Genomic DNA, 69,788 nt, shown 5'->3' on the forward strand with positions numbered 1-69,788 from the left:
TACCTGGTGTGTGTGATGTGTGGGAATTGCACTCGGGAATAGTCTCTGGACAAGACCATGGTTTGTGAATTGGGCAAAGCTCTCGATCTGTTATTGACAGGGATACTTGGTGATCAAAAAAATATATTATATTCAAACTCTTTGATTTTATTTTTAGGAAAATTTTTGTGAGGTAATTGATAGTGCTCTTCAGTTTCTCTACATCACCTGCCCAATTCGTTATTTGTATTGTTGGACCCAAAATTCTTTATCAAATTTTATCAATTTATTTAATCTCTTAATAAAATCCTTGATTTTAAGATTTGGAGGTTGAAGGAGATATAATTTTGATATAAAACGTTAGAGATCGATATTAATTGTAGAGATTGGACATAACCGGTTCTTAATAGAAAAATGTTGAAAATGAGGGTATTTCAATCATTTTCTTTTAGCCATGGTAACAAAAAATGCCTTTAAAATAAAATAAAATTAACATCTTGTATCTTTGACGATTAAAAAATACAATCTTTTCATTCTTAACGAAAAAAACGTCGTTTATATATATTTTTAATATGGGATTTGATACATAGTAGAATTTGGTGATTAATAAATGTAAAAATATGAGATTTCATGATAATAATTTGATTTTATGAATTTTCATTAGATATATACATTTTTTTATAACTTTTAATATATGTTTTTTATCTTTAATTTTCACGTTTTTTCTCATGTTTTCAACGTTTTTTCCCCCTCCCCCCCTATTTTCAACATTTTTTCCAAAGTTTTCCCTTGTCATTTTAGACCCATACTTTGACTTTGTGACTATGCTTTTAACCCCTTAGAGAATACCGCAGTTTCTGATGAGTTTAAAAGAGAACTTTTATTAGAACACCAAATTTTATTGATAACGCACCAATTCATGATTATACGTTGCACACCAAATAAATTGCAACCTATTCCAACTATCACTGCACCCGATTGATATGGTCAAATAAAGCATGTGCTACTACCAAAGACCTTAAAACTATAAATATGTAAATTTTAAAAACAAATATGCATGATCTACATGAATCTAAGCCACAATCCTATTCGATTCTCCATAAATTTGATTATCATATTGTTTTTTATATATATAATGAGTGTGTCCAAAGTTATGTCTGACTAGGGGAACCGGATGAGCCAGGGCCGGAGCCGAGGCATATGGGTCCCTCTCCATGCACGTGCAACGCCCGCACATCACACGCATTAGGTAAGTGAGAGAGTGCCATCGCGGGTGGCCTTGAGGAAATATTGCTCATGCTGTGTATCGAACACACAATGCATGCTTATTGGATCCAAAATTGCATTAAGCCACCCCCTTGAGGTTATTATCAAGTGTTTTTGCAGGTATCACCACCCGATCAAGATCATCAACACCATTTACAAGAAAGAAGGATCATAGAATAGGAATTAAACAGGTAAAAGAACCGACAATTATCCATGGCATGAGCTGAAAAATGACACTATTCCTTCACTACATGAGTAGACGACACACAGCAAGCACTTGAACATCTTTTTAAAAGAGGAAGAAAAAGCAAAAAATGAAAAGTTCTGCAAAGGTAAATGGAAAAAAGAAAAAGAAACAAATTATAACCATAGAAAAGAGAACCCATGAAGAAAAATCAGAGAAAAGAGGAGATGGTCTTCCAGAATCTCTCCTCTACTCATTTTTTTTGCCCCAAAGTGGGGGAGCAACCATTATTTAATTTTCAAACTACCTCCACTACACAACCCCCTTTAATCATACACACTTAAGTAGAGAGAGAGAGAGAGAGAGAGAGGCTTTTGTTTTTTAAAACATCTCCACTCTCTACTTCCCGCCTAGACACACACACAACCAACACCAGAGTGGCAATGGGTTCATTTGCTAAGGTCTAGACACGCACCCTCACACACACACCACACACACACACACACCCACACCATGGCAATGGGTTCCTTTGCTAAGGTCTTCACCATCTTCATCTCCACCATTTCTTCCCTCACCATCCTCTCTTCTTCAACTTCAGCCTCTCAATTCCCCAACGACACCGAAACTCTCACTCGGTTCCGCATGCAGACCGACACCCATGGAAACCTCCTCACTAACTGGACCACAACCGACGCTTGTGCCTCTTCGTGGCGTGGTGTCAGCTGCACCAATGGAAGAGTCACCTCCCTCTCACTTCCCTCCTTAGACCTTCGGGGCCCAATCGACTCACTCTCTGAGTTAACCCAGCTTCGCTTCCTCGACCTCCACTCCAACCGTCTCAACGGCTCCATCTCCCCTATCACCAATTGCTCTAATCTTAGACTCCTCTACCTCTCGGACAACGATTTCTCAAGCAATATTCCCAAAGAGATTGAATCTTTAAAGCGACTTCGCAGACTAGACCTATCTGGAAACAATCTTCGAGGTCCGATTCCTAAAGAGATCTCAAAACTTACCCATCTCATTACGATTCGTCTCCAAAACAATGTACTAACAGGGGAAGTTCCTGATCTTTCAATGGCTCTTCCCGATCTAAAGGAGTTTAATGTATCTAACAATGATTTGTATGGGAAGGTGCCTCAAGGGTTACAAAGGAAATTCGGAGAGAGAAGCTTTAGTGGGAATGCGGGGCTATGTGGATCAAATCCATTCCCTGTTTGTTCTGTCAAAGGGGCTCACTCAATGGTTCCTTCAAATCCCACTTCTTTGCCTACAACCACCCCAATTGCCGATAAGGGAAAAGATGGGTCTCGTAAAGGACTCGGTACTGGTGCCATTGCAGCCATTGTAATCGGAAATGCAGTAGTTTTACTCGTAATTCTGTCTTTCTTTGTTGCTTACTACTGTGGGAGAGATTCTAGAGAGAACAAATCAGATTCAAGAGCAGTACAAGGGAAGGGGAAGAAGAGGGGTGGTAGTAGTTATTCTAGTGAGAAGAAGGTTTATGCGAGCGATGGAGGTGGTGTAGAGAGCGATGGGAGGGGGGCAGAAAGTGATCGGAGTAAGCTTGTGTTCTTTGACAACAGGACACAATTTGAGCTGGAAGACCTACTAAGGGCCTCGGCAGAAATGCTGGGGAAAGGGAACCTCGGGACCGTGTACAAGGCGTTGCTCGAGGATGGGAGTACGGTAGCCGTGAAGAGGCTTAAGGATGCCAACCCTTGTGCGAGAAAGGAGTTTGAACAGTACATGGACGTGATTGGAAAGCTTCGGCACCTCAACATCGTTCGCCTCAGAGCTTATTACTATGCCAAGGAGGAGAAGCTTCTCATCTATGACTACCTCCCCAATGGAAGCTTGTACTCACTTCTACATGGTGGGTGATCTCTGTGTGTGTGTGTGTGAATTATTCTCTGTATCTGTTAAATCTATGTCAAATGAACTGATATCTGCATTTGCTAAATAAATTAGGGAACCGAGGACCGGGAAGAATTCCTTTAGATTGGACGACGAGGATCAGCTTAGTGCTTGGAGCGGCTCGTGGTCTTGCTCGGATTCATGAAGAGTATAGTGCGTTGAAGATACCCCACGGGAATGTGAAATCATCGAATGTGCTTCTTGACAAGAATGGTGTTGCTTGCATCTCTGATTTTGGGTTGGCCTTGCTTTTGAATCCAATCCATGCCACTGAAAGATTAGGAGGGTATCTAGCACCTGAGCAGACAGAAACTAAGAAACTTTCTCAAAAGGCGGATGTGTACAGTTTCGGGGTTTTATTGTTGGAAGTGTTGACTGGGAAGGCTCCAACCCTATATCCTTCTCCAAGTCATATGCGAGATGAGGATGGACAAGGGTTGGATCTCCCTAAGTGGGTCCGATCGGTGGTGAGAGATGAGTGGACGGCTGAGGTGTTTGATCCCGAGTTGTTGAGGTATAAGAACATTGAGGAGGAGATGGTGGCAATGCTCCACGTGGGTCTAGCGTGTGCCGCTCAACAGGCAGAGAAGAGGCCCACAATGTCAGAGGTTGCGAAGATGATCGAGGACATTCGGGTGGAGCAGTCACCCCTGGGGGAGGACTTTGATGAATCACGTAATTCGCTCTCACCGTCCCTAGCGACAACCGAGGATGGACTAGCCAACTATTGATCATCTCTCATCCCACTTTACTTCCTAAGTGCTGCTATTGCTGCTGTTTCAATTATATTTGATGGTTCAACTGCATTTTCTCATTGCCAACTGTTGTTAGCTCAGATTATCTTTGTGTTCGTTTCTAATGTTTTATTTATGGTAATGTTTGTCTTGCTAGCCTTTCCCCCCCCCAATTTCTTTTCTAGAAGCCAATATGTGCAAAGCTACGACATTCGAAGGCATAATAAATAAATTTTATCGGTAAGAAGATTCGATTCCATTGTCTTGTTGAAAATGGTGGAAAATAAAACAGAATCTACGAAGATTTTTTCATTTTTTTTCTTCCTTTCAAATTAATGCTTTGAGTATATCTATCAGCCAACAAATACATTCTGCATCCCAGTTCATTTTAATCTACTCTCCCCCAACCCACAATTTATAACAAGGGGGGCCTTGAAACAATTTACAGGGAAAGCAATATACAAAGGGGAAACAATATGAGCCACCGAAAGAATGTCTGGCTGCTGTGATAACAAGATGGATAACATGTCAAGGAATTACCTAACCCTATGATTAATTAACCAAGAACACTGTATAGATCAGAATTTCTTCTCCATCTTCTGATGTATGTCACAGAGCAGCATCAATGGCCAACTAGAATCCATTGAGACCTCAAACGAATTGAGATTGGTTCAATAGCTGAGTTTTGGTTTTGAGAAAGAGACTTTTGACCATCACATGGCAGTAATCATGATGTTTCCACACCATTCTGGAAAATAGGAGAGATGCCCCACATGTATCAGCTAATCCTTCCACCTTGATCAATCAGGGTACCAACTTGGTTTCCACACAATGCTTTTGAAACATTGCCCGGTTCAAGTAGATTAAAGATCACAACTACAAGAACAGGAGAAGAAGAAAAAAAAAAAACATTCCTAGTAAGAATAGAGCTGAATTCCCCAATAATAAAACCAAAAAATGAGAAGAACCATATAAGACCAACCAGGTATTCCATTCTCATCACAGAATGTTATTGCCATCATGTCCATGGAGGTCACACTATTCACACCTCTGGAAACCAACTCCCTAAAAGAAATGTGCTCGAATGCCACATTGTTGTTGTTTCTGGAATGACAGTCATAGACACCATCAACGTTGGTACCTTTGAGAACCGCATCAGCATTAACTGTCAAAATAAATACATAAAAGGCATCAAAATTCCCTTACAAAACAATCAAATAAAGGACACGGCAGCAGAGGAGTCTATCAGCTTTGGGTACTACAAAAAATTAGAGAGACGAGGATTCTAAGAATGGATCATAGTCATACGCTCTGAAGCTCTTAGAGCAGCTGCAGCGTCTGTGGTGAAAAGTGGATTTCCCGTGCCAGCACCAACACCACCGAATATAACAACTCTTCCCTTTTCAAGATGCCGGATGGCACGTCGCTTGCTGTATGGTTCGGCTACCTCTTGCATTGGAAATGCGGATTGTACACGTGTCTGAACACCCATCTTCTCCAAAGCTGACTGAAGCAACATAGAATTCATCATAGTTGCCATCATCCTGATACCATTTGCACAGTCCACCATGGTAAGGTAACAATTGAACAGATAAATTTTAAAATAACTAGTTATGCCATTTTCTTTGGCAGATTTTCTTGTCTAAGCAACTACTAAACCTTTTTGCCCATTTTCATATACATCTTTTTTGTCTTTGGCATTGGTGGCTGCTAACACTTCCAAGACTTTGTTTAAGGGTGTCTTCTTCGAAGACTTTGTTTCCCGTTGTGAGACTTTGTGTGCTAGTTAGGCACTTTTTTCTTGGTTGTCATCTCAAGCACTGTAAGCTTTGCTTGTTTGATTTTAATAAAGTTATACTTACCAAAAAAATGTTGCAAGAACTAGATTATGGAGAAAATCCATATTGCCTGACCTACACTTGGTGAGATTTGATTGGCAAATATTAAGTGGCTGACCAGGGTCAGATGAGTAAACCAAACAGGTCAAATACCTGACATTTAATATTTTTTTCTTCTTTTATGTCCTTGCAATTTTAAAAGATATGAAAATAAGGAATTATAAACACTGGAAAAAACCGATAAAAATATTAAAGCATGTCCAAATAGTAGTATTATTTATTTATCTATTCCATATACGGAGAACAATTTCATCGCTAATATCTCATCATTTATCCCAAACTAATCCAAAAGTATAAATTCAGGTCTTGAACTTAACAACACTATTAGCATGTTAATATTAAACCCAAAACTAACTACCTATAAATTATCCACAAATTCTAGACTCCTTACAGAGGAAGAACCAATACTCATAGCACAATGACAGTGAGACTGATGGAAAAAGATAGAAATCCAGTAGCAATTACAAAATAAACACACTACCCAATTTGGTATGCAGTAGATCTATCGAGACCAGTAGCAGTAACCCATGTGTCTCCACAAAAGAAATTACGACCTCCGATAACAATAGCCACCTAATAAACAGTAAAAAGAAAATAAGCATCTTGAAATCTAAAGATATACAAACAGCAATACCAGGTTGTAGAGGTCAACATTTTTTTTTTTTTGATAAGTATAAATTCATTAAAGAGAAGAAAGATACAACGATTGGTCGAGATGACCAACCAAAACAAAAGATCAACTATCACACAAGGAGTCCCATCTATACACGAACTCCTTGAAAAATACCCCTTTAAAGTCAGGATAGTGTTTAGACCAAGTAGAGGTCAACATTTGGAAATGGTTGATCTAAATAAAAGCTGGAGAGGAGTCCTAGAAATACCTCTACACCATGGCGGCAAGCCATTGAAATCTCCCTCGCAATCAGCGTTGCCACCTATAAATAGAATAAAGCAATTCATCTTAAATACTCCATATGAAAGATTGCCCATGGAAATTCATTCTGTAATGTAATCAACGGTCTTAGAAAAGCCATCCAAATACCAATTAATAAAGTTGAACCAAGAACGCACCTTTGGGTCCATATTATGGGGGCCTGTCCCAACTAATGCAGCACCACTAATTTTAAAAACCACTCTTCGCCACCTTGGATTTGACAAGGATTTTGACTTTGCGTTATTGGCTAAGCCAACAAGATTAGGTGTTGAAATTGTATATCTGAACAAACAAATATTGGGTTCAGTTTCAGTAATGGATTCAAATGCGACTCTGGCAAATGTACAGCGATCATCAGCCCTAGACGCACCAAGTAGTGAAGAGGTCAACGAGTAAAACAAAGAACGGTAAAGTAAAAAAAAAAAAAAGATGGCCTAGAGACAATGAAAATTTGGGTCCTCATGAGCATAACCACAGCATTAATATGCTCCAATAAGATAAAAAAAACAAAGAAACAAACCACTAAATCATTAATTCTGATGAAAGCAGAAACATCGAAGAATAATAATAATAATCATCATCATCATCAAAGCCTTACTACATTGTCCGTGAATTTAATGAAGAATGCATCGTGATCAGGAACAAATATCTTAACAGAGAATCACAATGTGATAAAACCAATAAAACAAAACAACAAAAATTGTAAATTTTTAAGAAAAACTTCACCTCACTTGTGAAACCCAAATGAAAATACCTCTTTGATTGCCTAACCATATTAGGTGAAGTTCCAGCGGATTTATCGTCATCGGAAACAGCCTTCGATGAAGCAGAATTGCTCACAATCAGCTCTATTTTCTTAAACCATTGCCAATGACTAACCGAAGAACCACTACTAGTCATCCGATGCAACTCAACCTTATATCTCTTCTTCAAATTATCAACTTTATTCTTACACTGCTCAACACTCTTACTAGACTTCTGCTTATCGCATCGATCACTCACGATCGACGCCACTTCTTCCCAATCTCTCCCTCGGAAATTCCCCCGATTAAGCTGCGTAAACTTATCCGTATACGCATCAAGAAGGCTACCGATAGCCGTATCACTCCATTCTTCTCGATCTTTCCTATAATCTCCTCTGTAAACAACTCTATAATCTACTCCACTACTTGGCTTCGATTTCTTGTAGTAATATGGTGTTGTTCCGCCATCACTGAGTTCTTCGTGATCCTTTCGCTTCTCGGGTCTAGAATTTTCCTTAGATTTGTTAGGATCGGCGATCTCTTCGGTACCAAATGCGTTCGCATCGTTCTCTGAAGGAAAAGGAGTCACGTTGTGGAAGGAGAGAGGACACTTGGTTTCAGCTTGAGAGCAGAAACCTGCGTCGCTGTAGTCTTCTTCTTCTTCGTCTTCGTCTTCGTTGTCTCCTCCATTCGTGGTGGCGCCACCATGGTTTTTAGGGCTTCCGCCAACACCACCACCAAGGATGGAGTGCGCGTGCGGTGGTGGTGGCCGCGCGTGGGATTGAATAGTGGTGGTAGACGCGCGCGGGAATCGATGAGGATCGAAGGTTTGATGATGGTGGTGAGAGGTCTGGTTCTCGTCTGCGAGAAGAGCGAAATCGTCGTCGTCGCAGGAGGCCATAGAGATGACGGAGTTAGGTTACGGTTAGTGTTTTCCGACTAGATAGTGGGAAATGAAACGGGAGGTAGACGACGTTAGTCTAGGTGGGATGGATCATGGAAGGAATGCTGGTTAAGAGATTAACGGTGCTTGTCGGCCGTCACTTATTGCGGGTGATGTCGTTACAGTTTGTAACGGCTCCGTTAATTAATGAGGTTACCGTTTCGACAGGAGTGGGGCCCAGAAAGTGACTTAGCACCGATTATCTTCTGTAGGTATATTCTATTTTCAAACAGTGGACTCATCTTTGACTAAATATTGGCTCAAGGGTTGCTATGTTTTAAGTATCTATTATTATCATTTACTAGGTGGTGGCATGTTTAACTATTATGAAAATTATGATTTATGTAAGATTGATTTTTTTATAATTTATTTAAATAATTATTTAAAATAATAAGTTGGTGATATAATTTTATTTTTATGTCATAATTTATAATTTAATATATTGCAAATATTAATTAAGTAGGATTTTAAATATGTAGCAGGGCCTTTCATTATTATAATATTAATGATTAAAATTCTGTTTTTGTAGTTTCAAGAAGTAACTAAAATGGGCATGGAAACACCTGAGGGGTATGCTCAATGGCAATTTCACATCCAATAAGCGATGAGAGTTTGTACGTTGTGTGTTCGATACCCAGTATGAGCAGTGACTCCTCAAGGTCACTTGTGAAGGCGTACCCTCACTTATCTGGTGTGTCTGATGTGTGAGTGTTGTATGTGACCCAAGAGAGGGACCCATATGTTTTGGTTCAGGCACTAGCTCATACGTTATGCTTTCTTCGATCGTGTTTGGATTAGATTGATTTAGGTTGGATTTGGGTTAGATCTTCTTCAGATCTCGAAGTAGTTCTATCCATCTTTAGGATTATTTTGTTAATCTTAATGAATATTAAAAAAATTTTGAAAGATCAATAAGGTTAAGGTAGACTTAGACCAGCTACAATCCTAAAGCATTGGGTCGAAAATTGAAAGATTATTTTTTTTTCCAATATTTATAGAATTTTATCATCTACAATCTTAAAGCATTGGGTCATGTTTTTGGATGCCACAAGTTGAGCCCAGGGACCCTTACTGAGGGTGGAATCCTTACTAACTTAGCAAGGTTAGTCGGACTCATAAAGTTATATGAACCATATTATCATCCAATGGTGCAATTCTACGTTTTTTTATGTAGGAATAAAATTTAGATATAATTATTATTAGGGATCATGAGGAAGAGGTCTTGGCATCTTTTACTGGTTGTGAAGATCCGAAATCAGTAATCTTCCAAGAGTTACAAGGTATCGTTCATGATCTAAGGCTACTGAAATTCAATTTTAAGGTTGGGAGTTATGTGGAAGTTTGGTAGCCATCTATTTTCAAAACTTTAGATCAAGTTAAAAAAAAAATATTTATATTTTTTATATATGAGTTTTTTGAAGCAACCAAGAAGGCTATGGTGTTGGATTCTTGAGGTGGTAATCCATTTGATCAAAATGACTCTTAATACGACTCAAATCTTTACTAAGTTACAAAAATGTTTCTTTAACTTTATTGCAAGCTAAAATGTAAACTCATATGGTAAAAATGTTTCCCAAACTTTATCATTAGTTAAACTTTATACAAGACAAGGGACAAAGTAGAATGGGTACTTTTGTTTTGGGTTGACTTTAAAATGTAAATAGGTATCCCACTTGCATGGACGTGAGATGTGACATATGTGTATTTTTTCCCTTATTTGTTAATGGACATCCCATAAAATTTAGAACCGTGATGATATGACACTCCCTTCTAACAAATGCCCCATCATAGAACTGTAGATCAAATGTCTTGAGATACACAAGAAAAATATTTATGATTCTCTATATCCCGAGACAAATGATCTACGATTTTGTGATGGGGGTGTATAGGGCATTTGCTTGAACGGGGCGTCATATTATCTCGACTCTAAGATTTATTATTGGCAAGTCTATGTCATCTGATATATGGTATAAGCTTTGAACGGTAAAAAAAAAAAAAAACCCAATCATTTAGGTGAGTATATGATGAATTGATCTAATAGTTTGTATTATATAGGTTTTCTCCAATTATATACACCAGGGAGGTCAATGTTTGAGCTTGGATTGTATTTGGTCGATTGAAGGACTAATCTTTTAATAAGAAATACTGAACTAATTAGAATTGGATTGATCCTTGTTGTATCAGATTTTTGTCATATATTTACTTTATGATCTTGATCCGATCCAATAAAAATTGGATTGTATGAAATTTGATTTGATATATAAGATATGAGTTAATTTCATGTCTTTAAATAAAGTATCTAACATAACTGGATATTTTCTCATAATTGATATATGATCGATGCATGAATTATGAAATTGGATTGTTAATCCTCTTTTGAACTCAAATCTCCCGTCAAGTCTGAAGCCTTAGATAAACAATATGTAAGAGCAAATACCATGTCTTTGGACCCACCATTGGATGAACCCCACGTGGAAGTATTATATTTATAGGTGGAAACTCAAACTTATTATTGACGATCGTGGTCATCAAATCAATTGACTGGTTAAACAAAAACGATCAAGAACCCAGAAGAGAGTCGTGGATTTGAAAAGAGTGTACGAGCATCTTCAATTGTCTCTAAATTTGACAGAGTCCTCTATGTCACTAGGGCTTAAAATGGGTAAGATTTTATTGAAAATTTGAGGGATCCAAACCTGAATTTAGCGGGTTTGATTCGTTTACGTAAATTCGAATTAAAAAATGGGTCGAATATAAGTTGATGTCCCTGAACCCGAGTCAGATCCAAGTTAGATATAGATCTCTCCCTATATTTGTCGGCTTAAAATGGGTCAGATTTTATCGAAAATTTGAGGGATCCAAACCTGAATTTAACGGGTTTGATTCTTTTACGTATATTCAAATTAAAAAATGGGTCGGATATAAGTTGATGTCCCTGAACCCGAGTCAGATCCAAGTTAGATATAGATCTCTCCCTATATTTGCCTAGATTCAAATTTGTCATCATACACTTCTTCAAATAAATACAAGGTTTTCTTCAAATAAATACAAGGGGAGAGAATTTATAAAGGTCCCTCTATTCATTTTTCACTTTCTCTAGTGTTTATTTTTATTCTTTTCTTTTCAATAAACTTTTTCTTAAATGTCATTTTTGTCCTCTGAATTTTCACCACAACCCCTTAATTTATTTTAAATTCTTTTATGTCCCACTAATAAAGGTGAAGAAGTAGCTTTTTCTTATTTTTTATTATCGAAAAAGATACTCTCTTTTGAAGATGTTTTTAAAAGGGGTTGGCTGGAGTTCAACACTTTTTAGAGGGAAAGTCTCCTTCAAATGATGAAGGGCTGATTGTAGATGAAATACCACTTATGAAACCTGTGGTTCATCAACTTTACCAAAATAAATCTGTGGTTCATCCTACCGTAGGTTTGCTTGCACGTGATGTGAGACTTTTTTTTTAGATTAAAGGAGAACTACATTCCGTCATATTTATGCTTAGAGGCATCTTTACATACATGTCCCTAAAACAACTTGGGAGATCCTTATCTTCCAAGAGAATTTTGCTTATAATGAGAAGGAAATAAATTAAAAAATTTGTTGTTTGGTTGCATTTTTTAAAATAAAATCTGAAATTAATTTGTGAGAAGGAGTTACAAGGAGTCATTCTCATTTAAGGATCTTAGGGCACACGTTAAAATGTATTAAATACACCTTAGGAACAAGCACCTAAGGGTATTTTTGGTCAAAAATTAGAATTTTAATATATAATCAGATTTCAAGGTGTATTTAATGCACTTTAAGATGTGTCCTTAGGACACACGTTAACAAAAATCCCTCATTTAAACATCGTGATAAATTGATAAACATCCCGACATATTTATTAAATCAGAAAAACATCAAGATTCATTTCTATTGCCACACCAGGTTTTACTAAACGCACCCAATTCATAGGAAATCTCTGAAATTAGTATATATCTTGGGGTGCTCTTAGTCAAAGTTGGTGTGAAAATAGAATCTAAATGTACGGATAACGATATTGGACGACACGTTCCTTTATTACGACGTGGTAGATTTATTACACGTGGCAATAAAGACCTTCCCTGCCAATATGAATTTCCTCATGAGCTTATAAGCAAAACCACGCTTCAAAAGGCCAGGTAGACCTATTCCACTCTCGTTTCTTCTTCTTGTTCTTGGTGCTTCATCGTTCCTCGGATCTAAGCTACGTTTCATCGAGATTTGATATTTCTTCTCAGAAGGTGTGATCTGCTTTGATCGAAGATGCATTCAACTCACTTGCTTCTCGAAGAACCAATTAGGATGGCCTCCATCCTCGAGCCATCAAAGTCTGTAAGTAATCGATCCTTCGATCTCTAACCAATAACCATTAATCAGTCATATTAAATCAATCATATCATACGTTATGGATATCTGTAGATTACGAGTTCGTGTTTCAATTAATTTAGATTTTCGTGTTTTATGTTGGTAAATTTCTGGAAATATTGGTGTAATTTTTTCCGGGGATGGAGATGATTTGGATACTTGATAGTTGTTTTTTTTTTTCTCTGGCCTTAATTTGGTTATTTTGATGATGAATTCTGCAGAGTTTCTTTCCCGCCATGACAAAAATCGTCGGGACACTCGGTCCGAAATCGAGATCAGTGGAGGTGATTTCTGGATGCCTCAAAGCTGGGATGTCGGGTATTTTTCTGTCGGATTTTTTATTTATTTATTTATTTTTTGGATTCTCCACTGTGTTCTTTGTTAGAGAATTATAGCTTTTTCTTTAGTTTATTGTAAGTAGTTTTCTCGAAATTATTATTTGAATTAGACTTATTTGCAGATTAGAGGTCATTTTCTTCAAATTCAGATCCTAATATGTTGGTTTAATTCCTAAAAATGAGATTTTGATGCCTTTGTTTTCGTTTTGTGTCAGTTGCACGTTTTGATTTCTCATGGGGAGATGCTGATTATCACCAAGAGACTCTGGAACACCTTAAGATGGCTGTCAAGAGCACTAAGAAGCTCTGCGCAGTGAGTTCCCTTTCCTCATGCTTTTGTGTTTTTTTTTGCCCTATGTTGTTAATTTTACAGTTAACATCTGTTGCAAACTTTGTTTTATTGGTAAATTTGAGGGTTTAGCCCAATTGAGTTTTTCTATTTTTATTTGTTAATGAACCTTTTATTTCTGTTGGATGTATATATTTTTTTTCTTTGCAGGTTATGCTAGATACAGTGGGCCCAGAGTTGCAGGTCATTAATAAAACTGGGCATCCGATTTCACTTGAGGCAGATGCCTTGGTTGTTCTAACTCCGGATCAAGATAAAGAAGCAACTTCAGAGCTGTTGCCAATCAATTTCAGTGGACTACCAAAGGTACATAGTTCTCGTCATTATACTATGTGTATGTAGGACTACACTTTGGTGACTGGCTTTGCAATTATGCATTTGTAAAATTAAAGATCTTTGTGTGGGGGGTTGGGGGGGGGGGGGGTTAGTTTCCGATGTAAAATAATGAGGGTATTAGAGTTAATCCCCAAACCCAAGATTGCTTACTTAAAAATTAAGATAATTTATTTCATGAATGTCTTTGCTTACTAGTCATATTATTTTATTCATCATTTTTCTGCTTGAATTTTGGATTGGAGGTGTCTGAAATGTGTAATTGAATGGACCGAAATGATTAGGCAGATAAAAGGCTTCCATTGATGCTTTTATTTGTTGTATTTCTTTGGGGGAAAAGATGATTTACTCATCAACAATAGGAAATTCCTTCCATTTTTTTTTTTAACTTTCACAATGCTTTTCCTCCTCACTTTGTCGGAGGGAGATACTTCTTATTTATGTTTTTATTTATTGTTCCCCTTTGGAGTGTCTTTTTTTCCCCTTTCTTATTTCTTATTGAACTTATGAATCCCACTAATAAATTATTTCAAATCTTATTTTAGTTTTTTTTTCCTGCTTTTAATCGTTCTTTATTATGCTGTTGTCATGTAACCTGAAGTAGAGTTGGTACTTTGCAGGCAGTGAAAAAAGGAGACACCATTTTTGTTGGTCAATACCTGTTTACAGGCAGTGAAACCACTTCTGTTTGGCTTGAGGTAAGACAGCGGTTCGAGGGTTTGATACAATTCTAAAGTTTCTCAAGTCCAGGACTCCTTGTAGATTTGCCCGACCCCTCCAATGGGTATAGGGTGAGTGGTATGAGCTACTCAGGAGCAAGCCAGGGCACTGAAATACGTTATTGTAGAAACGCTGATAATCTTTTGCATCATGAAGCCTTGCAAATTTGAAGTCATAAGATTTCAATGTAAATTCTGATATTCCTCTGCAGGTTGCCGAGTTTAAAGGAGAAGATATTGTTTGTGTGGTAAAGAATTCTGCTACCCTGGCTGGGACACTGTTCACTTTACATGTCTCTCAAATTCATATTGATCTGCCAACCCTAACCGATGAAGACAAAGAAGTGAGTGGCTGTATATTTGCAAATGTTTTTCCCACCGTGGAGCTAAAACATGTTTTTTCTTACTGGCCAGTCACGATCAAGCTTCAATAACATGATAATGGTTCACTTAATCTATCCAATATTAAAAAACAACTGAGAGAAATTTTTAGGGAATTTTTCTATTGCAAATGATGGGTAGGCATTCTAAAGTAACTTGAGGTGAATTTTAAACCTAAATGTATTTGATTTTTACAAATATTGTTTTCTTCTATGCTATAGTACATAATTTGTTTTTATGCCTCAAATTTCTCAGTGAGTGCTTATGATAGTATTTAAACTTTCAATAACCATTTCAGGTAATAAGTACATGGGGTGTTCGAAACAATATTGATTTCCTCTCATTGTCATTTACCCGCCATGCGGAAGATGTTCGCCATGTAAGTACTTTTCCTGATTGGTATTCTTGTCAAATTTAGTTTCCATGTATTTTGTATGAACAGTCCACAACCAAGTCTGTGATACTGCTGAACAACACCTTTTTTTGTTGAAAAAAATAATAATACAAAGGCTCTCTATTGCTTCTTAATGCAGGCCCGGGAGTATCTTTCTAAATTAGGTGACCTTCATCAAACACAGATTTTTGCGAAGATTGAAAACATTGAGGTGAGTTGCATGGAAAGCTGTATTTTTTAATTGGTATCTACTTAGCTATAACTTTTTGAATCTCAAGAGCTGTGTTTCTGTCTACAGTATTTACTCCCCATAATTTTTTGCAGGGATTAACCCATTTTGATGAGATCCTACAAGAAGCAGATGGCATTATCCTTTCTCGTGGAAATCTTGGCATAGATCTCCCACCTGAGAAGGTTAAGAGTCCTGAACTGACAAACAAATACTAATAAATTCTGCACGACCAATAGATTCATATTTTTCCGTAAGATCTATCTTATTATATTCCTTTCTGCTTCCATGAGGTTTGTGTAGGTTTCCAATTTGATATTACTTTTCCAGTGTCAGTAGTTCAGATTCTTCTGTGAATTATTTTAATTACTTGCTGTTAATGGTTAGAATGCTAGCTTTTTCTTAGAGATCGAGATTTCATGGCATATCGTGTTCCCAATCCTATCCTCACCTGCATTTTTGATCTGGATTAACACTGTTATCCACTCATGCATCTTGAGATTTCACTTTTTTCCTTCCCTGTGTGGCTTTAGTGAACATGGAGTGATCCATCAAGTCACTTATAATATAAATTTTCACATGCACGGATGGACATGTATTTAAATTCCTTCACCCATCTTTGTTTGCACATATTTTTGCGATTGTATGCATATCCATGAGTTCATTCGCTCATCAGTGTTTTCTCTTGTCCACTTTGTGGGGCTATTATTATTTTAATTTTTTATTATAAGCACATGCATGAGTTGCAGAAAGTTAAAATAAACGGGTTTATGCATACATATACCACACAGGCACGTTAAATGGGAGACATCTGCATCTTATACTGAATTTTTAAGAGAAAACTACCATAGTTTCATGCTTGAAGCACTGATACATATATAGATGTAATATGAGCATGGGCTAATAATATGAAAGAGAAACAATTCATTCCATGGTCAGAGACAGATCTTCCTGTTGATGGTGCTTCTCTCTGCTCGTAGTTTTATAGTGGAGAATGCCATGAGAAGTTTTTTTAGTTCTCGTGTTCTCGATTGGTGTTATTTTCTAAACCTGCTCAATTTGGTAAGGGCACTCCTACCAAGCCTGAGTAGTGCTTGTTTCAAAATCAGAGTCAAGTAGCACAGAACTATTTAAGATGGAAAGATTTCTGGGCTTTAGCTCACGGCGGTGTATAGAACCATGTCAACATTCAAATCCGCAATGCCTTCTAAGGTCCAGGCATCCAGACATGGGATGGTTTTTGGGGAAAAGGCATGACGTAGTGATTTCTGAAAGAAGTAGTGTTGCTAAGATAAAAGGGTAACCCATCAACAATTGCTAGGAAGAAAGTTCTTATGTTTTCCTGTGCTGACATACTTCACAATTCCTTAACTATGTTACTAATCTTGTGTATTTGGTGCTAGTCAGTTACTCTGTTTATTGTTAGAACCTACCTAGGCCCTGCTTGTGATCATGTTGTAATTTCTGCAGGTATTCTTATTTCAAAAGGCTGCTGTGTACAAGTGTAACATGGCTGGAAAGCCTGCAGTGATTACTCGTGTCGTGGACAGTATGACTGACAACCTGAGACCAACTCGTGCTGAGGCAACTGATGTGGCTAATGCGGTATTGGATGGTACGTTAGTGTTCCGTTGGGGGAACCCCATTGCTACATATAATCGTTGTTGGGGTTAACAACATCATTACATGCTAATTATTCCATACTCTCATGTTACTATCTCTTTAAACGATGATGGGTGGGTGATAAACACATAATTACATCTGATTTTCCGAAAACAGAAAATGTGATTTATTAATGCACAACCGAGTTTAGGATGTAACCAAGAATGACTGAACTGTGACAGCTTGGACCTGATGTTTTATTTTGTTATATTTTTTATCTTTTATTTATTTATTTTTTTTCTTTCCCCATTATTTCAATGGGTGCAGGTAGTGATGCCATTCTTCTAGGTGCTGAGACTCTGCGGGGACTGTATCCTGTTGAGACCATTTCCATTGTTGGTAGAATTTGTGCCGAGGTAACTCTTGTGATAGGATTTTAGCCGATAAACTATTTCTTTTACCCCCTTATTATTATACATATTTCTTATTTACCTGTTAAAAGAACCAGTAATCAGGACTACCTTTATTTTACCGTTCGGAATTTTGCAGGCAGAGAAGGTTTTCAACCATGATCTGTATTTCAAGAAGGCCGTGAAATACGTTGGAGAGCCAATGACCCACTTGGAGTCTATTGCTTCCTCTGCGGTATTTTCTTTTAAGAGTTCCCCTGTTTTTTCTTTTATCCATTTGATCATATTAATAGGTTTAGAATTACTGCCTTATAATCATGGTCTTTTATCTAGGTACGTGCAGCAATTAAGGTTAAGGCTTCTGTTATTATAGTCTTTACTTCATCTGGAAGGGCTGCAAGGTACTGAATTGCTTCAATTTTTAATACAAGTGGAAGGTTGTTTTGCAATTTAGGAAATTTTGATTATCAAGAACAGTTTCCACCTTATTCACAATGCCCCTAAAATTTTTTTGTTAATCAGATTGATTGCCAAGTACAGGCCAACAATGCCTGTGCTATCAGTTGTCATCCCTAGGCTTAAAACGAATCAACTCCGGTGGAGTTTTACGGGTGCTTTTGAGGTATGTGACTGATTCTAATCAATTGTATTAACACTTGATAGTTTTCTAAATTTAAAATTGATTATAAGAATGAACGACAAAAGTAATCTTGGAACTAATGCTCCAAAACTTGATTGACAAAGATGTGTATAAGATCTGTTTCATATTCTGTATACTCAATTTAGCTAACGAAAGTGATGTATACCTTGGGTGATGAATGGGCAGGCAAGGCAATCACTCATTGTTAGAGGTCTTTTTCCTATGCTTGCGGATCCTCGTCATCCGGTAAGTTTATTTATTTCTTTATTATTTTTAAATAAAATAATAATTTCCTTCTATTTTCATTATGTCGTGTGGCTTTTTTATAGGTAAAATTCTATTCAAATAACCCTCAATTAGATTTCATGGTATAAGAAAGAATAATAATGAATGCACGAGGTAAATCATATGTGGTCTGTACGCAGCTGATTTGGCAAGGCGCAAAGAACCGCAGATCTTTTTTCCTTGTGTATTTCGAAGATAAAATATCTATGGTTCTGTTACCTCATATGATTTACTGTGTGCATTCGTCACAACTAAAAGAAAATAATCTCATCCTTACCTAATAGAAATTTCATGGTATGGGGCTAAACCTGGCGATCATTCTGCAGGCTGAATCTACAAACGCAACAAATGAGTCAGTTCTGAAGGTAGCTCTTGATCATGGAAAGACTTCCGGTGTAATAAAATCACACGATCGTGTTGTTGTCTGCCAGAAAGTAGGTGATGCATCCGTGGTTAAAATTATTGAGCTTGAAGACTAAAACCTTAAATCCATTGCCACTCACCCTTTCGAGTTTTTACCAGTTCTCCTTGAATAATCTCCCTTTTTTATTGTGTGTTGAGACAGTTGTGAAACATCTCCAGGTTTCATAGATCAACTTCTTGTTGGAAATGTATTTAAATGAGGTACACTAAATGCAGTTCCCACTCCTGCTGTGTTTGATTTGAATACGTATTATTATTTTTGCTAGTTTACATTAGTGAAATGTAATGAGGGAGAGACTCGTATTATTGTTGGGAGACATTGTTGACACAATTCCACATTCCAAATGGATCACATCCTTGTGCTCTATAGAGTCAATCCAGTCGAGGGGAGGGGGGGCTGATCATTGAAAATTCAAATTCAAGCCTCGAGAGAGGATCCTTCCTAGCAGCAGCTCTCTTTTCACCTGAGATTTTTGTTTCAATTCTACTTTCTTATTTTGTTGAATCTCTCTTTCAATTTAATTTTATTAATAAACGAACTTTCAATTTAATTTCTTGTTTATCAATTATATCATAAAGCATCTAGGATGTTATACCTTCTAATGAAGGTGTAGACAGTTTAATTCATTTGATGTAAAGTAGTCAACAGTTAATATTAGAAGTATGTTGGTACCATAAATTAACTACATTGTGAGAGTGGTGTAAAATGACTTAAATGCCCTCATCTTCGACCCCTTGCCAAGAATGTTTTATTTTCCTTCCCGAAACCCATCACCCTAGACCCTCCATCTCTCTACTTCAACCTTCAAATCTAAAGAAATAGATAATTCCTCTCCCCTCCTGGGGTGGGGGAGATCAAGGGTTTTTGGGAGTTGAAGATGAGGGCATCTTGATTTCCTTCCCTCACCCACGACCTTCCTATGTAAAAATCTCTCCTTTGACCAAGGGTTTTTGGGAATTGAAGATGAGGGCATCTTGGCCCAAGCCAAGAGGCATGTCATCAATTTGAAAACTCGTATGTCAAATTGTCACCAAAATAAAAACAAGGAGCTCAAAATTACGCTGAACTTAGGCAATGTTTGGTATTTGGTAACATTTCTGAAGTTTGAAAACTTGTTTGGTATTTGGTAACATTTCTGAAGTTTGAAAACTAGAAATTAGACTTCAGAAGTCTCATCCACCGGAAATAAAACTTGTTAAGTCTGAATTTTAAAGGTGGACCCCTCCATTCAAAGTTCGTGAGTGTTACCAAACACATTAAAATGTTTCAAGCAATTAATTTCTTGGACTTTGAAGAGGAAGAACATATTTTCAGTTGAATCAGATAAGCTCATCCACTCAAAATCATTCAAGGACCACAAAACCAAGACTGCACAAAGATATATTCTAAGCTGAATTGAGACAGATTCATACAAATATAAACAAAACTTGAGAAAGAAATAGAAATCAAACCATCATACAACTTCCAAGTCTGTTCCATTTACATATTAATTCATCCAGTGATCGAAGATCGATCGGTCTTTTTGTTTAACAAATGTTGTTGATGAATATCGAGCAATTCAAGCTCTTTATGTCGAAGTAGAAGAAGCATCCTCTCGTTTTCGAGCCTCATTCGCTCATTATTAAGCTTCATTCTCTCCATCTCCCTCTCTTTCTTCCAACTAAATTTAACCCATTTCAATCTCTGCTTCTCGAGGTCGAATGCCTCGGATTGGTAGCTGATTCTTTGCTCTTCCAATTGCACCAACTTGTTCATCATCCATTGTCTCTGTTCCCATGGACTTTTCGTTCCATCTTGAAGCACACCCACCAATTCACAACTCAATTGCTTAATTGATGGTGACAATGAAGAGACCGTACCCTCTCTTTGTCTCTTCTTCGATGAGGATTTGTTGTCACCATCTTCATCCTCATGCCTGCTTCTGCCACCCCCACTTTCAATATCTTCGTCTTCCTCATCATCGTCTGAATTGTCTTCACCATCTACATCTACTAATTCTCGATGACCTTCATTCAAAACCTTCAATCTCATTGTTTCTACTTTGTTTCTTGAATTAGCTCCACCAGCATCAGGTGAATGGAGGCAATGGGGTGCACCGCTCACTCCGCCGCTATTATGATAAGCACACATCTCCCTAAAGAAGAGATGCTTTGAATTAAGTAATTTCTTGATCTCTTCCTTCAACTTGGGAGGAATATGATCCATTGTATCAAGTAAATTTTGATTCTCAACAACTCTACAAGCTATCCCTTTCCCCAATATATCATTAACCCTCTTATACCTCTTGTTTAGATCATTGAACTTATCTTCACATTGTTGTGGAGACACATAGAAACCCTTTTCCATCATAGCTTTCGACACCGATTTCCATTTCCCTTTCCCTTTCTTCTGCAATAACCCACCACCTGATTTCTTCTTTCCAGTACTGGCTGAGACTACTATGTCATTACCTTCAGAACTCACATCATCTCCAATGTAGAAAACTACCATTATAAGAAGCCTCACCATTGCATCAGTCCATTTCATTCTGTGCCACGGGGAGATACGCTTCTTCTCGTCTCCGCCAACGTCTTCATCGATCGTGAATCCTGGCTCGTCTTCGTCGCTTAATGGTAGTTGTTGCTGCTTGGGTTTGGTGGGGTAAGGGTCGGTGTTCTGTTTTAAAGGTTGTTGAGAGTGGGTGTCATAAGCATGAGCAGCAAAAGCTACTGACTGGGGTTGTTGTTGTTGTTGTTGCTGCTGCTGCTGTTGGTGGTGAAGAGCCATATCTAGTCCCAACATTCTAGAAGTCATACCAGAAAGCATTCCTCCTGATAAATTGTTGGACTCCATTGGGATGATAAAAGTGATTTTTTAAAGATTAAAACAAACCCAGTAACAAAATCTACCCAAAAACCCTGATAATGGATATTGAGATGTACCAGATTCAGGATTTTCTTCACTGTTGCACAGAAATGAGAGACAGAGAGAAGAGATAAGAGAGAGGGGGTAATAAAACTGATGATTTTAAAAGTTTAAAACGAAAAAAAAACCCAGAATCAAAATTACTAGAAAAACCAAGGCAATTAAGACTCATCAGGTGAGAATTATAGAAGTATACAAGCTTATGTATTTTTCTTCATTTCTGCCCAGAAATGACTAATGATAGACAAAGAGGGAGAAGAGATGACATAAAACTGATGATCTAAAGATTTAAAAACAAACCCAGAAACAAATTCTACCAAAAAACAAAAACCTTTGGCAACAAAAGATAACTGATATTAGATTCATTCAAGTTCACCAACTTTTGAGTTTTCTTTCTTCCGTAACTAAGAGAGAAAGAAAAAGAAAATAAATCTATTTATGAGGAGTTAAGCAGCCGGTTTTGGGCATTTGAGTTTGGCGGACGGAAAACTGCCCATGGTTTTGCGGCCAAACCTGGTGGCATTGAAATCCACAGAATTTTTTCTCAAAACTGCCCGTATCTTTTGTTTAGGCCATTTGTCACACGTGACGCTCAGGGGCCCACCGCACACGCCTAAAAGGCGCAAATATGGGCCATCTATCCATAATGCTTACGCTTTGTCCCCACCCTTCCATGGGAATGGTATTAGTCACCATTTCTTGATTTAAGGACTCCTGTGGATTCTATATCTATTGGGAACTTTTTAATCTCAAATGCATCAAACATACAGTTAGTTGAGATTTCTTTAGAGCTTTTTTTTTTTTTTCAGAGATTAATATATTTTTCTTAATATTCTTAAAGAGTATTCTTCCATTTCAACTGATGGTTTGAGGAATAGCCTCAAACTCTTCTATGTATGTGGACAATTCTGCAACGATCAAGTCAAAATTAACTTATTCTTTTTAGAATTAAAAAAAAAAAAAAATTATGTACTTTTGTTCTTGATCATTTTATATCATCTTTTGTTTCTTTTCGTAACACTTCAACTAAGGAATAAATGGATCCTTCAATTCGGGAATTAATGAAGTGGTTGCGAATTTATCATCATGATTAAGGTATAATCACGAAATTGATTTAGCAATCGGTGATTCATAGTTGCGATTCATCCTGTTCATAATTGTCTCTTAGAGTTTTCATAATTTTTTTGATTATGACGATTTGCCATTTGGTTCAGGTCATGGTGTAACTTGTGACACTGCAACTGTAACTTTGTAGTCTCCACTCTACTCTTGTCTATTGCTTCTACCTACTACTTGTATTTAAAGCTCTAATACTTAATCGTTATACTTCCTCACTTTTTCTGCATGACTACCACGTAGATGATCCTGATATGGTAGGAATTGAGACCCCACCCCACCCTACCCCACCCGACCTAACCCCATGGAGTACTTGTCAAAAAAATGATCTAATATTCAAATTAAGTAGTGTTGACGGTAAAAATTGCATGCCACTTTGAATCTCAGGTGGTGGAAAATCCGTCTGGGTAAGTATATGTTTTGGATAAGGTCGAATCTTGAAAAATTAGAGATACACGGGGCACATCATAGATTCTGATTTTATTTTGGGCAGGATTCTGTTAAAAAGAATTCATGGATGAAGAGACTCCTAAACTTTGTTAAAATATTTTCTCACTAACTTATATGTCAAAGAATTTGGTGCATGCACACTCGGGAACTTTCAAGCAACAAATTTTTAGGAGGACATTAACAAATCTTTGATCCCTCGAGGTGGATCTTAGGGTGGTTGTCCCTGTGGACAATCCTCCAACGTATAGGTCAATATCAACGTAAATCTTTATAGAATAATTGTTTTTAGAGAATTATGTACCTTTGTTCTTTCATACTTGACCTTTTATATCCCTCTCATTTTCTTTTCATGTCCCTTCAACTAAAAAATTAAATGAATTCTTCAGTTCAAGAATTAATGGAACAGCTACGGATTTGTCACCCCTGATTGAATTGCAATCATGGAGCTAATTTGCAATTGTGGATTTATGTTTGTGATTTTTACCATTAACTTCCACTTAATTTCTCTCATTATTGTTTTGATAGTGAGTTATCATTCCCATAAATGCATGCATGATCTTCCATTTCATTTGGGCCACATCATCTCGTGTAATTTGTGAGACTGCAATTGTAACGTTGTCGTCTACGTTAATTATTTTCATCTTCTACATCTGCCTACTATTTCCGCCTATCTCTCTCTCTTTCTCCCCCCTTCTTTCTTGCGGCTACTAAGGCTTAAATTATTGTGCGTCTCACTTTTCCTACATGATCCTGATATGGTGAGATCGTGTGCCCCCTAAAGGGCACTTGTCAAAAATGATTTGATGTTCAAGTTAAGTAGTACTTAACGAGTTTGACTTTGAAGCGGCTAGGTCACTTGAAAATTTTGGGGGGACCCTCCTCGTTACAAGACACGTGGCTTTATGTATTTATACCACGGCCTTATCTTTTCTTTAATATTTGAGATACAACATTGGAAATACCACGTGTAATTCAGAGGAAAGGGTTCAACGGCCGCTTCAAAGTTTTTTCCATATTGAACAAAATCTAATCCTAGACTTTCATTAAAAGTATAATTAGGGTTTTGCTAAATTCTAAGACACACTTTAAGGTGCATTAAATACACCTTGGAAATAAGCATTTGAGGGAACTTTTATTGTAAAAATTCTTTTTAAGGCATTTTTTTGTAGGAAAAAATGTTTCCAATGTGTATTTAATGCACATTAATGCATGTCCTTAGGGCATATGTTTATAAAACCCTTAATTAATTAATGAGACTGGATCTTATGAAACCCTCTTCCCACACCTCAACACAAGCCACTTAAATCACAATCTAAGAAAGTTTTTAATTCCTTGGATTGCGGCTTACTTGGTATGTGTTGAGGTGTTGGAGGAGGATTTCAATCCCCCACCTTGGGTGCATATGATCTGGACTCTTAATTAATAAAAATGTTATTGTTGCTTTGGGATTTACATTGATATCTTTATATTTTCGCTAATTGATTTGTCACTCAGGATTTTTCGCATAACTATCAATCATCTGTTTCATAACTTTCCCAACTTCTATTACAAGATCGTGCTATCATTCGTCTTGGAGACGTTGAAATCTTATTAAAATTTTCTTATTTTGACATGACACACATACGATGAAAGAGAGAAAATTCAATTTTTATTATCATAATAATCATAGATCAAACATATTTCTACATCCAAATTTTGTCACCTTGATGGTGATTGAAACTCATCAATCAAACCAACTCCATACCTAGCATTCTCTTTTCTTTCCCCTTTGACTACCCGAAGAATTGTGGGGATAATAATTTTCAAGTCGGTCAAATCAAGTCTCTGACTAAAGCACAACAACAATAATTAGTGCCCCCACCCCAATCTAGAATGATACATTGAACATAATATTGTATTATACCTACGTAATGCACATGACAATAAAGTAAAAAAAAAAAATGTATTTACATAAATACAACATTGAGCCGTCGTGCCACATTGATATCCTACAATACTTTCTACAACATTGTGTGTGCAAAGAACCATTGATTTTCCTCAAGTATGCAATACTTGTTTCACAAGGAAAAACATATATGGTTCTGTGCACACTACCAATAACGGTAATAAGACAATGTTGTAAGAAATCAGTCTAGTATTTTTTTTACAACATTACATCTTAATTATCCATGTAGAGGGTTGGTAAACAAGTTATTGTTTATGGATCTCTATAATAGTGTAAATGAATAAGCTAGAAACAATTGAAACTACGTAAAATGAATAAAAATTTACAAAATCTATCTTATTTCACATTTTCATTTATTTAAAATAACCAGTTATCCCTGTAGGTGGGGACCGGCACGTATCTGAGCTTTGCCCAATCCATAAATCATGGTCTTATCCAAGAATTAGTCTGGGGTATGTGCAATGCCTGCACATTAAACATAATAGGTAATTGAGGGTGCGCCCTCACAAATGGCCTATGAGGAATTAATGCTCATATTAGGTATCGATCTCATGACCAATGGGCATTAACCGTATATCGGTCCAAAATTGCCATTGAGCCAATGCCTCTGGCTTTTTCACATTTTCACTTTACATGTATTAATATTCAAGACATGAAGATAATGTTGCCTGATCAAAAAAAGATCTAGAGAAACACAATAATAACACGATTTAGGTCCAAATGATTAGTCTTGATTTCGATAGAATAATTTTAACTACCGATGCACTGTTGGATTTTCTTATTACGCTTTTAATTTTGCGTGTCTAGCAGGCTACTAGGATGTCCAAAGCTGCATACATCACAGCATTTTACCTTGACAGTGCGAGAGTTGTTCTAGATATATAAGAAATCGTTAATTAATGATAAAATACTTTAGTAATTCTATAGATTTATTGAACTTCTCTGAATATATAAAAAAGAGAAAAAATTATGGGGATATTATGAATCTTTATTATTATTAGGAAAAATTACTTAAAAGGGCCCTTGTGAAAGGGTTTCTTTCTAAATAGTCCCTAAGTTTTGCGTGGTAACTTGATAAGACATTTAGTAAACTTTTTCTTTCTTATAATGGTCCCTCGTTACTGGCAAACTCACTACTTTTTTATTTATTGTCGAGTTCGCCACTTTTTATTTATTGTCGAATTTAATGTTTTTTAATTACTCTCGAGTTCATCATTGGTAAAATCCGCCCATTTTCAAATTTTGAGTTTTTCCTACTAAAATGATTGGAAAGATTGACTAAAAACTTGAGATAATGACTTGTTTAGATGATTTCAACCCAAAAGAATCATTCTTGATCAATTTTCATACAAAAACTAAGGGAAAAAAAATTGAAAATTTCTTAATTTTTTACATACATCTTTAAAATATTTGAAAATGACTTCTTTCTTAAATCCTCTCCGATAGAATGGAGTCTCCAAAACTTGATTGAGAAGTCAAAAATATTTCAAAATCGTTATAAAAATATTTTTCCTTCTAAAAATAACATATTATGTACAAAGAATCATCTTAATTATAATTTTTTCCACAAAAAATATGATATAATGATTTTTTTCAAAAATTAAAAATTTTCTGCACAAGTAATAGACTTTAAAATGAGATGGCTCATTTTAAGGTCCAATATTTAGTTTATATGAAAAATTAAAGAACTTAATATAATATATGTTAATTTTAAATAAAGGAAAATCATAGGTCGTGTATAATATAAAAAATAAATCGATTTAAGGTACCTGTGAGTACCCATTAGATAAAACCTAATGGTTTTGGTTCCTATTTTCGATTCCATCTTAGATCCTCGGATAATAAAAAAAATGGAAGTCGTGATTTTTGATTCTAGTTTGGTTACGGGTAAATGGTCATCCATTGACACCCCTACTCTATAATCACTTTAGTTAGTTTTTAAAATTACTATGTCGTCTTGAAAAACATTTCAATCAATATTTTAAATTACAAATAAGTCCTTTTGATACATGTACATTTGCACAAGCCACCTTCTAATTTCATTAATTCGTAATCTCATTGTTCAGATTAAAACAAAGTACGTGACTAAATCAACAGGGAGTAGAGGATGGAAATATTGATTATTATTTGCTTTGGTCTGCAGCATGGTTTCAAGAACCGGATTCTGGTATATATCTCCAGGAGTCCGCTTAGCTATCCCTTCCAAACTGGCTCAAACCAACTCCATATCATTATTAATTATAGCATACATTGTGTCTACATATAAAATAACTCTTTTTTCCGATAATAAACTAGATTAATAGATGTTACAATTTAGAAGAATTAAAAAAAAAAAAAAATCTCATTTAACAAACATTTAAGATTTTTAACATCGTTTATGCATAGTTTTACAAAAACCTCGAGTTTTTCATAAATATGCCACTTGAACTGATTTCCATCGAATCAAAGAAGGGTCCGAAGAGATGGATTGACCCATTTAGTCATCACTTTAAGATTTGGATTTCCAAAACCAATTCTGGAACTCAAATGGCATGAATTCAGCAATTCAGGATACTCTGGAAAGAGGCAGTGTAACAAACTTTGCAGAATTTATGTCTTATAAATAATAGCATGAGCTTAAGTTAAGAGATGAAGTAAGCCCCTCAAGAAACAGGAAAAAAGGAAGAAAACTTACTCTTCCATTGCGGTAGCAATAGATTTTTACTCCTAATAGGTTATACAGCTTTCTTAAGATATATATATAAAGTTCACCACTTGTCTGCGCCTCTATTAACCAACTATACTCCGAATAAATAAACAAACTTGTAACATATATATTTTCCCTCAAAAAAAATAAGAACTGATTCCCTGAATATCAGCCACACTACGTTTCTTTAGCTGGATGCGACTGGTTTTGCAATTGCCTTCTTGATTGCCTCGGCATATGTCCTGTGCTGGTAGGTAAGGGTCGACTCTAACAAATCCCAGAGTGACGTTTTTGGGTTCCAACCTGCAAACCAATTAAGGTGAATCTTCTGTTACAATGTGGTTAAAAATGCTAAATGGATCAATCAGGAAATGGAGAACAAATACCAAGCTGTCTGTTGATTATTGTCATGTCCGGGATTCGCTTGTCACTATCATCGTATCCTTCCCCATAAAACTCCTTAGAGCTCACATCGATGGTGGGTACCTCCAGAGAAGGTTCTCCGCTTACTTTGGAGTACACCTGCAAAACCCATAATACTATTCTTCTTAGATCACAGAAACAATGTCAAACCAGATTAAGATTATAATAATTAAATAAAAATTAGTTTTCGTTTCAATGTGTTATATATATTATATACCTCTGTCATCATTTCTGCAAGTTGCTTGACTGTCACTTCATTGTTTGGGTTACCCACATTGAAAATTTGACCATTGGCCCTCGCTGGATTTTCCTGAGAAATTCCCATTTGTTAGTTATCTTTTTTACAAGATGTACACCAAAAAAAAAAAAAAAAAGACAAGGAAAATAAAGAGTTGTTCACGTACAATCATTAACATAACAGCTTCAATTGCATCCTTAATATAAACAAAGGTTCTCTGCGATTGGCCACCATCAACAAGCTTGAGTGGCTCACCACGTAGTAGATTCTGAGGAGAGAGGGGAGATAGAAAATCAATGTGTTAGTTAAGGGAGCAATTCAATAGCATATAAATCAGATTTGAGGCAACGAAAAAACATAGAATTTACGTTACTGAAACAAGCTAGAACCCTTGGAACGCCTTCACTTGGACCATCAATGCCAGGGATGAAATCCATCCTTGGACCAATCCAATTGAAAGGCCGCACAATGGTGAACTCAAGCCCATTTTCCGCACCCTCGGCTGTAATCAGGTCAATAGCCAGACAAAATATGTCAAAGACGATAATTAAGTGTATTTTTGTGACTTAACCTTTGATCCATAATATTAAATATCCCACTCACCATAAATCAGCCTCTCGATCAGTTGCTTTGCACATGCATAAGACCACCTTTGCTTCTCGATAGGACCAAAAATGCAAGGAGAGGCATCTTCTTTGAGTACATAAAAGGCAGGATCCTATTTCATCAGAAAATACATCAATGAGAAGAAATTCAATAACAGATGGATAATTGATCAAATGACCTAGAAATAACGTGCAGTTAAGCCAACATCTATCACTATGTTTGTGATCATGTTTCCCAAAGAAAATAACAACAGAACTCCCATCATAACTCAATGGGTACTTGATCCAAAGAAGTCCTTATAATCCACAAAACAGCATCCAGTATGTAAGCCTAGCAACCACATTGAATAGATATCCAGAAACATTAGCTATGCTTGCACCTGTGATTCAAAAAAACAGCGAGCAGACTAGCTAGGAGTACCAAACTTTCCCAACCAACAGCAGAAAATCGCTGGCAAACTAGTTCATCTGTATGCCCTTTGCTATCAAAGTTTAAAGTGTAAGTTTTGAGGCGAACATGATGAGGGCAAGACCATGATGATATGCACATGTATACACAACTCAGTCTAACTGAGAGTCAAGTGTCAAGGACCAACTTAAATTAGATCCCCAAAAAAGGAAAAAAGATAGAAAACCCTGTAAAAATAAAGATGTGGCATGGCAACTTTCATCATCATCATCAAAGCCGTAACCCAAAGATTTGGGGTCAGCTAAATGATTCTTGTTCCTCCATTCAATTATGTCTAGAGCCACGTCTTCTATTAATGAAAGTTGTTTATATCCTATGTTACATGGTTTGGATTCGGGCTCGTGATTCATCACTCTAGAATGAACCTGGTTCATAGGGGTTGGAAGAGAATTCGTTTATTGGTTCGCTAGTTCAGTTTTCTTTGATTCCCTAGTTTGGTATGCTAATACATATGTAAAATTCAAGTATGTAAGGAAGTTACAAGTACAATCATAACATTAACAAATTCCAACTTATACAAAAAAAAAATACACATAATTATAATAATCTAAACTCTAATATAAAATATAGAATTTTTAACATATACATATGATATAACCATTAGTATTCATATTCCAAAAAGCTTAAAAAAGTATATGTTCATTTAGTGACAGTGAGAAGATGATGAGAAAAATCAAGTACAATCTTTATTGATGATATCTCTTCAATATTATATAAAAGAAGAGTGATTAAATTATGTAATTTGATATTCTCAAGCAAATCCACCGTATCTTTAAATTTCAGTTCACGAGAATGTTATTTTTATTTGCTGAACACAATCAAAATATTCCATGAACCGCAGTAATTTGGGTTTTCCACAAGCCCCACACAATGACACAATTAGAGTTATGCTTTGGCCTATATCGTCATGTTTCTACAGCATAATCTGATAATTGATCGCATAAATGCCAAAAAAAGTGCCTTTGATACACCAAATGGACCAACTACCCAATAATTCGATAAACCATATGTCCAAACACATTGTACTGTTTCTATAATAAAATCTGATAAATAATTGCATAAACACCAGAATTTCATCTTCACAAAACACCAAATAGACTAATTGCCCAATAATTACTAAGCTATAAATGACGCAAATACTTGTCAGCTTCCAAAATCCTTACTTAAATTAATGTTCGCAAAAATAAACTCAACAAGATTAATTAAAAAAACACATTGATGTCAAGATGCATTTCAACTGTAAGATTGAAATAGATGTAATCAAAATACCTGACGTAGGGGATGATCCTTATCAAGGAAACTTCCAATCGTTTTCCCATAAATCTCACAAGTAGAGAAGTGAATGAGACGCTTGTTGTTCTCCGAACAGTACTTAACCTAAAGAATTCAACATCACACCCCTTCATCAATTTCCACACACACACACATCCACATTCATCAATTTCCACGCACATACACACGAATCCGCTAAAGCAGATGATGTAAAAGCTTACCACAGGGAGCGCATCGATGAAATTGCTGTAAATCGTGTCAAGAGGACGCGTATTGTAATCCGCTGGAGTACAAATAGCAGCCAGATTGATCGTCTACAACACAACAAACCACATTAACAAGATCTAAGAGATCAACATCAAAGTTCAAACACAAAAATTTTAACAAAAAAGAAAAAAGATTTGGAGGTGAAAGAAACAGAAATCGTACCAGATCTGCCATCTTGATGAGTCCTTCGAGCCTTGAATCATGCTTGATGTTGATTCGGTGAAACTGGATTCGATCTGCCCAGTTTTGCGTGGCGGGTTCCAACAAATGCTTGATCTTGTCGTTGTAGACATCAACAGCTAAGACCTTGTGAGGAGTCTCCACCATAAGCTTCTCACAGAGGTGAGATCCAATGAACCCTCCCGCGCCAATCATGCAGATTGTTATAGGGTTTATGGGATTTCCATCCAGATCTACTCTCGTCTTCGAAGCCATTGTTTCTGAGTGTAGCTTTGTCTAACATGCACCGTGGGTGACTCGTTAAGAAGAATGCAGTGGTCGGGAAATGGGTGATGGGTATTTAATGAAAAAGTTTACGTGGAGTCAGGGTTCACATTATGGGACCCACACAAAGAGACTGTGATTCGATGCAAGCTGTACGTCCTCTTCGACACGTGGGTTTATTGTTCTTTTTTTAAATTATTGAATTATTGAGAACTTCTATTGCCACACATATATTTTAATTATAGAAATCCAATCAATGAAATTAAAAACCAGACACCATATACCTTACTTCCTAGAATTATTAAAACCTTTAAAAATATAGAATCTCTTAAGATAAATAACCCATTTGCTAAGGTTCGAATCTCTCTAACCCAACTTCACATTGTTAACTCTCTTATAAGAAAAATCAATAACTAACTCAGGTCTCTGGCATCACCACTTAAAGATTTTATCAACTAAATTACTTGACTCCTGTTAAATAAACTAAGTCTCGTTTGATTGTTTTTATTCTTCTCCTTCGACTTGTTTTTTCTTATTTATATTTTTAAAAATTAAATGTGGATTTCATTTGAATTCTTTTTCTTAATCTCTAGATAATAATTATTTAATGCGGATGAACCAAAAGATAGGGTAGATGGAAAAAATAAAAATCAAGATGCCAAATTGAAGAATCCATGGCTAAGAACAAATTCTCTATTGAATAAAAGAAAAAAAGAATTACATCAGTAGAAGAAATGTGGAACCCATAAGTTATCTTCCGAGGGAGGAAGAAGAAATTGGGGGTACAATCACGAAAGATCAATAATTGTTATTTACTCCCTTGATGGATTATTTGGTTTGATATTTTTAAAGGATGGTGTGTTGTCGGTAAAAGTTGGCATGATATTAAAAAAAAACTGTTTTTGTATTTGAAAAAAAAAATTTATTTGCTCTGATCTGTAACCACAAATGTAACCTTACTTGGCATTGTGGAACCTTTGGGGGATTTTGTTTTTGTTTTTTTTGATAACGAAGGGTATCCGGGCCAGCTTGCGCGCACCAGACTAGTCCCTACGCCCCGCACTCAGGCTATACCCCACTACGTGGAGCGGTGCGTGATCACTAAGGTTTTTTATAGGTAGTGGGATTTGAACTTGAGATTATATAAAGAGCAGATTCCTTAGTCCCAAGTTACTACCATTCAGCCACCCCCTTGGTGGTTATTTTGTTATTTAGAAGGTGAAAATTACACATCCTATAATATAATAATGTCTGCACCACAAAAATGGAAAGATAATTAAAAACGTTGTTGTTCGTTCGTCAATGCCTGAGGTTTGATTTAGTAAATCGCGAGCTACCACTATCAAAAGTCTGCATCGGTGGGCCTTAGCTTGAAGTGGTTGATTAACTGGCTATTTTAGGAAAAATCACTTAAGAGACCCTGAGGGTGATATCTGAAAAACCCAGTTAATAAAATATTTTTTTCTTAATAGCCCTTTGACCTAACCTCAAGTATTCAAGATTGATGGTTCAAATCGTCGATCTCGACAATTTGAAACATTGATCTCGATGATTTGTGTTGCAATGTTGAGATTGATGATTGTAACATGGTCAATCTCTACAATTTGATGAAAGCTATAAATGATTGATTGAAACAAAGGTTGATGTCAATGGATTGAATTGTCGATCTTGACAACTAGAATCATCAATCTCACCAATAAAAAGGGGATTGAAATCCCTCCGTGTGCATTAAGTAACTTTCCCTATATTTTATAATAGTGGTGCTTTTATAAGGACCACAAAATAATTGAATGAGTAGAGGCAAGTGATATACATCAAATCTATTTGATGCACCATTTTTTAAATCTTCCCAAATTAGAAGATAGATGAGTAATAATGAATTGAGGCCCAAACCTATCATGTGATCTGCTTGACCCATAATATGATGAGGTCGCACGTGAGGGGCCAAGTTTGTTTTTTTTTTACCAATGACAACGTGATACAAATTTGACCTTTGATAAATGGACTGCCCAATCTGGGAAGGCCGGATTTTGGCCCGGCATGATCCGGATCGGCTTTGGGCAGTGTTTCTAGGCCTGTTTTAATTAGATCGGATAAGGTCTGATTCATATTTAGGGCTGGGCTTGTCAACTAGGCCCATCGGGCCATAGACCCGGATACTTGCAAGGCCGGGTTGGATTAGGTCAAGGGTGCTCTTTAGTCAAATTTAGGGTATTTTAGAAACACCCCACTGTAAAATTGGTGATATTAGGTCTATCCCCCTGAAAAATGCAAGATAAGGCTTATCCCAATTGATTGTAAGTCAACATTGCTCTTTCTCGACGATTTAACCGTGAAAACTTTGATTTTTTTTTTTCAAAATGTTCTTTAAATAGTTAAATTACTAGATCAAAATTTCACGGTCAAATAACCAAGAAAAAGACATGTTGACTTACGGTCAAGGGGGATAAACCCAATCTTGCATTTTGTAATGGGGTAAACCTAATATCACTAATTTTACAGGGGGTATTTCTAAAAAAGCCCTAAAATTTAACAAAGCAAAAAGTCTCACTTTGCAGAAAACCAAACCCCAACAAAGACCCAAACCCAAATTTTTTTTGTTTCTGCAAAGTTTTGAATCATACCATGCAAGGCCGAAGAACATCTCTCTAAATTGGATTGAATTTAGATGCTAACTTATCATAGTTAAAAAACATAACATTTTAATTCAAGGTTTCTGAAAATAAATGAGAAGCTGCAGTGATCTAATTCAGTGTACTTACAACTAGTATAACATGGAATGTCAGGTTGCATTATGATATTGATCAATGCTTTGTTTCATGTTGTCCAACTGCTCGATGACATATTCCAACTTATTGCAACATATCTCGTTAGAAATTCTTGAACTGTAATCACACTTCTCAAACGGACGATACTCACAAGCACTTTTGATTTCTTCCCGCAAAGTCCCTTGGATGTCCTGATTCCACAACGAAAAAAAAAAAAATTAATGTCATAAATTAAGCTTTCAGAATGATAGAAGCGGAGGCCCGATTGTAGAAACACTGAAACATAAGGGTTTGGTAGCTGACTAGCTTCCCCATTCAAACTAACGGATTGGCCACAACTCTGGATAGCAACCATAAGATCATGGGTTTGTTCCAACTTACAAAGACAACAAAGTGACTGCTAAAGCACATCCACAGCAAGAAAGAGGAAGAGACACATGATGTCTCATGCACCAATTACTTTCCAAGTTTTCTCAAATCCAACTGAAGATCATCTAACTCTAAACCATTCAATTTCTAGTGTTGATCATATCAAGCACTTGAATAATGATAAATCATAAAAGTATACAAGCGAGATTAAATTCTCAATTCCTTTTTGAATGATAAGGCAAGTCATTAAGAATAAGGTGCCAAAGATCTAACGCATACAAATACACAAATTTGAGATAGAGAAGGTAATTAGAAGACGCCAGCCCACAAGACAAAAAACACAAAGTAAATAGTAAATACCGATGAAACAGTCCCATCTAACGACGAAGGTTGGCAAAATGCCAACCCTAAACTCCATTGAGATTGATGACCAAGAATAAAACAATGCTTTTATCTTCAACATGATAGCTTCAAGATTCTCCTTGTCGAAGACTCTGCTGCTCTTATGAAGGGCAAAGCTCCCATAACTTCCTACCTCTCTTAGAGAATGGCTTGGAAGGGATATGAGTTTATCATAACTTCTTAGTTGGGAACGTTGAAATTCTCAAGTATTCTCCCTATCAAATGGACTCACTCAAGACTATTTTAGACTATTTCCTCTCCCTCATATCTGGCTTTCTTGCTGAAATATGGTATCCATTAATTCTATCAAGTAGGCGTTCCTAGACATTGACCCCAGCCCACAAGAAAATGAGTAGAGATTCGTAAACCAACTATTAGAGATGGTGAAGATGGTGGTTTGATAGACAAGTTAGGTTAGTAACAAGAAGAATGACATAGGAAAGCAACGATTGTAGCAAGGATGATGCTTTCAATGATGCACAAGAGAATGATGAGGAACAGAGAATGGTGAGGCGTCGGGTGGGGATCATGGTTCAAAATACCAGTATGTACCGATACAAAAAATTGAATTTTTTGGGAATGATTAAAAATGTATGGGATTGTATAAGAATATTTTGGTCGAGACAATATCACTTTTTCTAACCCTGAGGGGGTGGCTTAATGGAAATTTCGAATCCGATAAGCGGGGAGAGTCCATAGGTTGTGTGTTCGACACCTAGTATGAGCAATATTTCCTCAGGGCCACCCGTGAGGGCATTTCCTCACTTACCCGGTGTGTGTAATGTGCGGGCATTGCACATGCCAGGGGGAGGGTTCCGGCTCTAGCTCATCTAGTCCCCCTAGTCAAACGTAATTCCGGACACCCCCGTTATCAATATATATCAATTTTTCTCTTCATCGAAATATTTCCTAGAGACAGTTTTTAACTTTGGTGGGGATGACAATGAAAAATGATATATGGCAGCTAGAAGTTTTATACTATGGTTGTTGGAGTAATAGTGATCATTAGTTATGGAAATTGAAAAAGACAACTCTACACTAATATTGAAGAACTGAAATCCAATAATTTGAGTATAAATACAGAACAATCGCAACGTTCGAAACTCGAAAGAAATTACTAAGTCGTCTAATAAACATCTATGGAAAAAAAATTGAATCACTAATGCATTTTCAGAATATACGTCCTCAGTCAACTCAAATCAAAATTAGACACTCCTACAATTCAACAATTTTTATACACTTATCATATAAACCTCTAATTAAACGATAATCACTATGAGTCAAAGAGATTTATCCCAAACTTTCTCAAACTCGTGCCATTAAACCTTCGAAGTTGGAAACAAATACATTAATTGGAAAGAGAAATAAGTAGAGAGATCGAAAAATCCCCTACCTTGATCTTTTCTAAGTCCATGCACTCCCAGAAAATTATTGAAAAAATTCAAACTAAAGTTTTGTGCAATATTATAACATCAAACAAAATATAACCAGAAACACATATCGATCGAGAGAGACGAACCTTGATTGACTGCATGAACTCGAGGCAATTGTTGTTAATAATGTCCATTCTCGGACTAGTTGGGTTCGAAAGCTCGTCCATCACTCCTCCTGCTAACTCCAAAACCCTAACGATCCTCTGCGCGATCGAAAATTAAAATTAAAAAAAGGGAAAAAAAAATTCCCCATTTTTTACTGTTCCTGATAGTGCTGCAAACCCTAAATTGGGAAAAAAATAAACAAAAGAAGAAGCGATTTTGGGAATTTCTGTATTATCTAACCTTCTCCACGTGATGAAGCTTTTGAAACGATGTGTTTTGGCTCTGAGACTCCATGGAATTGATCGAGAGTTCGTGCGAGGTCCCAAACGAGGAGCTTTACAAGTTCAAACTTTATGGTACTAATTAATCTCTTCGGATCTATAAATTTTTGTTCTCCCGGGTGTTCTTGCAATGTTCTTTGTGGGCCATGGGCCCTTTCTATTAGGCCCAGTATTGTATATATACTTAGTCCCTTGTACACTGTTGATTCACTCATAATCCTTCTACAATGCGGCTAAATCACCAATCTGATGGTAATTGGTAGGGGTGCACATTCGATAGGGCCAAACCAAGAATTGAATCAAATCAAACCAGAGCAATAAGGATTGGTTTGATTTAGTTTTATAGACTATCGATTCGGCTCTGTGTAGAAAATTTGAAGAACGAATTGATTCGATTTGGTTCTCGGTTCAGGGGTGTCCCATAACCGAACCAATATCCATTATATTAAACATAATATATTTATATTACATTTAACATATAACATCTCTTCAATCTCCATTCTCTTCTTTCCCAATAGTAGAAATGGGTTTATTTGATTGGATTATAATCTTCATTTTCATTTTGGATTGGAATTTATAAGACATGTCGATGGTCATATTTATTTTGTAGAGTGAGACATTTGTTTCTTTTGATGGATGATTCTTGTTTGATTTTGATTTTGGAAGTGTGGATGTTTCATGTTTGTCAGAAGTATCGAGTAGTGTGTAACATGACAAAATGATGGCAGGAATATAATTTTTGGTAACCCGAGAACCAAATTAAGGTCGGATGGGATTGGTTCGGTTCTAGGGTAGAACTAGCCAAGTTTGGTTAGGTTCCAATGCTTCTCCCAACCCGGACAGTGTGCATCACTAATTGGGGGTACTCTCTCTCTCTCTCTCTTATTTTTTTTATTTAAATTTTTGGTGCATTTGCCATACCACTTATACAATAACAACAAAGATTTGGGATCGGGTAAATGAATCGTATGGTTAGAAGATCAATTTTTCACTGTCTAAAGCCATGTCCTTTTATTGAGAGTGTTCATATTAGAAGATCGGCATATGCTTCCCATGATATTTTAGATTTAGAATTTCTTTTGTTTTTGCTTCGCTTCTAGCTTTGATCGTTCCCGAATCCAATTTAATTCATATACTAGACTATAAAAAAAGGGGGGGAAAATTGTACCTACTCTGAGTTCTAACTCTATTTGTATTCTCATTTGTGGGATATTAAACAGTCTTACTGACACAATGAATTATTTGTATTTAGAGACTAACCTTACTAAATTGAAATCTATCCTGCATTGTTTATTGTTTATTTAAAATGATATTTTCTATATATATAATAATGTAAGAATGGGCTAATACTTAATGACAAGGATACTCATAGACTCATAGTGAGAACAACTCAATGTAAGGTTTATCCACCTTGTTAGCCACGTAGGCTCACAAAGAACAAATACGAAATAAAATGGAATTATAAAACCATACATATAAGGATGTTTGCTCATAATCATAAGGAGATCAGACCATGACCAAGGAAATATTCAAGGTTCAAGGTTCTAGTTGAATTGCTTTTGTTTCTTGAGCAGAGAACCAAACCTAGAAAAAGAAATCATCCAAAATATAGAAAACAATGTATCGATTCCGAAGGTGAAAAGATACATCTTTTGCATCCTGAAGAGTGTCTTCAAAACAATGTGATTTTCTATATGTTTCCAGAATGTCAATCCCATAAAAAACCACCAACCTTTTTTTCAAAAAATAAAAAGTTAAAATAAACAAAAATGAAAAAAAAAAAAAAAAAAAGGATGAAAAAAATTTAGAACAAAAATGTACAAATGACTGACTAAAGCCATTGAGGCCCCAAAACAAAAACACAATGGAAAAGAAAAAGATTGTTACAGTTTAAAAAAAAAAAAAAAAGTAATGGCAGCACTAAGAGTTTAAAGAATACAGGATGAAAGAGAGATGGTAATTGATTTGCTGCTTTTAAAATACTTTTATGAATCCCAACCATCCTTTCGACCACTGAATTCCCATTTACGGCTAGGCAGACTCCCATACATGTCCGAGAACTTGAGAAGGCAATCACTTCTTATCCGGTAATGCACTTGTGTATTCCGGCTGATTGCTACTCCTGAGAACTTGGATGTGTCGATCGCCCATGCAGGCTTCACGTACTCCACAGTCCTTGATGAGCTTGCATTGGCATACAAGAAGTTCAGAAGCACATCCTCACAATTGAAGTACTTGTCCACAACTTCCCTCCCACTCTTGGCTTCCTCACTCCAATACCTTTCAAATGCCAACCTACTATCAATGAAGGCAGCCCCTGTCAATATCAAGTTATATCCCCCTCGAGTTCGGGCATACTTCTCATCCCTATACTTCAATGGGCTCCCATCTATAAGTCGTGGGTAAAACCCAACAATTCTATCCGGGTGTTCCCTCCACGTTCTGAACCCTCGTTCAACATCATCACACGGCATCATGATGTCATCATCAAGCTCAAGAACAGCCCGGGTCTTTATCAAAGGGTCCACCTTGAACCGATTGTTCAGTGAGTTCTGCTTCTCCACTCTGATCCTAACTGGCACCACAGAATCGAAGTCACTTTGTTCGGGAGGCTGCCCTTTGTTCCACACGACAACGATCTCCCTTACTGATGAACACCTTGAGTAATGCTTCACATACATTTTCAAATTCCAAAGCCTAGCATCGTAGGTCATTGTTAGTAATGTGAACTGAGAATAGTGACTCCTCAATGGGTAAGCTTCTTCTGCACCGTTTCCTCCATAAAGATATCTAATACTTGTGCACATTAGTGCTACCCCCATCACAAATATTAAAGTGAGAACCAATCTTCCAGCACAAGTGTTGGGCTTCATCCGGCCTTTGACAAACGAACTTGTCCTATTCAAGCGTGTACAAAACCGCCTCAACTTGGAAGACAACATATGTGGGCGTTCCCATGTGGAGAAGGCATAACCTTTCTTTCCTGAGCTGTGGGTACACAAAGTGGGGGGTAAAATACACTTAACGACTCCCAGCAATAGTCCCACTAGTATAACTAGAATAGCCACGACAGAAAGAGCAGCACAGCCAAGAATGTATCTATGAATAGTGTCACCAGAAGGAACTCGGTCTCCATCCATCACCCCAACCCATTGACCAGAGCTTAGCTTTTGAACATCCAAGTGATGGTAGCGAGCACCATTCCAAGCATTTCGACCCTTCAGAGACTCTTTTATACCAAGTGGCACTTCAACTTCCTTGAACTCATCCTTGGTAAGAACCTCTACCTTAAAAGCACGCACTCGCCGCCCATAGGTTTCACCGCAGTCTTGACCCATACGGTAGAGATTTCCATTGTAAACAAATGGTCTGCCTCCATTACGAGCTCCCAAGCTCTTATCAGTGTTATAGATAGGGTTTTTCTTATGTGGTTTCCAAGGGCCCAGTGGGGAGTTACTATACCAGATTTCAAGTTGCCCATTTTTCTTGGCGCCAAAACCACTATGATCCGAACCGAAAAGCCAATAATTACCATTATAGTTCAAGATAAAGGAATCCACGAGAGGCTCCTTTAAGATAACCTTTTCCAGTGCCCATTGTAAGGGAAATGTAATTGCCCTATAGAGACGGAGTTCCCCTTTCTGACTGCTCTCGGGCATCATGTATATCTGTTGGAACCAAGGACAAAATAAGAACAATAAAGTAGTCAAGATTTGAAAGCTTTCTGACAAATTTCAGACTCTCAAGAAAAAAAAAGTCCCTATTCTCTGAAATAGCCAATCAATGAATATAAATAAATAAGAGTGAGATGATCTTTACTTGACCATCGTAATCGAAAACATATGGATACGAAAGATGCCATTCCTCATCTAAAGCGATGCCCAACTGCTGCCATGTTGCACCTTCATCAATACTTCTTGCAACACCAATGTCCCCTTGCAAAGTGAGAGAGTTCTTGGTTTCGTAAAACAAATAAATTACATCTCCCTGGATCATAATGTCCGAATTAATAGTTGTAGAAAGCATGAGAAAGTCCATTCAGAAGATTACAAAATCAAATTCATAACGGATAGGGATAAAGTTAATAGCATATCAAAAGGCTTTTGATTTAGAAGAATGGTTATGTGCTGAAAAAGACAACAAATCAAATAGACAAGAAAAGATTGTCGGCCAACAGAAAGGAAGAAAAAACGAGAATAAATTGAACAACTAGTTCTCCATTAACTCATGTGAACTTGATCCTTAAAACATAAAAGGAGTTCTATTCAAAATTAGATTATAGGATTTTTTTTCATTATATTTTTGGTGATGTAAGTAAAATTCTACAAATTGATTCTAAATAATAACAGTAGCTCCATAGCATTCTTAGTTCTCTTTTCCATGCTATCAAATTGGATTATTTTCTTACATTTAGAAATATTCTTCTATTTTAAAATTTGTGCTCTTTCCTCTAAAGTCATTTTCCCCCACTTTTTTTATTTTGAGTGTTTTAAAGCTATGGTTGGACTTGGATTAGACCCTGACCCACCCAAGTCGCACCCCTTACGGAATTGAAAATGGAGGATTGACCTGTGCCTCAAATTGTTCTACCAAGATGTTGCATACATATGCCCTAAAGAAGCATGGGAAGGGACTTTTTGACTCTTCATTATATTTTTTGCTTGTTAAGAAACCGACTACAAGAGAGTTGCTTCAGTGTTAGTCATTGAAGATACACAGGAAAGGCACACCATTCTCACCACCTTAGAAGAGGAAGAGATGTAGAAAAGACCTAAGTATCATTTTATCTCAACAGCCTACCTTCAAATGAAGTAAAGCTAAGAAAACAAGTTTAATCGTTGATTATAAAGGAGAGAAGAAGATTTTCAGCTACCATAGCTTTGTTGTCACAGACCTCTTGGCTTTCAATAACCAATAATGATGAATTGGTGGGATATATCCACCTTTATTTTTTTTAGTTTCCAATCTCCAGAAGCTTATGGAAATCTTTAGACATTCATGGGAGATACAAGTAACTAGATAAAATAATTGTTAATCAATCTCTCATGCAAGATCAAAACCATATCAAAGGCCCTAATGTTACTAGTTATTGAATAATACTTGGAGTTGACACTGATACGACTTTTCAACCAAAATAATAAGCTCAATGGATGATACTTAAACAAGAAACCCTTTGGACAATTTTGACTGCACAAGCTCGTTTGGAGTGTTGCCATCTATGTTTTGATTAAAGAAAGTACAGGGAACAAAAGAAATCATTCAAACAATATGCACAATGGTACCAATTTCTCAAGAGAAAGGATTTCCCATACCAACTTATTAATTGTCAAGACACCTATAGGAGTGAAATGGATTTGGCAATTCCAACACACGTATAGGCCTGAAACAATTTGTATATTACTCGATAGAGTCATTGGGAATTACTCTCAACGCTTTCTGCCAAATCAATTAAGTCACATCCAATTGTCACAGAAATTTAGAAATAACAAACTTAAAGGCCTACTCCAAAAGGCTTAGCAAAGAAAAGGAGGTTTTGATTTTCATGATTTGGATCACTTGGGGTCTAAAAGAGGTGATTCCTACAATGATTGGAACTGAACAAGGTGCTTTCGTTAGGGGTCGAGAAATGTTAGATGTACAAATAGGTGTATATATTCAACAGTACGGTCTAGAGTACCTGGCATTGTCAATACGGTTGATTTGAAGAAAACATATGATCATGTCAATTGGGAATTTTGGGGGCATATGATAGGAGAATGAGATTCAGTGAGAGATGGATCTCTTGGATCATGAAGTGGATTCAATCAACATCCTTATCAATTTTGATCAATGGAAGTCTGAAAGGGTATTTTAGGGGTTTGAGAGGGTCAAGACAAGGAGATCCTCAATCTCCTTTTTTCATTTAATATCATAGCAGAGGCTTTTGGCTTGATGATGAGGAGAGCAGTGGCCATAGGCAAGTTGTCTAGATTTGAGGCTCGCAAGGAGAGTCCTTTGGTCTCACGCTTGCAATTTTCGGATAATACCATTCTCTTTCTCGATGTTTCAATGGAACATACTTGATTCTTTTTTATGGAACATACTCAATTCTTAAGCGGGCCTATTATTTGTTTTGAAACAGTTTCCTGGTTGAGCATTAATGATCCATTTACAACAATCAAGCATAAGCAGGCTGGCCGGGGTGCCAAACATGGTCATTTCAACTTCCTATCTTGGACTTCCTCTGGGAGCAACCTACAAAAGTTCAAGGATTTGGGATTCAATGATAAAAGACTGGGGAAAGATTAAGCTCTTGGGAAATGAGATATTCATCTAGAAGGGGATACTAACACTTACCAAAAGCACCTTAGCCAATATCCCAATCTATTTCTTATCTTTATTCTCAAAGCCCAAGACTGTACAACTAACATCTAGACAAACTAATCTGCAATTCCCTAGGATATGGAAAGGATTAAGAGAAAAAAAAAATACCTTGTGAATTGGAAACTAGTTTTCTCTTCAAGGATAGTAAGAGATTTGATATTAGAAACTTTAAACAAATGAATTTGGCTCTTCTTGGAAAGTGGATACGGAGATTTGGAGAAGGAGAGAACTATGAATATAACAGGGTCACGGGGCTTAACTGCGGTGTGACACACTCGAGAGTGGAGAAAAATATATACTCAACACTTCCCCTCACCCATATGGGTGGAAAGAATCAAACCCATGACCTATACGAACCTAGCGCTTTGACACCATGTTAACCAACTAACCATTCCTAAAGACCAATCTGTTGGAGAGGGTGAGAACTATATGAATATAAGAGGGTCACTAGGCTTAACTAGGGTATGACACGCCCGAGAGTGGGGGAAAATATACACCCAACAATCCCCCTCACCCATATGGGTGGAAAGAATTGAATCTAGCACTTTGATACCATGTTAACCAACCAATTACTCCAAAAGACTGATATGTTGGAAAAGAGGAGAATTATGAACATACGAGGGTTACAAGATGTAACTGGGGTATGACGCACCTAAGAGTGGAAGAAAATATAAACTTAACAATCCCGGGTGGAAAGAACACTTGTGACCTATATGAACCCAATGTTGTGATACCATGTTAACCTACCAGCTATTCCCTAATGGAGAGAAGGAGAACTATGAATATAAGAGGGTCACGAGGCTTAACTGGGGTATGACAAACCCGAGAGTGCAGGAAAATATACACTCAACAACCCCCCTACCTAACCTTCAAAGCAAAGGTTGTTTGGGCATCCAAAATTCCAACAAAAATATCATTTTTTATTTGGTCTACATCTTTTGAACAAAATTCTTACCATTGATCATCTCATAGCAAGGGGTATTATCCCAATGAACCTTTGTTATCTTTGCAAAGCAAGTAGAGAATCAGTCAATCATCTACTTATGCATTACCCTTTTTGTAAGTGAATATGGACTCACTTTCTTTATCTATTTCACATCTCATTGTTTTTCCCACCTTTGTTATGCCCCCCTTTTTCAAAGTTGAAAATTGAAATCAATGCATCACAAAGAATGGGTATTATGGTACATTACCTCCTTTGCGATTTGTTGGGGAATTTGGAAAGAAAGAAATATTAGGAATTTTGAAGGGAGGAAGCATGCAATAAATCATAATCAACATTGTAGGTAACATATTTGTTGGGGCTAAGGTTTTTCTAGAGTTTACGAGTGTGCTTTTCGAAGATTTTCTTTTCGAATGGGATTCAATATGTAGTCATAACTTGTTTTCTGTTTCTTTGACCTCCTTCCTTCTTTTCTTTTCATTTATATACATCTTGACCTATCAAAGAAAAGAACAAGATTTGTTCCATTTAATATCAATCATTAATCTAATCGAATAAAAGGTTTAGATCATTGAAAAACACCCATTGTGTTGTTAGTAATCACCACTAATTTGTGAAGTTCATCTATGTCGCATCTCACTCATCTTGGAGTCGGTCGGAGCTAGTGGCCTACTAAATCCGGTCCCTCCGTGATATCTTCCAAAAGCATTTAATTGGATTGTGCGGCTAGATTATCTTTCTATGGAGATAATCAAGCCGCACATTTTCATCTCTCTATAGAGATAATGAAAGTGGATATCATAAAATTGAATGCATTTATGATATTGAGGAAGATGAAAATGTGTAAAAAGAGAACATTATTAATTAAAGAAATGAGAAGCTAAAAAAAAGGGGGAAACAATAAGGTAGTGAAATATAGGTATCAAAATCAATGATCATGACAGGTCGGATCACACGATTGGACCCAACCATGGCTATGACACCATAAGAGTTTCAATTAAGCTAAATAACAAAGAAGACTATGATTTCCCTTGAGATTATAATAATCGGTAGTTGCTTAAACATCCTATTTAAACACAACCCATGTCTTCTTAAGCACCACTACTGATTTTTATATTGTGTAAACCATTATAAATTACTAAATAACATTAATTTCTAGTTCTCTACTAAGAATTAAAAAATAATAATTGATGGATTTCATAAAAAAATAAATTAATAAACAGATGTACCTGAATATAGAGAAAAGGATCTGCAACAAAATTACTCGGGAAACCTGCATCCGTAGCAGAAGCGCAAGTAACAACCGGATTGGCTACAGGCCACGCACCGCTCTCATCCTTCCACACATTCCTCTATTTTGATTCCAATAAAAAAAAAAATTCCACAAAAACATAATCCAGTAAACAAAAATTGAATAAAAAATTCAAAAAAAAAAGAGAAAAAGGAAAAAAAAAAAAATTACAGATTCAATTGGTTTCAAAGAAAAGGGAGAATCTCCATAGAAGACACCGATCGACCAAGATCCCTCGCTGTCATCTTGACAACCTAAAGATGATAAAGATGAGCGTTCATAAGGAGAGAAAGTGAGCCAAGCGTAAAGAGTGGCGATGGAACCGAAGATGATGAAAGAGGCGAAAAAGAAAATAAAAGTTCCAGAGAGAAAGCAATGATCCCATCTCCATCTACACCAACACTTTAGAGACATATCGCAGCAACTTTTGCTGTTGTTGTTGTTGTTGTTGTTGCTGTTGCTGCCCACAACAGGACTCGAACCCATAACCTAATAATAAGAATGAGAGACTATAATATCGATCTCAGTAACCAAGAAGACGACCATCGCTTATCTTGCAATTTCGAGGTAAAAATGTTTAAATAGACTTTTAAAGAGAAGTCGAGTTGAATGTTCTAAAGGTGGTGGTGGGAACAAGGTAAGACCGAAGGAATGGTGTATATTTTCTCCCTCTCTCTCTGTCTGCTTGTCTATGTTCTTTAAGTTGAGTTGGTTGCCGTATTTAATTTCTTTTATTTTTACTAGGCAAAGAAAAAAAAACCGGTTACCTAAGTAACCGGTTTCGTTTCTTGCCTTTTTCCATTCTATTTTTTTTTAAAGGAAACTGATTTACTAGGTCACCTGAAAAGTCTCTCCACGTGGCATAAAAAAGTGAGAATATTTGAACTGGAAGTAAAACCGTAAGAAGTTCTTATTCGTATCATATGTGTATTGACGAGGCTTGACCTTATCTTCGACTAATGAACGGTCTAGATCATCTGATTGATTTGGAAATTATTCCATGAGATTCAAGAGTAAATTTAGAATTTCTAATTAAATGACACCTGGCTTACTATTTTGGGCCCACTTTACCATTAAAAAACACATATTCTAGAAAACATCGACTGACGACTGCCGAAATGGATTACTTTTATTTTTTCAAATACGCTACACGGTTTCGTTGGATCCGATCAAACTTTCTAAACGAATCTTCCACTTGATTTGAAAATTTATTGGGGGATTGCTTGAGTGGTGGAGTTTTTCTTATACTCTCTTTCCAGGAATGATCTGGTTTTATTATTTTTTTGTGGGATTTTGATTGACACAATAATTGAAAAATCAAATAATCATTATGAGAGTAATTTCTTAGTGACGAAATTCGGATTAGACCGTTTAATTGGATAAGATCGAGAAATTTTTGTCAAACAAGATTACATAAATGTATTTCGGATTTTTTCCTTAAAAATTATCATCTTCAACCTTCAACTTTCATTAAAATTCTATCTTGTTATTGAGATTTGAAGCTTGCAGAAGATAAAATTTTTGAGATTGAAGGGTGCAAATATTGTCATATATGATGATTAATGAATAAATCAATGACTAATTTGTTGAATTAATTATTTAGTCTATTATTTGGAGTATTTTATGAATTTTAAAAAATATTTGAATTTTTTTTATAAATACTAGTAAATTTTTACTCGATCCACCTCATGCAACCTCTGAGAATTTCATTGCGTATAAACATTTGCCAAAGAAATTTCGATGCCAAAACAGATTGATTGTCATGTGAAAATTGGAATCATATAAAAATTAAGTAATAGACAAATTCAAATATAAAAATGTTAAAAGTATTATTGAGACTAATCTCTTTGTAGATTATAGAGACGTTCATAGTTTTCTATTATTTCGTTACAAATTCCATTTCTATGCTACAAGACGAGATCTTTCTTTGGTGGTGGGTACATTCTCATCGTCCATTCCCCTATTATTTTTCAATGCATCAAGCCACGTGACCTATAACTAATAAAATTGTGTTTCGTAAGTGAGGAAGATGAACACTACCATTGTTAATCTTTGAATTAGCAATCTCTAGGTGCTTAATATTAGGATGAGTTGAGATTTTGTGACTCGAAAATTTTCATTCGATCTGTACATGACTGACATGGCAAGGGCACACAACTGTAGATCTTTTTCTTCGGGATACACAAGGAAAAGATCAATGATTTTGTGCCCTTACCACGTCAATCGAGTATAGACTGAGTGAAAAAATTTTGAGTCAGAAAATCATTAGAGTACTACGATATTAATGCATTCCCGTTTATTATTCCTATGAACATAATTAATAAATTTTAAGGTATGATATCAATCTTTTGTATTAAAGTATAATAACAAATTTGTTCTCAAACTAGTGTTGTATTCTCCCTTATGTCGTATAAGAGTCGTGATAATCTGACTTAGGCACGTGTCATACTCAATCGACTTACCTGACGTGGCAGGCTTGAAAATCATAGATGTGCTTTTCTTGGGATACAAAATTGTATCTACTCATGGGGAACAGTATTTTTGTATCCCAAGAAGAGAACATCTACAATTTCCAAGCCTATCACGTCAAATAAATCGATTGAGTCACCACATGCCTCAAGATGGGCCCAAGTCGACAACATGTGTAAAACAAGTACAACAAAGTTCACAACATTGAGATGGACATTTCTATGATTGGAGCGTAAAGAAGACGATTGGGATGGAGGGAAAGGCATTAGTGAGTATAATTTATATCAATTAGTTACATAAAAACAAACAATAAAAAAGTATGGACTAGTTAAATTGTAAAAAGCATATTATAGTCTACTCAAATATAATAATGGAAGCCTTTTTTAACATCAAAATAATAGAATACATTTATTATTATTATTATTTTAAGTTAAGGATATTTTTTGGATCATTGTACAATGATATTTCTTTATAAATATTAAAAAAGTTAAATAACATTTTTATTAAAATATTTATTTCATTTAATAGTATAATATTTTAATAAATTTTTTTTATATTATATAATGTTCAAGATACACTTACTCTTTTTTCCATTAAGAGATAAAATAATAAATGTCCACATTTATTAATGTCCCGTGATATCATCCTAAATCAAAATGGTAGAGATTTATAATGTCCCGTGAATTATTGGATGTTAGCGTTACCACATCCTATGCTCTTCGTATCTCTCACCATGGAATTTTTCTTTCAAACGAAAGTCCTAACATTAAAAGGCAATAACGAATCAATCCAAGTTTTTGAGGTCCTAACAATTTCGAAGAAATCACGAGTAGCTTGGACCAAGCTATTGATGTTAACTCCTGGGACTGCTCAAATTGTAGCATTGTTTTGAGGTGATATATGAGACTTATTTGAGCATCCAAGAACTATGTAGCTTGAGCTTGTATTTGTGCATTCAAACAAGGTTGCACACCTATGAGTAACAATTTGGCCTTAAGATTCAACAATGTAGATTTGAAGACATTACAACTTGAATCCTATAGATTTGTATTTTCCCCATCAATCTATATAATAAAACACAATTGTAGGACCTATTTTTGTGAGAGACAAATCTAGTTAGGATGAACATCTCAACCACTTTTCTCATCTCTTCACCCCTCTAACTTTACTATATTTCTTTTTTACTCGACCAATTTATTATTTTTCATTTTTTATCATTTAACCTCAAATTTTTTTTAATAATACCTTCTAATTTCAATTTTTTTTTACTTTTACCCCCCTTAATTCCAAATATGATGCCCATGACGTAGGCATTGACGAACTCTAATTCTTCCATAAGACACATCATTTGGGTAGTGGATTGCTATGCAATTACAGAGTGAGGGGAATGATGAGTGGGCAATTATGAATTGTGACTTTAACCCTTCACTATCAAAGAGAAGCTATTCTTATAGGAGAGGGGATTGAATTTCAAACTCTTAGAGTTTTGATAATCCTTTTGAATACTGATTTTCTAATGCCTCCCTCTGACACACGCCCCCCATATGCCCCCTGACGTGACATGTGCTAGAATCATAAATTCTTTTTCTCAACATACACAACTATACATATTTATTGGGATGCATAGTCATGTGTTCCAAAGGAAAAAAGTTATACGATTCTAGCCCATGGTCAAGGGGTGTGTATCAAAAGGGGTGTTAAAAAATCACGACTCATTCTTTTTACAACTCTCTTTAAACGTATGATCTAACTTGTTCATCAGAGTATCTTTTACCAGAACTACATCAATATTATAATAATAATATTTTATTAAAACTTTTTTTAATAGATTTAAAAAAAAATTAAAAAAATTAGTGTCTCCTTTCCTTGGATGAGACTGATTTAGTAGTCTTTTCCCGGACACGTTTCCAAATTCCCTTAGTCAAGTAGATTTCTTTTATTTTTTATTTTTTTCTTGGGAAGCACGCAACACGGTTGACTGGACATAAAGACCTCTCAAGCGTTGACTATAATCAAAACCAATAACCTTCCCCTCTATCTTCCAATTCATTCCAAAATTTGTCCCGCAAATACTTGCATGGATAAAAAAATTACTCAACATACCCTGATGGAGGATTTCTTTATAAATACCCCCAAATTTTTCTCTCCGAACTTTGATAGTCCACTTAGTAATTTTTTTTCCTTAATGTTCCCAGCACCCATTTCAATTGATGACATCAAATTTTGATCCAATCATCAACATCAATGATTATAAATTATTGATCTTGATGTTTGAATATGAATCGTTAAGATCAATGATTCAAAATTTCAAATGATTGGATGGATAAAAAAATTACTCAACAAACCCTGATGGAGGATTTCTTTATAAATACCCCCAAACTTTTCTCTCCAAACTTTGATAGTCCACTTAGTAATTTTTTTTCCTTAATGTTCCCAGCACCCATTTCAATTGATGACATCAAATTTTGATCCAATCATCAACATCAATGATTATAAATTATCGATCTTGATGTTTGAATATGAATCATTAAGATCAATGATTCAAAATTTCAAATTATTGAGATCAACAATTAAAATAATTCTTCTCAACTATTTGATCGTTATCTTGATTTGAATTTAGTATCATTCGAGGGGGCATTAAGAAGAAATATTTTAGATCGTTAGATACAATCCCAAAAGTCTGGGTTCATTTGGAGAGACGTCGCTACCACAATGTCTGTTAAATACTCTTCACTTTTTCTCATGGACCACATCAAATTGGGGTCCGAACAAGATTGAATCGATTTTTATAAATTTCTAATTTTAATTGACCGAAATTTTGGGTCTACGGTGATAGGGGTCATTCAAGAGGAAAAGGTCCCACCTTATGAACCCGAAGGCTTATCGGTTGAACCGATGGGGCCTTTAATAGACTCATAATTACAGGTCTACGGTGATAGCTTGATAGGGACCCTTTAAGAAAAGTGCACCTCACCTCATTTAATTAGGTGGGCCACATTACCTTATCACGCGCGACTGCCCTCTATAGGTTCATTTTTTAAATGAGCTAAATAGGAGTTTGGATTCGATGCCAACACTTTTGGATCAAATTTTCAGAGAACTTCTATTGGTGCTCCATCTTTTACTTAGTACACCCCAACTAATTTTAAAAATTAAAAGTTTAATAGGGTGAGATATTTTCTTCAAAAACTAAGAGTGAAGGGTATAAGGATCAATATCAAGAGGTCGAAGTAGACATCGTCGTTTGATGTCAACTTGTTCTTTTTGTTGAGTTGTTGTCGATAGTAGCAATCGTAGAATAGTGAATTCTTGCTCAAACTTGTGAAACTAATGTTGCTCGCTACACAGTTTTGTATAATTTGATGTGAAATCCTCCCATTAAAACATCAGATCAGATACATATATAGGAAGCTAGCTTGATTATGTGAGAGAGAGAGACAAAAGGGTGAATCCCTTTATAAACCTTTGTTATAGTGAAGGAGATCGATAGCCTCCGAGGATGTAAACCATCAAAGGATGAATCTCGTAAGACCCTTTTCTGTTGCGTTGGGATCTGTAGACTCATGGTTGGGATTCATGTAAGAGATTTGTAATGTATTCTTAGGATACATCTTTTATTCCAACGTTGGATATCAGATATACATGATTGGTATTGATAAGTCTTCGAATCCCAACACTTCTCTTTTTTTTTTTCTTGTCAATTTTCTCAATAATCATTGTCTATTGCATGTGTGTCAAGTGAGTACATATGTCATTCACCAGGCACCAACAGTAAAGTTTGGATTTTCTTGTAGTTGGGGAAACTTCGAGTTTTTTGGTTAGAGGTTGTAAAAAAAAGGGCATTTAGGCCATTTCTTATTAGTCTATGAGAGAAGACCTAAGTCAAGAGGTAATATCATCGCGCGGGCGGGGGAGAGGCAACTGCCAAATATTAATCAAATAGAAAGATCTTAATAAATCCAAAAACTTAAGTAGGGTTAGGATAACTGCCAAAAGTTTGTGAAGACAAACCAAAAATATACCTAATTCTCAAGAGGAGAATATAATTTTTTAAAAACTTTGTGTGTGCACGTGCGCAGGGGGGTGGGTGGGGGTAAACTTCCCACTTACCTAACAGTCTAAAAAACAAGGATTATGACCTCGATCTTGAGACTCATGACGATAATTAGTGACATCTCTTCTATATCAAGTTTCTTTAACAAACAATGGCCCTACCTTCATCGTATAAAATGCATGTAATCACCATTTTGAGACTTAAACAAAATATTGGTAGTGATACAAAAGATAGAGACAACATCATTGCGACGTTAGGAAATTTTAAACAAAATTTCATGAATTAATATGTTTGAAGAAAATTTAAAACTCTTTTCAAGTCAAGATTTTTTAGAAAGATTAATTTCAATTATGGAAGGATAATTTAACAAACGAGGGCCCACCATGATTAAATGATGGGATTCAGATAAATTCTCATCCTGTCTCAGCTCTAATAGCAATAATTTTGGGAGAAAGTACAAAAATGGGCTTACAAGTTGTTGAAATAATTGTACCAAACCCCTTTTAAAAATATTTATTATAAATTAGCATAGTCAATTTTGGTACTAAGGGTGTGTTTGATTGCATATGGAAAATAAGAAAAAATATTTTACATGTATTTGATTGATTTTTGTTATGGAAAATGATTTTTCACCCTCTTCCAAAAATTAAAAAAAATGTGGAGTTCACTTTACTATCCGTTAGAAATGAAATCCACCCCAAAATCAAAACCCCAATCCTTTATTCTTCCCCACCACCACCATCACGGTTGTCGTCTCCGACCACTCTCCTCCCTCCACTTTCCCTTCCCTTACTTTCTCCCTTCTTCTTCTACTTTTTTTTTTCCCTTTAGTATTTTCTAAATACAATCAAACAGAGGAATTTGATTGTCCCACCTACTCATTTTTCACTTTAAATTTCAAAATTTATGAAAAAATGACTTTCCATGCAATCAATCACCTTAAATTATTTTTTCACAACAAAAAAAATCCCTTATACTTGCATTTTGTTGAGTTTACATTTTTACCCTTCTTTTGAAATTGATACAAATAAACTTTATTCAAGATTCGTAAGGCTATAAAAAGTAAATGCACACACAATGCGTACTTGTCGAAAGAAAAAAAAAAATTAATTCAATGATAGAACAAGGAAATACCTTTTATGCCGAATATCTTAAAAATGGATATGATTTAGCATCATTTTCTTTGAAATCGACAAATCCACGCCATAGAGAACCTGACTATTCCTGGGCTTATGCAATCCTCTCCCCCTACACGTACCAAGTAATTTCTCGGATGAATCCCTGAGGTGTGGCCTTGGCAATCTCACCAATGACCAACCCTTTAGAGACATAATTATAGCATCTTCATCACCATAATTTTGTAAGAGTACATGCATTTAACAAATTTCAGTACTTAAAAGCATCAAGGGCGACACCTTTTCTCCCAACCAACGAATTTTTTTTTTATAGAAACAAATATGTGACCATAAAAATCGAACGTGACGATTGTTCTAATAAAAAACCAGAAACGCCATTAACATACTTGATAAAGGAACGGATATGTTATCATCTAATACCTCTGTGATGGGAAGGGACTCCACCGCTGTTGCCACCAAAGACACTAAAGCTACCCTTTCCACCGTCCAAGTCCAATCCAACTTGAAGTAACCCAGAGACGAAAAATAGTAGAGCATCCTATAACACAAAACACCATTTTCATCCAAGCAAAAAATATGTTATTTCAAAATGAAAAAAGTATGAAACTGATAATGCAAGAAAAACAAAATTACCGTGTCATCCACATTTTTAAAATGAGTCGTGCTGGAGTGACCTCAAGATTGGACCTCATATCGCACGTCTTGACATGAAAGTGGATAGGAATCATAGATGCTTTTCACTCGTATCTCGAGGAAAGTATCTATGGTTCCCATACACTTTCACGTCAGGGTGTGATTTGTGAGGTCCAATCTTGAGGTCACTTCAGCATTATTCTTTTAAAATATTTAGAAGATATAGGATATCATTATGATCCTTTTATGTGGACATTTATTTGAAATTGAAAAAAGGGTATAAAAGCAAATCTTAGTAAATACAAATACAATTTGCAAACATAAGATATCACCCATATGCTAAATATTTTAAGGGTCTGGATCGGGGTGATTCATGAAAACACATGATCCCAACCGTAAACACAAATACCATTGCACCGTAATTTCCCCTGTTTGGTGAAACACCCATGTCAAAATGCATATAAAATCATCCAACATTTTGAATCAGTGGGATCTGAAGTTTAAAACCTACCCGATAGAAATTAAGAATCCAAACAGAAACATGGCTACGCTTCCAACCCAACTCTTTTGATGATTATAAGGAAGCTTTTGTAAACCAAATCTTCTTCCCATGATATCGGCAAATCCTGTAAAGCACCAAGTCAAATGGGCACAATGGAAGAGCCTAAAGAACATCAAATTTGGATAAGGCAGAGAAGGATTACCATCCCCACCACACATCATAGCTAATGCGATTACCCCAATTGGAGACTCTCGCCAAAAGATGATGGCACTGAAAATCAATATCAGAACGTAAAAGAGAGGACCTCTAAGCAGTTCCCTGCAAATATAACAAAGTGAAGTTACATTACAAATAGTTTGATTTGTCAGAATGATGATTGGAGCAAATATATTGGAGAAATTTACCAAAAATGTTACAGAATGATGGGTACTTTACCACACTAGAGAGGTTTTCAAAATCTTTACCACAACAATTTTGGAAAACTCATTTTTCCAAAACTGCAAGTTTTGTAAAGTGACTAATAGTTAATTTCCTTACACCCCTATTATAAGAGAACAAAAATTGGCCAGGGTTTTATTAATAATTACCAAAATATCTACAATATATAAAAGCATCCTTCTCACAAAGATCAGAGAAATTCCAATCACTCTATTGATTGGCATTGTGTATTTTTGTACTCCTTTTCAATCCATAATAGAAGTTTTTTGGTCTAACTTCACTCTCAAGGCTTCCATATGGCCAAATTTGCCTCAATCCATAATGTCGGATGCCTTTGTGGACAAGTTTTTGGCCAATATTCACTCTCCCAACACTCTTTCAATTTTTTTTTTGAGGGTATAAAAGGAAATTAACAACTATAAAAAAGATAGAGAACTTGCCATCTTGAAAAGATAAGTTGGTTATCAAACCAGTTAAAAAACCATTTTGGTAAATATTTTGAAAACCTGACTGGAGCAGTAATTTAAGACTCTTTTCTACCCAAGATAACAAAATATAGTTTACAAATAATTTTACATTTACTGAAAAGAAATATTGAAAGATAGATACAAAGAAAGAAAGGAACAACTTGAGGTTGGTATGGGAGAAATTACTTTGGGTTTCCCTCGCGTGTGACGGACTGCACAAGACCTTCATCAGGGACTAGCGATAGACCATGGATAACAAGCCTAAAGCAATTCAAAAGAGGAACAAAAGCAGCAAAGTAGCGAGCTCCCGTCGAGGTGCTATAATAGGATTAAAATAATTAACTGAATTAGAAAATACAAATTCATAAGTATAAGAGAAAGATGACTCCATGAAATCAATAGAATTTTCAAACAGAATGAGATGGGAATACCTGAAAATTGGCCAAGAAAACAGGAAAAGCAACCCTGACAATATATGTACCACTTTTCTGCTCAAACTCTGCTCTAAACAGGAGAAAACTGAAGAATTGTCACAAAAAGGATAATCACATTGAGCAATCTTGGTGAATACTTCAGATATCCCTGTGTTTCAAACTTTTGACCTTGTTCTTCCTTTCTAGACTAACAAAAAATAACCAAAATACCCTCATTTTCAACCTGTAACCAAAAACCTTAAAATTTTCTTCCTAAAATCCAGCCATCTTCAAGCTTTTCAATCTCTATGGTAAATTAATTTTGATCTATTTAACCTCATCTCAGTCGATTGCCTTGAACTTGATCACCTTAATCCCCAATAGGAAATCCTAAAATTTTCTATAAAAATTCTCGTCATCTTCCACTTCAAAAATATATCTTAATCTTTTTTAGGTTTGAAGGTTAAAGTAGAATAATCTTAAGATTGGAGATGGGCAAATTTTTTTACCAAAGATTGAAGATGACTGATATTGGGAAGAGAAATCAAACGCTTTTTGGTATTAGGTTGAACACGAGAGTAATGATGTCATTTTGCATTAATTTATTAGAGAAGACTGATGTCAATGGGAGCATGTAGACATTTTGGTGAATATTTGAGATACCCTTTGTTTTCAAACTGATGACATTACCTTTTACCTCTTGTCTCATAAAATAATGAAAAATGACCTAAATGCCTTTTTCTTCAACTTTCAACTAAAAACCCTTGAATTTTCTCCCTAAAACTAGCAATCTTCAAGCTCTTCAACCTTTCCAATTAACTATAATTTGCCCCCTCCACAAGAAAATCCTAGGTCTACCCTTGTACATACTGAGATGACTCGGGTGAGTCATCTTAATCTTAGAGAAAAGCAAGTGAGATGGTCAATGTAAATGTTGAGGCATCTAAAGTTTGAATTGACTCGTCCCATATTTAAAAAAGGATGAGATATCACAACATGCAATGAAATCGTCTTATTTAATGGGACAGTTCACATTCCAAACTATAAACAAAGTCTGTGCAATAGCATCTTTAGACAATATTTTTTTCTTTTAGTAAATGCCCTGATATTAATTTCATAATATACCAATTTTGGCTTTGTTATCTTATCATTATAATACATATATATAGGGAACGGATCAAGGGACATGTGAAAAAACATATGTAAAAATATGAAGTTTTGGATTGACCTGATTTTTTGTGAGAATGATCTCTATGATGGGAAGATCATCTGAAAAAAAAAAATCAGTCCAATCTGAAACTTCTAACCCCATTAAAAGTGATTTAGAATGTGGACCGTCGATTTTTTGCCAATTTTTACCAATAATTTGTAAATCACTTTTGATGGATTTAGAAGTTTCAGATTGAGCTGATTTTTTGTGAGGATGATCTTCTCATCATAGTGACTATCCTCGCAAAAAATCAGTTCAATCCAAAACCTCTAACCCATATTTTGAAAAACCATTGTTTTTACATATGTCCCATGAACCGCCCCCATATATATATATATACTAGAGATCACCCGTGCCTACGGCACAGACATTCTCTGTTGGGATAAGAGGGTAAAAGCGAAAAAAATAAAGTTGGAGCAGGTGGTGGCAATTTTAACACGACTCAAAATCAACACGAAATTAATGGGTTTGGGTAATGCCTAGTTGGGTTTGAGGTATTATTGAAAAATTTTAAGGTTAAAAGAGTAAAAGATGAAAAACAATAAAGTGAGTTAAAGGGGTAAAAGATGAAATATAATAAAGTTATACGGGGTGAAGGGTGGGTAATAGAAATAAAATGGATCCCACAAAACTATAGGTTGAAGGAGGGGTAAAGGCATAAACGTGAAAAAATAAAGTTAAAGGGATATTACTAAAGAATTTTGAGACTAAAGGGGTAAAAAATGAAAAATAATAAAATAGGTTAAAAGAGTAAATATAATAAAGTTGAGCGAGTAAAGAGAAAAAAAATAAAGTGGTTAAAGTGGGTCCCACACAAAGGTTTGTGTCTCACAACCGCACCATCTCAGTTGTGTTTTATTAAATATATCACACAAAAAATGTGATTTGGTAAATGTTTTGGAACGTGTACTGTCACGGTGGCTTCTATATCTCTCATTATACCAAGAGGGTGTTTGGTATGGATTCAAGAATCTAATTTTGGCTCATAATCAGATTCTAAAATCTGATACATCGTTTGATTCAGATTATTGACCTGATTTTTTCATAATTAGAAACCAAAAACATGGAGAATCAGAAATAGTTCTCTGGTTGTTTCTCCTAATTCTCACACACTATCCTATTATGATGATCTCGAAATACATTGTACAATAATAATAATAATAACTAATAATAACACTATTATAATTATAACTAATAACAATAGTAGTAGTAACAACAAAACAACAACAACAACAACAATAATAATAATATTTTTTATATAAAAATATAAATCCATCATAATTCTTTGGGTAATCTTAACATGCCCCTTAGACGTATAATTAGCTTGAAAAAAATGACCTAAAAACCATTCTTTTCAATCTCTTTCCAAAAATCTTTGATTTTTCTGTCACAAATTCATTGTCTTCAATCTCAGGGACAAATATTTTATTGTCATTATGAATCTCAACATGTGCAATTGGGTAATTTTTTTCTTTTTCACAAGATCAATTTTCATAAACAGTATTAGCCAAACAAGATTTTGGATTCTTCCAAATATTTTTACTCTCATTTTCAATCTCAGGACGTGCAATTGGGTAGGTTTTTTTTTCCACAAGATCAGTTTTTAGAAACAATTTGAGCCAAACTAGGTTTTGGAAATCGGTTTCTATAATCTGATTTTGACAGTCCATGATCAGAATCAAGAATCAGGTTCTACAATTCGATCCAAACGCCCCCCAAGTTTATAAAAACTCAGCCAAGTCAAGCAGGATTTGTGTTTAAGATATAAAATAATTAATTTTTTTTTTACTGATTTAGATGTTTGCAATCTACATATCTATATAAAATACAGATTTGTACCAATCCACATTATAACAAGAAAAATTAAAATTATGCAACTATAACATAAATATATAATATTAACTTAATTTAAACCGGTTTAAAGGGTTTGACTCGTCGGAAACGATACGGATCAAACGAGTCAACTCTATATCAGTTGTGAGCGAGAGACCAGACGAACTCGAGAAAGTCAATTCTTTCTACTGAATAGCAAAGCTAGTATATTTCCCTTCAGATGAATGGACCGTGGACTCGACCAAACCCGGCCACGTGGACGAAAAAAATCAAATCGGGAGAAAAAAGAAAAAAATCAAACCTGTTGGATTACGTTTCTCTTGGTGAGATCATCGAAAACGAAGACGAGACCGTACGCGCCAGCAGAAACGAGAGCCGTGGCTCCTGCATCCTGTAAAAACGCGCCGTGAACCGCATGGGAGAAACGTAATGCGGACGAGATCTTCGAAGAAGTAGAAGAAGACCATAAGAGATTTGGGATCGAAGCGTGGTTCACAGTTAGGAACGAAGAGGTTAAAGGAAGCTTAGGGTATCGGCGTACGATAGAAAACCTCGACTGGTGGATAGAAGAAGGTGTGGAGGATAAGAAGATAGTGGTCGCCACTCGGCTCATGATGGTTGAGCGGGTCTGATTGGTTGAAGAGGTCACGATGGGTTATTTTGATGTGTGATGCGTTAGTATTGTTAGCCCATGGTCGCATCTCTTACATATTACCCTACAAAACCTTCTACACGTGTCCTATGGCCCATGCATTTAATTTGGCTGTCGATGGACCCAACCTGGATTGGATTGGGGTCGATTTGGTACCAACCCGATAAGGATAAGATCGGGCCCAGAACTGCAAAATGACAATTGGATCGGGTTCAAATTAGATTTGATGTACAAAATATATAATATAATTTCTCGCATTTTATCAAACTGGATCCCTATCAGATCGAGAAAAGATTGATCCAAAACCGATCCAATAAGGTATCAGATCAGATCCTAAATGATATCGAAATGGATGGGGGTACACCACCAATCAATGGAGGGTTGCCAATTGATCAGATCAATCTAGGACCAATTAGATCTAGAATGTCCAATAAGATTTGGATCAGACTCTTGTCGGATTGTTCTGAATCAGATCAAATCTAACTTTGTTATATATATATATAATATATAATGTGATTAACATAATATTTAAGAGAGGGTTGTTTTAATAGGTTATCAAATCGGATCTTTATCAATCCTGGATTCAGATCCGAAATCATGTGATTGGAGTGGATAATACTTTGGATCTGTTGCAATCCGTTTAAAATTACAAAAATCAATCTGATTGATGGGCTAAAAATATCTAAGACAGGTATTTGTTACCAACACCTTAGCTGGTTTTTTTGTACTCTGCATCTTATTGAACTCTTGTCTAATTCTTTGCTAGAAATGTAACAAAACTTTCAAAATGAAATTCAAAAGTCAGTTATGTTTTTCTAATAGACACTCTCATGCGAGCTCTGTTGATGTTGATCATGGTTCCACATTCGAACCTTCGCAGCAAATTCAGAAAATTGGGTTCATAGAGCACGGATGAAAAGGCTGAACGGAACCCATGGAGCACAATAGTCGGACTGTCCAACCCTAACGTTCCAAAGTGGAAAAGCTATCAAACATAACTCATTGATCGTGAATCGACCCATCTCTATACAAATCTTAAGATGTCAATCAATTTAAATGTACCAACACAGAAGGACTAGTTTAGGTCTGATCAGATTTCTGTAGAAATATAACTAAAAATACAGTAAAACCAATTTTACCTTGTCGGAGAAAAACACCTCACAATTGCAACAAACACTGTAAAGGAAGCCATCAAAACTAGGGCTCCTTTTAGAAATAAATTTAACAAGTTATTTAAGCTAAAATATTTTTCTAATTTATGTTTGAAGGGAAAATACTTTTAACAGTAAGGAAAAAAATTAGAATTACAAGAGAAAAGAGTCAAAATTTTAGAAAACCACTTATGTCGCTGAAAACCTTTAAAACAGAGAACATTACGCCGCCTTCTTCCGGGCAAACCTTTGGAGAGATTTTGGTAACTGAATTTCCTCGTTTATTCTTTGCTTCTTTAGTAATTGTTGTTCTTCCTTCATTTGTTGATCCAAGAAAGGTCTCTTGGCTCTCACGACACCATCCTGCTTCTTCTTCTCCATTTTACTCGGCTTATTCCTCCCTTTCGTTTTCTTCTTATGGGGAGCACTCTTGACAGATGCAACGGCCGCTTCCATCTCAGCCTCTCTCTCCTGCTTAGTTGGCTGTTCTTTCCTCCTCTCTGGTCTCACGGTACCTATTTTTGTGGGATCCAGCATGATAGTCTCGGGCGGGAGCTTGTCGAGAAGAGAGTGTACCTCCTTCTCACGTCGCTGTTGAGAAGTTTCAAATGGGTTCGCCACCCAAGAATCAAAGTTGGGCTCTCCTGATCCCGGAACAAGAATAGAAGACATACCCATGGAGTGTCCGAGGCCCAAAACATCCTCGTAGGGTTGGAACAATACTTTCCCGATCTGAAAACCTTTCACCATTGAATGACTCATGTATCGGCTGTAGTCCTGATCTCCAGAGGAATCCCTCCAGATCTGGACAAGAGATCCGTTTCCAATAGCGAGCAAACCCTTCTGACTGAATTGTAAGGTCTTAGCATGGCCTGTGTATGTGTTAAGAACCTCAAATTTCCTCAAATCCCAAAGTTTAATCTTTCGTTCCATGCCTGCCGTGGCCATGAGATATCCTCCGGGGTGGAAGGCCATGGCGGAAATGGGTCCATGATGGCACAACATCTTGACAAGGGGAGCAGAACTGGTGGGCTTCCACATGGTGACCTTGCCAGCAGAGTGACCTAAACCTACGACAGCATTGAAGGGATTCACTTGCATTACATCACAACGGCCAAGACCCGTACGGAGATTTCCAACCATCTCACCCATTGTCACGTCTTGGTAGTGGAGCTGCCCGGATTTGTTTATGGATGCCAAGAGGAAATGGTTTTTGAGAAATTGAAGCTTTAGTACTGATCCATGTTCCTGGCATATGTACAAGTGTCAATCATACATTGAGTAGATTTTGTAATCATCCATTCAAGAATAAAAAATTTAAAAAAGGGTGAAACTTTGATTGATGGGCAATCTTAAAAAACTTGGACTAGACCAAGAAACTTAATTTTACAGAAGAATTCTTACCTTGAGGCAGTGAAGTTCTGTACCATCTCTATTATAAATATATGGATACCTGTCATAGTAAAAGAGAACTCAATGAATCATTGAGATTGAGATTATGATAAAAGGAATACTAAAGTGATAATCAATGGAAATTTAAAATAATAAAATAAAAATATTATAATACAAGAAGCTGGTGAATGGTAGATGGAAAATTAGAAATAGATAACTCTAGATCGGGTATCGGGTATAAATCATGCATGTAGGTAGGTCTTACTTTTTCTGGGCTGCGGCGAAAAACAGTTCGTTGTGCAAGAATACAACATCACGCACTGTTTCCCTGACCTGAAAGAGAATCAAACCATAACTCAAATAAGTTTCCACCTAAAATGTGTAATCATACTTGAGAACTGAACTAGAACGTTAAATGAAGAAACTGGATACAAGTTGAAAAGAAGAAGAGTAGAGGAGTTGCCAGAAAATAATGTTCATAAAATGGGTATTTGCTGCTGGGGAGCCAGATACAGATAAAAACGTGTACTGGAAAGATTCAAAATTTTGGAATAACCCCCTGTTCAATCATATACGTGGTTCTCAATTTTGGTTACTTTTCTTATAAGTCCCTTAGAAGCCTTTTTTTTTAATCTAGTACATCCTTTCATAATTTTACTCCCCCAAAACCTATTTTTTTCTCCAAAATTACATTTCTTTGATGCATACGCTGTGTTGAGTTTAGTCTCACATTGGACTTAAATTGCCTTGTCACTCTCCTTATAAGCTCTTGGGCCTCTCCACTCATTGCTAATAGGTTTTGAGTTGGAACCCCAAATTTATCATGGTATTAGAGCAGGCCTTTCTCTCCTCCACGTCACCCAATTCATATCTTCACACGTGCTTTGGCCCAGTCTGGCCCATACGTGCGGGGGCGTGTTGAGTTTAGTCTCACATCGGACATAAATTGCCTTGTCACTCTCCTTCTAAGCTCCTGGGCCTCTCCACTCATTGCCAATTGGTTTTGAGTTAGAACCCCAAATTCATCACGCTGGTCACAGGAAAGGGACTCCAAAAATCTAGTGAATTTTTCCGAAATTTGGAAAAAAATTCCGAATAAGGGACCACCAATTGAATCGGTAAATCAACGAATTATCGGCAATTTGCTAATGAATAACATCCCCCTCCCCCTTTCAACCTCAAGATTCATTGTTCTTCAGTTCCCAAATCTCAAGAACAAGATAGGATTTTTAGGGAGGTTGAAGTTGATAGGTTTTTGGGAAGAAACCCCAAAAAGAAGTTTGTATAATCCCCGTGTTCTCTTTAAAACTTTCCCAGATTTATTCAAAATAAGACCAAACAGACCCCTCACCAAATAATTGTGAATCCGAACTTTGTTACTATGATGATGACTTGGTTATCATAAATACAGGGAGATATTGCACCTCTCCCGATGAAATGGCTAACTATAATAAAAGGTAGGCAAATTATGGAATCAATTGTACTGCAAGGATGAATAAATCCCCAATATCAAATAGTGAATGCAACGTACTAAATTTACAAACATAAGATTATGTTATTGTTGATGTATAAAAACATTATATTACTAATGTTGATATTGTTGAAGTGTCTTCAAACATTGTAGGATCGGAGCAAACCTGAAACTCTTTTATTAAGCCCAAGTTTTCATGTCTATGATTGCCAGGTGCCCCTTGCGACCTGCAACTGCCATATAACGACCACTCGAGGTATAATCCAGTGTGTAAGGACCTAGCTCTGCACATAGAGTAAGAAGATCGATGTGGGTACTTGAAATGACTCTCATCACAGCTATCACTAGGTTACAATAAATAAATAATCATTGAAACAAGAACTTTTGACTTTAAAATTTCAAAAAACTCTTATCACCGAAAAGACTTGCGTACGAGACAATCTCTACTTTTCAGGCTTAAACCTACTACAGTAAATCTGATGGTCTGTTTGTTTGCAGGGAGAACATTTACACAAGCAAATCTTCAACAAAATGTTGAAACAAACACAAACAATTTCACATTTTCCCAGGAAATTTTCCCTGCAAAGAAACAGAACGTGGGAGATTTTGTAGGAGACTTTTACATTCTAAATTTAGACAAAGTAAGAAAGCTCAAACAGTAAAGAAACAACATTAGGACACCATAAAGTTCACTAGAAACCACGCATAGCATCATATGCCATGCATAACAGCCATAATGCAAGAAATGGATGTAACACAACGAGGAAAACCCAATTGTCAACCTGGTAAGACTATATCAAATGGCTTCCTAGAGCTTAAAATATCGACTTCGCGAACAATTGATTCCTGCTTGATCCTCCATGTCTTCTCTAACCCTTCAGCCTCCAAATAGCCTTCCTCACTTGGCATAAGCCACTGAAAAAAAGTTAAAAAATTATCAGCTCAGAGGAAAAAAGAAAACATGGAATGGAATTTCAAGTCTGGTATAAGAAAAATCTGAGTAAAAGCACATTTGAGGTCCTAAAGAACAGGATAATATTTTATTAGTCTATCAGAATATTGCATGGAGCCTTTTATGCTAGTATAGCTCATCAAGCTTGATGTAATCCCCAAAGAATTATTTTTTCTTCAAACCATGTTTCATACTACCCATGGGTATTATATTAAAGAGATTCTATTGTTGCACCAACTTTTGCTGACACCAACCCAAGATGTGTACTATTTCTTTGGTGATTTACATATGAATTGGGATGGCGTTAGCAAAAGTTGGTGTGGCAATAGAATCTCTCTTATATTATCTTCGTGAACTACATCTTCAGTCAAGGCATGTTCGTTCATATCTTCTATTTTTTTTTTTTTTGATCGATTTCATATCTTCTATTACTACATTCATTCATGACATTTTTTATCTCCCACTGTCCATTTAGAGTATTTTTTTTGTGTTAAGAAGGGTATCTAGGCCAGCTTGCACGCACCAACTATTCTCTCCTCCCCGAACAAGGCTTTCGAACAGGGCTTTTTAACCCTGTGGTCCGTGGCCACCAAATATTAGTAACCAGTGGGTATCGAACTTGAGACCATAGGGGGAGCAAACCCCTTGACCCCGAAGTGTTACCACTCGGCCACCCATCTCGTGGTTAATCCATTTAGAGTACTTGATTTACAGCAGAACACTCATTTTCACTACTCTTGTTATTTGTTTTCCGAAAAGAGTAAATATAAACAAGAAAACTATTTGAATTAAGACATAAGAAGGGCATGTAAGAAACAAGCCATGAAAGAATTACAACCTTTTCAGCCTTGGCAGCAGCTTTTGCAGATTTGCCATATAATTCTTCCCTAACAGCAAGTTGGCCTCTCAGCTTTTTATCCTTTAAAACCTGAAAATATGGAGAGACTTTGATGCCTTAACCAAATCATATAAATACTAAAGAAGTAAGAGTAAGACCCCTGATTATTGTGGTGCAGTAAAAGGAGAATGTCCCACCTCCAAATTGGTGCCATCGCCTCGAAGATATTTTTTTACTTTCAAATCTAACTCATTAGGAGTATCCTGCACATTGAAGACAGATTCCCGATTTCAACAATTTTGTGTATGTTAGTGCTAAGCCAAACAGTGGAAAAAGATAAGAATTCATGTTCAAGCCTAATCTAAAGTTTGCTGTGTATTATAAATCCGAATAACCAGAAAATAGTCCTCATCTCAATCATCTCATGATATCAAGCAATAATTTGCTTTTTTAAAGAATAAGCATCATTGTAAAGTACTATGACATTGACCAAAACGAACAAATAGAGGATGTAAAGGAAATCAGTAGGCTACCTGTCCAGCTGAGGGCACAATTTTTTCAGACTTCTCATTTCCTTGCTTGACCCCCATCTGGCCTACAGTTGGAATCAAAGTACTGCAGTATGTCACAAAAGCAAATGCTTAATACAATATAAATATATTATATCTCTTACAATATATATATATATATATATATATATATATATATATATATATATGGGTCAAGATCGGAGGACACAGTTTTTATACACCCATTTTTTCATTGCTTTTTACAACACCGCTGGTGCCATTGGATTTGTAAAATGGACGGCATTCGGGTGGTGTAAAAAATGGTGTAGGTTTAATTGTGTCAATTAGAATGTATATATATCAGAGTAACCTTGTGTCTCCAAAATTGAGAAGAAGAAAACAAGAACATAACACTGTCTGGCAGCGGTGCTACCGCAATTACCAAACCAATTTTTTTATATATATTTTATTTTATAAATTTGCTTAATTTTCCTTTCCTTCAATAAAAAGCATACTTTCTTTTACACCTTTACAAACCACACTAATCCGCAAAATCACAATACACCTTATTAGGATGCACAACAATCTACTACTCTAATAGAAAGAATGTATATTTCACGGCATTTTGTAGACATTTAATCAAACATGTAGAGAACAAATTCATTTCATTCTAGCGTTTACCATTCTTATTCTCGAACTAAGAACATAATCGAACTTTGTTATTAAAAAAACGAACCTTCTTCTCTTCTAACTTCTTTCAATTGTAATTGTATCTAAAAGACCACCCAATTGATTGGTTTTCCTGCACGACCCGATGATGGATAAGCATCAAAATTAAGGAAATTCGACGCTATAGCAGAAATCCTTTTCCAAAATAGCAGAAAAAAATTTATGCAGAAAGTTCAATGGAATTTATAAATTAACAGAAATTAAAATAATAATAATAATAAACTTCCAATAATTTTTCTCATAACTTACAGCAACTACTCTCAGTAGGCCTGTCAACGGATACGAATCGAACCGGATATTGCAACATTCGAATCCGATAAATTTTGCGGATATTGGATAATATCAGATTTGGTATTGGAGTTGAAGAGCTACCATCAATGGAAATTTTTTCTTCCAAAAAGTCTATTAAAAAAACACACTAATGAGAAAAAATCCTCGAAAAATCTAAAATTTAGGGTTTTTCAAACAAAACAAAAACAACACTAACGAATATGACATGAATGCCAATGTCTTAAACACTGTAACAAAAACCCTATATTTTTCCCCCTCAAAACCACTACAACTCTTTGATTTCTCATTTTCCAAAACCAGTCATCTTCAACCTTAGTGTTCTATTTACTTCAACCTTCCAAACTCAATGCAAGAAAGGGTTTTTGGGAAGTAGAAAACGAGGGGATTTGGGGTTAGGTAGAAAAATCAATGAATTTCAAGATAGGGTTAAGAGAAGGTTGAAAACAATGGTTGACAATAAGGTTGATTAGATTATATTAATTTACCAAAAATTCTAGAGCTTGAAGACGATGATTTTGAGATAAAAAAAATCATTTTTTGGCTAAAGCCCAGTGGTTGAAGGAGATAGAGAGAGGAACTTACAGAAGAAGGTGCTATGTGGAGAAGGTGATGAAGATGGTGGTTGCGTGGTTCGACTTCACAAGTCCTGCGCCTCCGCAAGTGAAGAGTTGAGTTGAGAAGACGAGAGAAGAGAACGAAAAGCAAACAGAAGGGTTTTGGAAAACAGAAGAGAGTTGTTATTGCTACGTCAATTTTTACTAACGCCACACCAATTGTAGCAAATCTTCGAAATTTATATACGTATTGGTGTGGCATTAGTAAAAGTTGGTGTGGCGTTATTTTCTCACAAGAAATGAGGGTTACTAATTGATGTTGACACCCTAACTTTTACTTATTACAGTCCAATTAAAAGGGAAATTCTATCGACAAACCAACAAATCTCTAAGGGCCTCCTATTTTAGAAAGCACCCCTAAAAATTGAAAAAAAATGTTTTAGGCACTCCATGTCAAAGGGCACCATCCCTTGTGACTCTGACAACTCAATTGAATTCGGTGACATGGGGAGAAGAAAGTGAATGATCGGAGGAGGAGCAGAGGAGAAGAGAGAGAGAGAGAGATGGGATAATGGCCAACACATTCGTTCACAAAAGAAGACCCAGAGATGATGGAAAGGGTGGTGCTCTTATTATTTAATTAATTAATTTATTGAAATTGTCTGTCCTTAGAGTTCAGTGGCATGTCAATATGACTTTCTCAGTTAAAAATGAGATATTTCCTAAAACTTGTGCAACTTATGACACTGTTCAATTTAATTCTTAAAACATGTTTTTCCATTGAATTTGTTACTTTTATAATCAACAAATTCATAGATAAAATACCAACTAATTTATCATATTCTTTGATAAATTACCAGGGAGATTGCTGATACGACAAAATCATTGGTACTTGGCAAATCATACCACGATACAGTTTAACAGAATGGGAAAGGACATGATGGGCATATCACAAATAAGGGTAAGGTCACTGATCATATTCGGATGTCAATGTAAGGTTTGAATTGAGTCCGACTTGACTATATGTTAGTTCAGCCAGATAGATGCATTTGACAGAGAAGAAAGTAAGATAGAACGTCTTTTAGGAAGAGCTGATTGGCTAAAGATCTTCTAAATTTAAAAAGATTTAACAATATATGCTAATTAAGGTAAGTATATTGTTTTAATTAGAAAACGAATATGAAAATACAAGTGTCCTTCGAAGGGAAGTTACCTCGTAGGATTAGAATGGTGGATTGGATTGTAGCAATTCAACATGAAAAAATGCCACATTGGACAATCCAAAGCTGTCAAATTTCATAAAATTCAATGGATCAAGTTGTCAATTCTTTTTCTTCGACAAGCTAAAACCATCAAATTAACGGAAGATGAGAGAAATTTGATGGTTCTAAACCATAAAATCGAGGAACATAAAAAAAATTCAACGGTCATGGATCATCGAAATTTGATTACTAAAATTCATGGACTTTGACCTGTCAAATTTTCTTGTTAAAATTTTCAAGATTCACGCAATGTAACCCTGCCCACACCAATATGAAATTGTCCGATTTGATTTTTACTCCACATCACTTTAAAACGCTACCCAGTTGATTAAATCGTTAGTCCCCCTACCATTCCCAAGCACACAGGATGATTCCAATTCAATACCTAGGGTCTCACTAGCTAACCTTTTCCCTGATGGCATTCCCCCCTCCTTAGCTTTGATGTTATTTTATAATGTCCAACCCCCACTAATATAATATTGTCCGCTTTGAATTTTACTTTGCATGACATTAAAATGTGGCATACCAAATAAAGTCGAAACTTGTCCTTGTAGCGCATGTGGATGGAACTCAAACATAACACCCCCCCAGATAGAATGAAAACTTGTCCTTATAGAGCAGGTAGGTGGATAGAACCTGAAACTTGCCCAACCATCCCATTCGGCACACAGAACTCTATTCCAGCCCCTTGATTGATCTTGGGAACCATTTCCTCGACTTGATTAGACGCTCGGACGAGAACGTACACACAACAGGAGAGATGCCGACTTGCACCAAAATCCCCCAATAAATAAAAAACAATGGGATGGTGAACACACGAATGGGAGAACACAAAAGTAATGCAATCATGATAAAAGTTGATCATTTTCACATGATTTCTTGGATAAGCTCCTCCCTCCCTGAATCGGCTAATTTTTAGGATAAAATCCCTAGAGGGTGGCCTCTTGCACTACCACTTACTAAGTTCTAAGA

The 69,788-nt window shown here is 36.0% G+C and overlaps 9 protein-coding genes across 12 annotated transcripts; 2 read left to right on the plus strand and 7 right to left on the minus strand.

Annotated features, from left to right (window-relative positions):
- Positions 1-1,678: 1,678 nt before the first annotated feature.
- Positions 1,679-4,280, plus strand: LOC147399686 (leucine-rich repeat receptor-like protein kinase PXC1). The gene is made up of 2 exons (XM_086445150.1): positions 1,679-3,305; positions 3,401-4,280. The coding sequence occupies exons 1-2, from the start codon at positions 1,943-1,945 to the stop codon at positions 4,075-4,077; spliced, it is 2,040 nt and encodes a 679-aa protein (XP_086301276.1). The 5' UTR covers positions 1,679-1,942; the 3' UTR covers positions 4,078-4,280.
- A 165-nt stretch (positions 4,281-4,445) lies between these two features.
- Positions 4,446-8,707, minus strand: LOC147399687 (uncharacterized). The gene is made up of 7 exons (XM_086445151.1): positions 7,667-8,707; positions 7,050-7,194; positions 6,860-6,913; positions 6,460-6,551; positions 5,389-5,624; positions 5,063-5,245; positions 4,446-4,956 (listed from the first exon to the last, which is right to left on the minus strand). The coding sequence occupies exons 1-7, from the start codon at positions 8,554-8,556 to the stop codon at positions 4,859-4,861; spliced, it is 1,698 nt and encodes a 565-aa protein (XP_086301277.1). The 5' UTR covers positions 8,557-8,707; the 3' UTR covers positions 4,446-4,858.
- Positions 8,708-12,739: 4,032 nt separating this feature from the next.
- On the plus strand, positions 12,740-19,437 carry LOC147399688 (pyruvate kinase 1, cytosolic). Its single transcript, XM_086445153.1, has 16 exons — positions 12,740-12,949; positions 13,204-13,300; positions 13,536-13,633; positions 13,820-13,975; positions 14,623-14,700; positions 14,934-15,065; positions 15,401-15,481; positions 15,636-15,707; positions 15,821-15,910; positions 17,196-17,340; positions 17,655-17,743; positions 17,877-17,972; positions 18,071-18,138; positions 18,260-18,359; positions 18,564-18,623; positions 18,989-19,437. The coding sequence occupies exons 1-16, from the start codon at positions 12,881-12,883 to the stop codon at positions 19,139-19,141; spliced, it is 1,584 nt and encodes a 527-aa protein (XP_086301279.1). The 5' UTR covers positions 12,740-12,880; the 3' UTR covers positions 19,142-19,437.
- A 1,018-nt stretch (positions 19,438-20,455) lies between these two features.
- On the minus strand, positions 20,456-22,476 carry LOC147399689 (uncharacterized). The gene has a single exon (XM_086445154.1). The coding sequence runs from the start codon at positions 21,916-21,918 to the stop codon at positions 20,578-20,580; it is 1,341 nt and encodes a 446-aa protein (XP_086301280.1). The 5' UTR covers positions 21,919-22,476; the 3' UTR covers positions 20,456-20,577.
- Positions 22,477-28,072: 5,596 nt separating this feature from the next.
- On the minus strand, positions 28,073-31,958 carry LOC147399690 (UDP-D-apiose/UDP-D-xylose synthase 2-like). Its single transcript, XM_086445156.1, has 9 exons — positions 31,624-31,958; positions 31,416-31,508; positions 31,192-31,299; positions 29,452-29,566; positions 29,217-29,350; positions 29,015-29,116; positions 28,828-28,920; positions 28,574-28,709; positions 28,073-28,490 (listed from the first exon to the last, which is right to left on the minus strand). The coding sequence occupies exons 1-9, from the start codon at positions 31,894-31,896 to the stop codon at positions 28,375-28,377; spliced, it is 1,170 nt and encodes a 389-aa protein (XP_086301282.1). The 5' UTR covers positions 31,897-31,958; the 3' UTR covers positions 28,073-28,374.
- A 2,629-nt stretch (positions 31,959-34,587) lies between these two features.
- LOC147399691 (mediator of RNA polymerase II transcription subunit 11) lies at positions 34,588-37,375 on the minus strand. Its single transcript, XM_086445165.1, has 3 exons — positions 37,223-37,375; positions 36,964-37,080; positions 34,588-34,864 (listed from the first exon to the last, which is right to left on the minus strand). The coding sequence occupies exons 1-3, from the start codon at positions 37,274-37,276 to the stop codon at positions 34,688-34,690; spliced, it is 348 nt and encodes a 115-aa protein (XP_086301291.1). The 5' UTR covers positions 37,277-37,375; the 3' UTR covers positions 34,588-34,687.
- A 1,668-nt stretch (positions 37,376-39,043) lies between these two features.
- Positions 39,044-46,555, minus strand: LOC147399692 (glucosamine inositolphosphorylceramide transferase 1-like). Its single transcript, XM_086445149.1, has 4 exons — positions 46,032-46,555; positions 45,799-45,921; positions 41,083-41,250; positions 39,044-40,931 (listed from the first exon to the last, which is right to left on the minus strand). The coding sequence occupies exons 1-4, from the start codon at positions 46,344-46,346 to the stop codon at positions 39,249-39,251; spliced, it is 2,289 nt and encodes a 762-aa protein (XP_086301275.1). The 5' UTR covers positions 46,347-46,555; the 3' UTR covers positions 39,044-39,248.
- A 6,835-nt stretch (positions 46,556-53,390) lies between these two features.
- On the minus strand, positions 53,391-59,707 carry VTE5 (phytol kinase 1 VTE5). Of its 4 annotated transcripts, none has more exons than XM_086445157.1 (7): positions 59,317-59,707; positions 55,991-56,058; positions 55,746-55,877; positions 54,857-54,972; positions 54,664-54,778; positions 53,940-54,057; positions 53,391-53,702 (listed from the first exon to the last, which is right to left on the minus strand). In XM_086445157.1, exons 1-7 carry the CDS (start codon positions 59,626-59,628, stop codon positions 53,535-53,537), a joined length of 1,029 nt encoding a protein of 342 aa, XP_086301283.1. In that variant the 5' UTR covers positions 59,629-59,707; the 3' UTR covers positions 53,391-53,534. The 4 variants fall into 4 exon arrangements, with proteins under 4 accessions (XP_086301283.1, XP_086301285.1, XP_086301286.1 ...); XM_086445159.1 differs by having other exon boundaries at positions 53,490-53,631; positions 59,317-59,706; XM_086445160.1 differs by having other exon boundaries at positions 53,490-53,725; positions 59,317-59,706.
- A 1,079-nt stretch (positions 59,708-60,786) lies between these two features.
- Positions 60,787-67,736, minus strand: LOC147399694 (Transducin/WD40 repeat-like superfamily protein). The gene is given in 12 exon segments (XM_086445152.1): positions 60,787-62,066; positions 62,223-62,271; positions 62,476-62,543; positions 63,848-63,879; positions 63,882-63,965; positions 64,464-64,596; positions 65,472-65,561; positions 65,669-65,734; positions 66,005-66,086; positions 66,717-66,782; positions 66,959-67,111; positions 67,583-67,736. Coding segments are annotated over 9 exon segments (1,605 nt in total). The 5' UTR covers positions 66,062-66,086; positions 66,717-66,782; positions 66,959-67,111; positions 67,583-67,736; the 3' UTR covers positions 60,787-61,040.
- Positions 67,737-69,788: the final 2,052 nt, after the last annotated feature.

This window comes from Akebia trifoliata, chromosome 6, assembly GCF_017979445.1.
Source record: "Akebia trifoliata isolate Shusen 1 chromosome 6, ASM1797944v1, whole genome shotgun sequence".
Classification (NCBI taxonomy): domain Eukaryota; kingdom Viridiplantae; phylum Streptophyta; class Magnoliopsida; order Ranunculales; family Lardizabalaceae; genus Akebia; species Akebia trifoliata.

Excerpts from the sequence above, each read along its gene's own strand:
- LOC147399686 (XM_086445150.1), top strand. The coding sequence starts at position 1,943 with ATGGCAATGGGTTCCTTTGCTAAGGTCTTCACCATCTTCATCTCCACC. Across the intron at positions 3,306-3,400 it reads CTTGTACTCACTTCTACATG|GGAACCGAGGACCGGGAAGA; the intron begins GTGGGTGATCTC and ends TAAATAAATTAG.
- LOC147399687 (XM_086445151.1), bottom strand. The coding sequence starts at position 8,556 with ATGGCCTCCTGCGACGACGACGATTTCGCTCTTCTCGCAGACGAGAAC. Across the intron at positions 5,246-5,388 it reads TGCTCTAAGAGCTTCAGAGC|TTAATGCTGATGCGGTTCTC; the intron begins GTATGACTATGA and ends TTATTTTGACAG. Across the intron at positions 4,957-5,062 it reads TGATGAGAATGGAATACCTG|TTGTGATCTTTAATCTACTT; the intron begins GTTGGTCTTATA and ends CTGTTCTTGTAG.
- LOC147399688 (XM_086445153.1), top strand. The coding sequence starts at position 12,881 with ATGCATTCAACTCACTTGCTTCTCGAAGAACCAATTAGGATGGCCTCC. Across the intron at positions 17,744-17,876 it reads TTGGTAGAATTTGTGCCGAG|GCAGAGAAGGTTTTCAACCA; the intron begins GTAACTCTTGTG and ends GGAATTTTGCAG. Across the intron at positions 17,973-18,070 it reads AGTCTATTGCTTCCTCTGCG|GTACGTGCAGCAATTAAGGT; the intron begins GTATTTTCTTTT and ends TCTTTTATCTAG.
- LOC147399689 (XM_086445154.1), bottom strand. The coding sequence starts at position 21,918 with ATGGAGTCCAACAATTTATCAGGAGGAATGCTTTCTGGTATGACTTCT.
- LOC147399690 (XM_086445156.1), bottom strand. The coding sequence starts at position 31,896 with ATGGCTTCGAAGACGAGAGTAGATCTGGATGGAAATCCCATAAACCCT. Across the intron at positions 31,509-31,623 it reads TCATCAAGATGGCAGATCTG|ACGATCAATCTGGCTGCTAT; the intron begins GTACGATTTCTG and ends GTTGTGTTGTAG. Across the intron at positions 31,300-31,415 it reads TCATCGATGCGCTCCCTGTG|GTTAAGTACTGTTCGGAGAA; the intron begins GTAAGCTTTTAC and ends TGAATTCTTTAG.
- LOC147399691 (XM_086445165.1), bottom strand. The coding sequence starts at position 37,276 with ATGGAGTCTCAGAGCCAAAACACATCGTTTCAAAAGCTTCATCACGTG. Across the intron at positions 37,081-37,222 it reads AGCTTCATCACGTGGAGAAG|AGGATCGTTAGGGTTTTGGA; the intron begins GTTAGATAATAC and ends TCGATCGCGCAG. Across the intron at positions 34,865-36,963 it reads AGTTCATGCAGTCAATCAAG|GACATCCAAGGGACTTTGCG; the intron begins GTTCGTCTCTCT and ends TTGTGGAATCAG.
- LOC147399692 (XM_086445149.1), bottom strand. The coding sequence starts at position 46,346 with ATGGGTTCGAGTCCTGTTGTGGGCAGCAACAGCAACAACAACAACAAC. Across the intron at positions 41,251-45,798 it reads ATCCTTTTCTCTATATTCAG|GGAGATGTAATTTATTTGTT; the intron begins GTACATCTGTTT and ends ATTATGATCCAG. Across the intron at positions 40,932-41,082 it reads TTTTCGATTACGATGGTCAA|ATATACATGATGCCCGAGAG; the intron begins GTAAAGATCATC and ends TGGTTCCAACAG.
- VTE5 (XM_086445157.1), bottom strand. The coding sequence starts at position 59,628 with ATGAGCCGAGTGGCGACCACTATCTTCTTATCCTCCACACCTTCTTCT. Across the intron at positions 55,878-55,990 it reads TTTTCTTGGCCAATTTTCAG|CACCTCGACGGGAGCTCGCT; the intron begins GTATTCCCATCT and ends ATCCTATTATAG. Across the intron at positions 53,703-53,939 it reads AGTCCCTTCCCATCACAGAG|GGTTGGTCATTGGTGAGATT; the intron begins GTATTAGATGAT and ends ATGTCTCTAAAG.